Here is a 61,042-nt window from a genome sequence, read left to right as displayed (position 1 = left end):
CAGCCACTTTATAAAAGAAGACAAAAAGCGCATAGCTTTCTCTGAATGCATTGGCCAAGAAACTAGTGCCCTTCTTTGCAAGCATTTTTTTTTTTTTTAATATATATTTTTTTAAGCTGGTCTTCTAATTTAAGAATTTAAATTAATCTAACAAAATTCCTTATAATTATAGATCTTTTTTTTTTTATTCAAAATAATATCTCAATATGATACACATTTTTTTTTCTCTGTTCATTTGACTATATACAGAAGTGCAAAAAGTCAACCTTCGTCCCTTAGGTTAGAACTCATTATCTGCAGCATTTCAGACTCCTCCGGAGTGGAACAGTCTTTGCTTCCTCCTCCTTAATCTCGCTCTCCACCACACATCACAACACCCGTCTACTGCTCGTTTTGGCCTGACATTCAGGGCAAACTTAAGAAATATTCAAACAAAAATACATATCTTCTTTTTTTTTTTTTCTTTTCTGAAATGGATACAGTAGAAAATAATTTTTACTCTAAAACATGGACAATCTAGATCTCGATACAATATAGTACTTTCAAACATGATGTTGACATGTTATGAGGAGAATTAACGTTAAAAGAGTTTGTCAGAGGCGCTGCGGGCGGCAGCGGGATTATTCATCTCATTCCTTGTATCAAAAGAAAAAAAAAAAAAAAAAAGTTTCATCAACACAATTATATGTGACAACTGAAAATAAAAACTGACATCCAGCTATATGAATGAAGTGAATATTTAAAACTAACACATTATCATTTATATGGTTTGAAAAAGTTATGAATGTCATACTACCTCAAGGTCTACAACGGCTATATCAATGTTGTCAAGTAATATATAGTAAGGCAAAAAAAAAAAAGAGTCTAAAACTACATACCTCAAATAGATTCAAATCCTTAAGTAGTACATAACACATAAGTTCAATGAAGTTTTAAGAGTAATTGTTACTTTTACAGAGAGAAACAGATAAAAAAAAACAACCATAAAGCGGTGTGTGTGTGTGAGAACGTCATTGGTGTTCTTTACCTGCGGTGATTGAAAGTACATCTGACTGTAATCTAAGGCTTCGTTAGGTACATTACAATCGGTAAAGACACGCTATGTGAACTAACAGAAAAAGGATGTGAAGAATGAAGGATGATTAACATGCTTCCTTAATTGTTTAAGCCTCTGAAAAGGTGTTTCAGTGAGAAGAAAGTTCCAAAGGGAAGAAAGTGTGCTTTGGTATTTGCAGTCAGATCTACACGTGGATGATAAGGTTATTTCCTCCAGGATGAAAGTTCACGTTCGAATGGGAGGTGAAAACAAAAACAAGGTGATCAGACATCGAATGGTTCAAGTGCACATGTGGCTTAAATGACCTATTAGACCTTTATGTTTCCCACCGACACAGTTTGAGAGCTGCTCCTCTTTAAAAGAGCGGGAACACGGTAACACGGTGTTCGACTTCACCAGGCTTTAGAGTCAATGGACTTGATCAACAACGTAATCCCAACAAACACAAACAACACTCGTCTACGAAAAGAGGGATGACAAACTTTAGAAAAAAAGAAAAGAAAAACCCTCCACTTATGATTTCAAACGACAACAGAAAGAAAATAATAAATTTAGTGAAAAAACCAAACTTGTAAAACTGATTAATTAGACATTTTCTTTCCTTTAAAAAAAAAAAAAAAAAAAAAAAAAAAAAAAAAAACCAAACACTCACAATGGAAAACAAAATACAAAAGAGAGCCATAGAAAACTTTTTACCTTCGGTAAACAAATAACACTGCTGAGATAACACTCTGGTTGTAGCTGTACGGCCTCGATGGCACATGACGTGATGAGAAGAAGCTCGCCTGGCTGTGCTTTCAAGGTACACAGGTATGTTGGTTTACCCAGAACATTCATTTGTCCAAGACCCTCATTTCAACATCTAGTCTCACTAGTCGCAGTAAAAACACAATACTGTACACGCCTCATTCGTTTGGCTGATAAAATTCCTGTTTAAAATCATTGTGCCTTTCGGATTTCAATTCAAATTCAAGGTGCGTGTTTGCATTTCACTTGTAAACGATGAAATATGGCTATCCATTATTTATTTTTTTTCAATATAAAGAAGAGATAAAGCAGAAGAAATAATAAAGGAAAGATAAATCTTGGTCTACTAACGTACCAGCACTCGATGTTGTCTCGTGTAACAACGCTCTTGACCTTCTGCATGCAGTAATGATAAGAATTAGAACAAACTTTGATTCAATCAGACGGAGGTTTGATGCCGCCGCCTCCCGGCGAGGGAGAGACGCGCTGGGCGCGGCGCCGGCGTGTCCTCGCTTCTCTCAGCTGGATGTTGATTGGACACCAGACTCTTGATCAGTGTTGATATGTGGGAGGATGGCACAGGTCGTGTGTTGTACCCTTGATGTTTTACACGTGTGATGAGACCGTGAGGTCGTTGTGGATGGCAGACGCTCCTCGTCCCATTGCTTGACATTCTGAAGGTTATGTACATAAAGGCTGAACTCTTTTGGCTTGGACGGTGCCAGCACACATTCATTTGATCTGCAAAGACACAAAGGATTTCACTTCAGAGGCATACTTTACGTTAATTCACTGTACCAGATCAAGGAGCTCTTGTACCGGAGCTAAAAAGGCAATGAGAGAAGTATTGAAATATGAACTCACTGTTCTCCAGAGGAACTACATTTGAGTCAAGTACTTGTGACTACTCAGATGATCTGCAGATATTATTGGAATCTGCAAGTGGAAAAACAGACGGGACGTCAAACGAAGCGTCGGGGAGCAGAGACGCGCAACGTGGACGACTTTCAACAAAACACAGATCAACACGCTTCAACCACATCCTCTCAGAGTGAGACGAGTTCATTGCTGAAAAGATTCAAAACAAGGAGAGAGAAAAAGCCATTTGGCGACAGTCGTGGCACAATCGATTGAGGCGTGAGGCTGGAGTGGGGACAGCGGGCAGGAAGGGGCGGAGCAGACGAGGGGAAACTGTCAGTAAAGTGGCTTCCCCATGCAAATCTAAGTCCTCCATGTTGTTGAGCTGCACACTTTGGACACAAGTTCAAAGTGAGGACAACTAATCTTAATGGCTCAGACATCTTCTCACTGCTCGTACAAACTTGTGCTGCTCACTGAATGTCTTAAACACAACTGAAGTCAAAACATTTTTTTTTTTTTTTAAAGCTTCTCTGGGTTTTCTGAAGATGCCCCGGATTCAATACACAGAACAGGGTAAAGCTTCACTTTACGTGCTTGAAGCAGCTGCAAAAAAGGAAAAAAAAAGGAAAAAATAAAAAAAGCCAAGCACCAAAGGGCATAAATAGCGACTTTCGCACAAGCTGTGCTTTATAACTGTAAAATAAACAAACTACTACCTCATACATACCAATTGCATGTATTCGTTGGTAGTCAACTTTGATAAGGAAGAGTCCTCAAAATGGGAAAGGACAAAAATCGAGGTTACAATGAGGACACACATTAAATGCAACACAGTATGTTTCTCAATAAAGACAGAAAGATAACGTCAGAAAGGTGTCAGTGTTTGTGGTTTATGCTCAGAATGGACAGATGTGCAGTAAAACCATCCACAATATGTTTCTACACAAAACTGCATGTCGGACTCTAGTGAAGGACAACAAGAGGGAGTACCGCCGTCTACCCAGCCCACCCTCCATTCAACACTCAAGCATTCCCAGATTGACCCTGTGAGCGATAGATGGATAGATAGATAGATAGATAGATAGATAGATAGATAGATAGATAGATAGATAGATAGATAGATAGATAGACAGACAGACAGACAGACAGACAGACAGACAGTAGGGCTGCACACTATAAAAACGGACTGAATAGTGATAAACGAAGTTTCCATGCACTGTTCATCCATGCATGCAGACACATTTGGTCACAGCTGGTGTGAATTAGGGGCGAGAGAAACAACACTGTTATTTGGAAGAACAAACCGTTTTAGCACAAAGACGTTAAGGTCGACCGCTTAAAGTGTTTGTTTTTATCACAGATCGCAATTTAAGCTTTAATCGTGCAGCCCTGAGAGAGATAGAGAGAGAGAGATAGAGAGAGAGCGAGGTGGTGGAGAGAGAGAGAGAGAGAGAGAGAGAGAGAGAGAGAGCGAGAGAGGCGGTACAGAGAGAGAGAGAAAGAGAGAGAGAGCGAGGTAGTAGAGAGAAAGAAAGAGAGAGAAGGGCAGTAAAGAGAGAGAGGGAGAGAGAGAGAGGGGGCGGTAGAGGTGCAAACCTGATTGGTGGAGGCAGTTGCGAAGGGAACGCTTGTGGCAGATGTGGTGGCTGCAGACACAGTGGCTGGAGTACCACCGTGCATCATGGGAACTTTTTCGGAGGGAAAATCATGTAAGCAAAAATTCACAGAGGAGCAGTGAAGCCACAAACACACCAGGCAACGAGGGAGGGAGAAACAAAAAGAGGGAGAGAAAGAGAGCGAGGGAGTGGATATAACAGGTTCCTGTTCCTTCCTCTGTTGCCACTGATCACGTCTCAGTTTGGAGAACTTCTGCATTCCTTTGGGTTTTTTTGTAGAAACTGAACCAGTCAGATCCACAAAAAGTGACACACCAGTTAAAGTGCTGTCATGAGACGTTTAAGAAAACAGAGGAAGTAAGAGGAACGGTTATAAAAGTCAACTCCCCCAGTTGTCAATCTTTTAAAGGGTTTCTGTCGGGTTAGACCAGCCCAAAGCCGAGGTTCAAACCAGCAGGGACACAGAAAGGACGAGCAACACAGACTAACAACATCAGGGTCTTTACAAAGTCTAAACAGAAAGTAACAACGGGACAAACAGGATTGGTCTTTCCTTTCAAGTGACACTCTACAAGTCGCATAATTAGCGGTACATTCAACACATTTGATTTTGATGACCTACAAATAACTGAAGAAGGAAAGCTGGAACCTACCAACGCTTGCTGCAGGTGTCATGCACAATATTGAGCCTGCCCATCATGCAGTGCAACAGGAAGTGGATTGGATAGGGAAGAGAAATCAAAACAGCCCATCACAAGGTTCGTTAGAGAGTGAAGGGAGAGATAATGTGGGGAGAAAAAGGTTAATATCTCCTGGACACAAACATCAGTGATTGGAAAAAAAAAAAAAAAGAGTGGTGAACTTATAACGAGCCAAACTGTTAATCAGTCTGGGTTGAAAGGTTTTGCTCTTTTTGACAGCAGATGTAAAACTAATTAAACATGATACACACACACACACACACACACACACACACACACACACACACACACACACACACACACACACAGAGAACAGATGAGTGCAGAAGCTCAAATCATCAGCCTGTTTGGTTGATCGTACGAGTAACCGTCTAGCCTCGTCACCCCCCGGCACCAGCCAAAGCCCCCGCGATTGCGTCTCACTAACACACCACTGAACAATTAAATCTAACAAACGTTCTAAACTGTCAACACCGTAAAGGAACGTTTCCCTGACTGCACTGGGAGATAAGTAACTGGTTCAGCCATGCAATGCCAGACAAAGCGGAAAGCACTTCTTTAGGCATTCTTAGCTCGTCAATTCTTCTGAGATAAACAGTGAAGTGAGATCTGGAGCTATCGTCTGCTTGTCTTTTGTCATTTTATCCAGCGTGTAGAGGCGATTACCACCGGGGCGCCGGTGAAGAAGTAACATGGTCTGTGCTACAATCAACCAGTGCGCCCAGCCGCAGCCAAGCAGGAGCCGGGTCAGACTGATCTGGGCATCCAGTGGGTGGAGGTCGCTCGGGGAGCCATACCTGATGGGAGGAAAGCAGCCTGCTGCTGAAACTGCATGCTGGCCAGGGCCTGTTGGTACTGAAGCATGCCGGTGTTAAACATGGCAGAGGCCCCGTTAGCCTTCTCCAGGGCTGCCCGCTTTGGCAGGGGAGCCATGACACTAGGGGCGATGCCCTGCCCGCCCAGCCAGGCGGAGGGGAGGTCAGTGAGGAGGGAGACAGGGAGGTAAGGAGAGAGGTGCGTGGAACAGAGGAAGAGGAAGAGGAAGAGGAAGAGAGTGTTGGAAAGAGGCACAAAATGGGAAAGAAAACAAAGGTACATACGTTAGAGGACATCAGAGGAACAGTGTCATTACATCCTTGTGTGTACAACAGTAACAAAATCTTCATATCATCAGTAGCAAGCAAGCAGCAGTCTGACACAAGTACTACACAAGCAGGAGCATGGTGCCTACAGGAGCTACGGGCTAACAAGCATCCACAGACTCGTTACGTTGGGTTGTTAACTGTAATCCTACGGCTGACTAAATGCAACAGAAGCAAGCATTAACTGGTAAAACAACGGGGCTGCTAACAGGAGGTGGAACAGGTAGGAAGCACAGAGAAAGGGAGGCTGCACTGCTAGCTCCATGATAAACTGTGGAAGCCGTGTTTAAGTGATGGTTCACTCTCAGACGAGTGTCAAAAATGGTCTGAGGCCAAGTGACGACAGTCAGAGATGGATGTTTGATCTTGGCATGAGGCCATTCTTGAGGTCTGAATGTCTGTGACAAGAGCTGATGACGGAGTGAACTATCATTTGAACTGTTAAGACCTGTTGAGGTGGGATCACTCCTGTAAGACTTTTCCTCAGAGCCCCACCTTCATCCATCACACATGCTCTAGCGACACAGACATGCGTTCGATTGAGCCGCTGCACAACACTGATCACTGACGTTGACATAAAACTGAAGCCATGCCGCCATTAAAGAAGCTCTTCTTCCCTAAACCTCTCTGACTGGTGTTAAGTTGGGCTACATGTGATAAACTGATTGCGGCTGCTCGTCACAAATTCCACGTTCCAATTTGTGTTTGACGGGAAGAACATCAACCGGTGAGAAAGCCACGATCATTTTATCACAGGCAAAAATGACAGATACACAGGAGGAAAAAAAAACAAAAAAACAAAACAAAACAGACATTGCACTGAGACAACGACAACAAAAAATAGCCAGGTATCTTTGGTTAAAACACAGCGCTACAACAAAGCCACATGCCAAGCTAAAAGGTGAAAGGTCATAGTACCAGGTCAAAGGTTGCGTCGAGGGGTCGCTTCAGTGATTTGACAGCCGACTGAGTCTTAATTAGCAGGCAGCGAGCACATGATGGCAATGGGCCAATGGGGTTCAAGCGCATTAACATAAACCAGCAAGCAGAGGTGCATCATGGGGGCAGCAGTGCAGTTTGGGTATAGGTGAGAAAAAACAAAAACAAATAAAAAAACAAATCATTGGAATGCAGTATACAAGGGGAAAACAGGACTAAGGCATGCACAGTGTGGACACTAGCTCTACAGCTCAACAGTTACATGATCATCAATAGTACATGATAACTACCATTAGTTACTATCACACAAACATGGATGAATACAGCTGTGAGAAAACTTTTACAATAAGAGAGTCTTAGCGAGTAGACTGAACAGATAATCCTGTTCCACTGTGCACATCAGAGTCGGGTTCACATCACAATGATTCCATCGGTTTAGCTACGTCAATAAGTTTGATCAACAGAGTGTGGCTGCGCTATCATTCAGGGTGCTGTTACTGTAAAACAAGACTGAAAGCACAATGAATCCCTTTTTTTTTTTTTTTATGTCAGGAGGAAGAGAAGTTATAGATAGGAAGCACAGAAACAATGGAGTCATAAATAAGGCCAGGCCGTCAGAGACCAAGAGAGAGAGAGAGAGAGAGAGAGAGAGAGGAAGTGGACGCTCTGCTTGTGGTCTGAGATGAGACGAACAAGGAACGAGACAATCAGTTTTATCACAATACAAAGAACAACGTGAGGGCAGTGGGGGTTAGAATGCTCTATTGTCCCATCCTTCTTCTTATCATCTCGTGAGCAGATTGCACCCAAACCAACATGCAGACCTTTAAATTTCGACCTGGCAAGAGCAGAAGTGAAAACGCTGCGTAACATCAACCAGGAAGGTGAGACAGGTGAGTATGAAACACAGAACATTTGCCCCTCAGATCATTCACATGGTAACAACTAGCCCTGTTATAAATGTGTGTGTGAAGGAGTGTGAGCGCTCCTCACTGGGGCTGCTTACCATGGCCGCGGCGGCCGTGGCCTGGTTCACCTGGTGCTGCGCTGCCTTAATCTTGGCCTGCAGGTGAGCCGGTGGGTGGAAGTACTTGCACTTTTCCCGGGAGCAGCGGCCCTTGATGTAGTCCATGCACACGGTGACCGTGTTGTCATTGGTGTCGATCATGGTGCTGTCGGCGGGGTGAGCAAAGCGACAGTCGTTCTCCCCCCGGGAGCAGTTGCCCCGTTGGTACTCCCGACACACCTCCAGGCAGAAACACAACAGGACGTTCATCCACCAAATCAACACCACATTCATAGATTTATCTCACATTTCCTACTTTTATGTCAATTGGCGCCTTAAAAATCGAGCAAACTGGATAAAATTGAATGACTCAAAACATCCACCCATCCATCCATCAATTATGCATCCATCCCTCCATCATCCATTGTTTATCCATCCATTTATCCATCCATCCCTCCCTCACTTAATCCCTCCATTCATGTCACGTTCACCTGGAGAGTTGAGCAGTCAATCCCATCATAGGACACACACACACACACACACACACACACTGGGGAGAGGAGAGGAGGAGCGAGCGCTCACCACTACATCACCATGCGACAGAGTATTTCTACAATGAACTATGATTGCTTCTGTGACTCGTGCAGAAATGTTCTACGCTTAAACCTAATAAAGATAAAATTCTCTGTAATGTGCAGTTTGCAGGTTCTCCCTGTAGACACACGTCCAACACGGGAGAATTTAGTTAAAAATGTGTGTGTGCCAGTGTGGCGCATGCTGGGATAGCTGTAATCTTTACTGTGAACAGCAGAGGGCAGCACCTTCCTCTAAATCCACCATTGTTGTATGTCTTCTCTCCATCCTGCTTTAGTGTTTCAGTGTGTGTGTGGCTGAACTGTGTGCACTCCATACACAACATAAATATAGTTATTGTTAAACTGACTATTTGATTTATAGGAAACCTACTCAACATAATGTTCCCTCTGTTAATTACACAAAGTAGCTATTTAGAATGTGGGATTTCCATGTTTCTGGGTGTGTTGAGCAGCTTTAAATACATCTGTGGAAATGAGGGATAATGATATATTGCAGATATTTCGTTTGCATGAGAAGAAAAGATGGCATGGGAGGAGGTTTAGTTGAAGACTAGTAGCAGAGCATTTGTTTGGTGTTGGTTCACTCAGCGGTGCAGCAGAAGCAGAAATCATTACTAAGTTGCCCTCTCCACTCAAACAAACACGTTCAGACTCAGTTCTGGTGCTCGCCTCGTGGTATTTTGGGACGTGTACCGTATGAAAGCACAAACTGTGCCGCTACTAGACGAGCTACGTAGATGAAATGGAGATCATCGCCACCTAAATAGCTCTTAATTGCAGTGCAAGTCGACCCTCGATGCGATAAACAGATGACACATCAGAGCTTATTAACATGTATTTGTTCATTAATCAGGTTTTTCTTTGCATAAATTCACTTGCTAATATTCTTACAGTTCAGCTTCAGATGCTGTTCATGCGAGTCAAATAAGGTGCCGTTATTCTTCTGCTTGTTGAACTACTTGTTAAAACAACACAACTTGTTTACAGTCTCGTTTCTCTCCCTCTCAGGATTTTGAGGAAAGTATTTATGATCGTCACCTCCAGTCTGTCGGTTCTCAGCAGTTTCTGTGCTGCGGCGGCGGCAGCGTTGGGAACTTGGCCGACGGCGGGGCTGGAGGCCATGAGGACTTGGGTGCTGGGCAGGATCTCCTGGGGCATCAGGCCCGGTGACATAGGGCTTAGGTAGGGATTAAAAGCCGCGGCCGCAGCTGCTGCCGCTGCGCTGGCGTTGGTGGCCAGGCCCGGTGTCACTGAGAACATGGGCTGGAGAACAAAATGAAAGGAGAGAAATCAATAGACATTTGCACAAACTATCAGCTTTCTATATTGGAAGGAGGGGAGCCGGTTGTTGTTCCTGTGTGAGCCTCCACACTCGGTCTGCTCACCATGGGGGGGAGCTGCGTGCCGGGCATCATGGCGTTGGCGAGCTGCATCTGCTGGGCCAGCATGACCATATTCTTCTGCTGGATCAGATTGTTCCTGCCATTGATCTCCAGCTGGGTCTTTAGGTGGGGAGGGGGGTGCAGGTACTTGCAGTTCTCCCTGGAACAACGACCCTGCGGGGGTGAAAAGACAGAAGAATAAAGTCTCAGTGCATGTCGGGAATCTCAGCCATTTTCAAGCAAGATGATGCCGAGAAAGCTGGAACGTGGTTCCTGTGGGGGGGGTCGAAGGATCTTAGACCTTGTTCCTATGACACAGAGCCGTTTACTCAGCGCTTGTTAAGCGTTAGTCAGCATTTATTATTCTGAGATTTGCTGGCAATATTTCATTTGCTGGTTAATGTTAACCTTTTTGTAATAAACTGGTATTAAACTTCTAAAATTTGAAGAAGATGAGCATAAACAGACAGGAAACACGAGCTCTGCTCAGCAGCTGCGTCGCCGTCATCGTCCTGGCAGACATGATGAGCATTAACAAATCTCCAGTTTTGGATGTGGAAAAGAAAACAAGCCTGCTCGCTACCTTGTTTATAGCTTTCTCAATGTCAGACACTTTAATTGACATTCGGTCTCGAGTCAGTCCGTCAGTAATTGCTCGCTATTCTCGTCGCTCGTCCGTTGGGATGTGTGTGTGTAGACGTGCACTTGCTGCAGGAGGTCAATTCCGATGCCGAGGTGATTTCTCCAGACGCCGAGCTTAGCTACATACCTAAATGCAGCACTATTAATATGATCTGTCTATAGTGCATCCGCAGTCATCCTGAGGTCAGGCTTTAAAGCCTCTAAATAATCATCTGAGAAAGGGATCCCTTTCTGCTGAGAGTCTCCACTCATACCTCCAGTCTGGAGCTCATGCAGGCAGGCATGCGTGTGCGTCGCCGCGTGTACACGGAGGTCGTGTTCGTGTAACAGGTGGCAGCGACATGGGAAAGCGCACACAAAGCCGTCCACAGTTCAGGAAAGACGTGTATTTACTTTCAGCCCTGTGGCACAGCTGATCTGCCCGTGGTGGCCTGTGGGATTCATCACTTTCACTGACACTGGAGCACCTGACAGGTGCAAAGGAAGGACGGAGCGTTGAGGAGCAGCGAGGGACACGCTCACACAACACTCAAATATCCTTTTAACATACTTGTTGTTTGGTCATTTGTCTCAAGTTGCAAGCTCAACTTCTCACTGGATTCATTTTTAATTGGCTGCAGGTTGCTTTGCAGATTAGTAGTTGATAGTGATGCTGAAATCCTGGTCCTGATCCTAATCCTGATCCCGGTCCTGATCCTGGAATACAACATGTCTCCTCTCTGTCCCTGGTATTGTGTCCACTCACTGAGTGAAAGACTATAGGTCGTGGATAACATGCATGTCCGCTGTGTTTTCTGATAAAACCTTTGAGGAAGAGCTGACGCATGGCAGATGTTGGTGTGCATTTGTTTATCTTACCAGTCAGATCTCAACTTTTCCAAAAGACATTCTACATCAAATAAAGCACGATCAGATTCTATAGCTTCAACTGTGCCTGAACAGCAGCAGGCAGGACGATCTCAGAGTGCTGACGTAACACACATCACACACTTTATTTCTCTTCCTGGACTGTTTTTCTCAGTTTTCTGTATTATGTGAGTGTTCAGTACCATAAAATTGTTAACGTAACCTATAAAACAGTGGAGACTGGACACGGACCGAGTGCACCGTAAGCTGAGCAGGCATTCAGGAGATTTCTAACGCTGAGTGCGGGAAAAAGAGGAGTCGAAAGCAGGTTGCTAATAGCAGCGATCCAGAGAGTGACAACGACATCCAGAGAGAGAGAGAGAGAGAGAGAGAGAGAGAGAGAGAGAGAGAGAGAGAGAGTGTGTGTGTGTGTGTGTGTGTGTGTGTGTGTGTGTGTGTTGGGGGGGGGGGGGGGTGTAAAGGCAAAAGAGATCAGGTTGCGTTCACCCCATATAACCCGTCGATTGCAACTGCAGAGTGTGTGCGTGTGTGTGTGTGTGTGTGTGTGTGTGTATGTGTGTTGTTTAAAAAAGACACATTGCTTTGACTTTAGCCGTCTGAAGTCACTTGTAGAAAGACTGTTTAGAAAAAATAGCGTTAATCATCACAGACAGCCATTTTGGATGGTGCTAAAAAGAAATCGAGTCTCGGAGGAGTAAACATCAGAGTGACATGAGGAGAGAGAGAGAGAGAGAGAGAGAGAGCAGAGAGAGAGAGAGAGAGAGAGAGAGAGAGCAGAGTCAGGGAAACATTAGAAGCAGCAGAAGAGGTGATTAGTGCCAAGGCGGGGAGGGAGAAGAGGAGACGCACACGATGAGGACAGGAAGCCCCTCGCTTCGATTTCAGATTTGTTATTGTGACGCGAGCGGCCTTGAGGAGCCACTACAGATGGTGTCCACAGCAACGGAGCAGATAAACGCTCGCGTTCGAACAACACGGTGATTCCTGGAATCTGCCTGATCGCTGGCAGCTGGAAAACACTACAGACACAAGCAGAGCAGGAGCCAGAAGAGATCTCAGACATTTTATCTCCTGCCTCCGCTGAGTGATGCCAAGTTCACCTGAAATCAGCGTCAGGCTCAGTGAAACATCCACCCATCGCTGCACTGCGGTAATCTCAACAAAATACGAAGAAACCAAAGAAGCGGAATGATTTATTCACCTCGCCAGCTGAACTCCTTACAGTCAGAGCAGGTTGATGAGCAGTTAGTCAACATGTCCGTCTTCATTAACCAAAATGTGTTCCAGGAAAGTTTCTGCTGATGCAGGAGAGTTTCAGAGGCGCTACATTAAACATTAAAAAGCACATTAAGCAGGAATATTATGATAAAATGTCACTGTAGGAGCCAACCATCACGTGTGCAACACACACACACACACACACACACACACACACACACACACACACACACACACACACACACACACACACACACACACACACACACGATGCTGGTCTGTGGTTTGTAGATATTAACTAAAGTAAACTGTGACACTGCTGCACTCCTTATTTCACCCATTAACTCATCAAATAATCAAATAATCAAAGGAGATCATAAAAACCTGCCTAATCATTAACAACAATGGATTTCAGAAGTGAACAGCAGAATGTGGACATGGTCCAGTGTCTGATCCTGCAGAAAGCAGCCTTAGTGCGTTTTATACTGGATCAACGCCGTGAGTGGAATATTGAAAAGGAGGATGTTTTTGTGCATCAGACGCTGCTCAAACCTAAAAGACCTGCTGGAAATGAATCACTTCCATGTTTGCTCGCTTGTATTTACCTTTGGATGGAGCGCTGAGCTGCCACATGGACAAAATGAAACGTGATGCCATGAGGCGGACATATTGGTGATGGAAGTTATCAAATATCTCAAAAATATGGAACAATCAGTCACCCCAAACAAATATCTAATAATAAATAAAGTAACAGCATCTCTGCTGAGCTGATTCAGCCCTTCTCAAAACAAAGACAATCATAAACAAAGTAAGTGAATCTGTTATTCTCCTCCCAGCGTTCTACACAGTCGAGACCAATAGACACAAAAAGCACACACACGCCTATCAGACGTGATCCTCAGTGCGTCACTTCAGTAGATCCGCTTCCACATGTTACACCTGTTTTTATACACACAGACGCCATCGGCTCCGGATTCTGGGTGTAGCAGCCCAGAGCTCGGAGCAGCAGTCACATTTTCAGGTAACAAAATGCTGCTTTTGACTCTTGTGACCTCGGCCTGTCTGTCGTCACCAAAGCCTTCTCACTGCCCAACATGAGACCACTGAGTCAAACTCAGGAACAAAGCTATGATCAATTAATCATCTATTGACTGGAACAGGCCAAACGTCTTACTTAGAAACAAGAAGTCGGAGGGCCTGCCCACACGAGCTGAAACAATCCCAGTCATCAAGTCGTCAAAGCGATGTAGTACATATGCCAGGCCTTTGGGTGGTGCTGTAACTGCCACAGAAATACACCAAGACCGCAGAAGAAGATGCGGAGAATCCTACTGCTTATCCTCATATTCGGGAAATAAACATCCGGACTTATTAAACCAAATCAGTAGCTTCTGCAGCTCGATCTGGAGCAGGTAGTCGGCATTGTTGTTGTTAAATGACATCACAGAGAAGGTCGGGATGTCATCAGGTCACAACACTATAGGGTCGCGACGTTATCGGGTCGCAACGTTATCGGGTCGGGACGTTATCAGGTCGCAATGCTATCGGGTCGCAATGCGATCGGGTCGCAATGCTATCGGGTCGCGACGCTATCGGGTCGCGACGCTATCAGGCTGCGAGGTTATCGGGTCGAGAGGTGGGGCGATGACATCATTATTTTCTGCAAATGTGTGCGTCTTGTTTATCCACACGTCAAAGCCGAGGTAGTGTATTCAAATTTCTCCACTCTGGAACCCGTTCCTAAAGACAATGTGGGGCAGCGCCCCCCCGTGGTTAGAGGCTGTGCCACTCCCAGTGTGAACGGCCCCTTTCCTCACCTTAGTCCTCAGTGTCCTGCCATGTCTCCATACCACTCGGCATGTCTGCATGTGTGTATGTGTGTGTGTGTGTGTGTGTGTGTGTGCGTGCGTGCGTGTTCACTTTATCTATTGTATCTTTGCACTGTTTTTAAATCATGTTAAGCACTTTGTTTTACATTAATTGTATAAAAAAGTGCTATATAATTAAAGTTGATTTGATTTGATTTGATTACATGAAACGGCGTTCCCGTGTGTACGGGGTCTTAGTCTTTAATGTGTAAACACTCTGGAACTCCCTCCCACCTCCGGAACATGGACTCCCTTCCCACTTATACTACCTGTGTTTTATTGTGTTTTGTTTAGGGTTTTATGTTGTTTTTAAACTTCCATGAGGTGACCTTTAGTGTTCTAAAAGGTGCCTAGAAATAAAATGGAGTGTTATTATTACTGAACAACTTTTAGCTACTTCTCCTTGTTCTCCTGAGTCAGTTCCGTCAAACAAAATATTGAATTTAACCTTTAAAGGAGTCATACTATGCAGCGTTTTAATTATTTCACACGGTCTCGTTGGTCCAAAAATTGTAGTTAAAGTTTTCTGCCTCAAATCCAGATTTTACTTGATTTTCCTCATTTGAATATTAGATCATAGGAGCTACATTCAGAATCTGCTGTGTCTGTGTGAGCTAGACTGGCTCCGCCCACACATGCACATCTTGGTTAGAGGAGGAAGTACTTCCTCTCGTGGTGCCATGTGCCAGAGCAGAGCTGCCTGATTGTGGGAGGAGTCAAAGGGAGGGCCTACCTTGATTGGGATTGGCTCAACCCCCGATGACACTATATAGGGTTTGATTCTGATTGGCTCTTTGGAGCAACACACTTTTTAAAAACTGAAACAAGCCAGGGAGAGAGAGGACAGACTTTCTACACTTCTGGGGCGTCGTTCCAGGTTTGGGGACGATTATTACTTTTGGAAAACCATTAGAAAGTCTATTTTGCTTAATCATTTTAAAAAATGATTTAAGAAAGGAAGAGCTAATTCAACGAGAGCCAGAGCTGAATTACCTTAAATTTTTAATTTTAGCTCTAGCATTTAGCTTAATCAATGTTTTCCTCAACAAACAATCAACTTTGTACAAGTTTGATTCAAAACAAGCCGTTATACTATCTTTGTAAAAATTAAAATAATTGTAAATTACACCTTGCCTCAGGTTATTATCAGAAATGTGTTCTAGTTAACTATAAGAACAAATGAATGACTGTAAATCCACTTTTTAATGTTCCACGTAATGCATCCAGTTACTAAAGGCCTGTTTTTGCTCCAGTGTGGGAGAAGCTGCTCTGCTGAATCGTCCCGCCTCCTTTAAGTTCAGTCCAGGCCATGTTTCATGCTGCCGGCGGGGGTCCAAACTGGGAACAATAATCCCAGTGGCTACTGGACGGCCTGTTTGATAAGTAGTGAAAACACGTCCCGCCCCGATCACTCTCACTTCTAAAGTCTCTGCCGCCGACCCGCAGACACACGCCCTGCTTTTGTGACTGTGTGGGATTTAAACAAACAATGAACCAATGTGTGAGGAATGCTGGGAGGGGCCGCGTCCAGTCCTCCTGAGGAGAGGAGGCCGAGCAACAAGACGTTTCACCGTCATCTTCCACAGACGTGTGCCAGAGAACGAGAGGAGAAACCGCGTGAAGGGGAAAGCGGTGGCTTCTGCCCGAGGGCACGAGGAAAATCTACCCAATAAACCGGCGCTGCCCCACATCCACGACTCGTAACTCTTCAGGACGGCTTGTTTAGAAAGGCTAAATGCTTTCAGGTCATTTTAGGAAGTCCGGAGCTCTCAGGCTGGCTGATTTGTGGCTGTTCTGCCAGTCGAAGCTAAACATGTAGCGTCATTAATCTTTAACGCTCCACTCGTCATGAGAGTGCTTCAAGTTCTGCAAACTCTTCCTGATGATAAATAAAGACTTTTCATTCACGTCATGCTGCAGTTTTGGGATTTTTATTCATGAATATACTTGACTTCATTATCATATTTTCTACCTAATATTTATGTGGCTATGCACAGCGAGTCTGGCTTTGTGGTGCATTTGTATAGCTGGGAACTGGGAATGTTACCAGTTGGGAAAGTCCCCCTGTCGAGCTGGGAGTGTTTGTATTGTCAATGTAATCAGTGCGCGTAAGGTCAGGAAATTCTACTTCTCATGAAGATCTACAACTTCAGTGAGAAGAAACATGAGGCTTGATCCTCACAACCTCCAGAAACTTCCTACTTTCCTAGTGGGATATTCCAAGTTTGACAGGGTTGAGCTGTATTATTCCCATTTTTAAGTCGGAATGTTCCTCTTTCCCAGTTACTCATGAAAGCAGTGATCACCACTTCAACTGATATCATAACCTGTCCATTAGGTTTTGATGTTTTACATGAAGCCATATGTTAAATGTTTTCTTTCCTTTTATATTTATCACAATCCACCTTCTAACTCTTCAGGACAGGGTTGTCAGACATAAGGCCCGTGGGCCAAAACTGGCCTGCAAGAGGCTCCAGTCTGGCCAAACCACCGAGCAAATTCTACAAATTTCTTAAAAAATAATGATTTAAAAAAAAAAAAGCCCTTCTGTCAAGGTTTGTAAAAACAAGCATAATACAACAACTATAGGAGACGTTTTCTTGACATTTCACAGTATTTTGCACCACAAGGTTTCATTAAAATTGGCTTTATGCTGAGATTGGGGATTTTTATTTTATTTTAATTGTTTGTTTTGGGGGGAAAATATAGACATTTTCATCACAAATACTCTACATCACAGCAAAGCTAAATACAATTTTTTTTTAAATTAAAGGTTATTACGGTAATATTTTATTGGTCCAGCCCACTGAAGATGAAATTGTTCTATGTGTGGTGCCTGTACTAAAATGAGTTTGACACCCCTGCTTGAGGACAACGGTTCAAAACCTGAGTTCCTGAAACTCTGAAGCCCCGTTTACACAACAACGTTTCACGTGACGACACCTAATCTGTTAAAAAGTGTTACGTTTACACTGCAGCAGTGGACACACACGACAATGTAGTTGGTATGCCGGGCCACGGAAGGGCACTGTTGCTTGTTTTTGTAATGAAACCACACAGACGTGTGCAGAGAACAATACACTATCAACGTGAACAAAAGTGAGAGAAGCCGACATCTGTATGGCCTGACGACGAATCGGATGCTATCAGGGGAGCGTCTCAACTATTAAACTACTGATCTGGACGATAAAACTAGAATACAGACCTCAAGTCAAACCACTACGGTTCCGCCATGTTTTTTTACTTGCGCATGAGCAGAAGGAACTGTTTCCAACGGGGGGGAGATGAAAATGAAGTACAGCGCTCCGTAGACCCCGGCAGTCTCTGCAGGAATCCCACCCGTGACATAAAAGCTCCGCTTTGGGATCCGCTATAAAAAAGCTCTGGATGCAGTGGATCTGAACACCGGTGTCGTGTAAACAGAACCCCCAGAAGTTTTGCGGATACACTCGTTTTAATCGGCGGGCCTTAGGAGGGCACCAGAGATCACCGGGGGGGGGCGCTCTCCTGGGAAACCACTGCTTTATGATATTCTCCCTCTGACGTTTGAAATCTGTGACAGTTTTTCCTGCAGGCTTCAAACTGTCCAAGACATTTCCTAAAACTTTACTTTCCCGGCTCCTGGCAGCTACGTCTGCTTTTGTATGTCTGATTTCAAGCAGTGGGTTCGGATGTATAAATATCATCTGCAGTGCAACTATTAAATAACACAAGATATTTGCGTTTGATCAAAGTGTGCCTTCCTCTGTATAGCGGCGGTGCTGTGGTGTGACGGTGTGAAGCCACGCTGGTCTCCACCCTGCGTTCCAGTGGCTTCTGTCTAAACACACAGCCAGATGAAAGCCCTCTCTCCTCACACTGTGAAAGAAGCTTTGTTCTGTGGGAGACTCAAAGGACCCGGCGCTGTGGTCGCTCTCTTTGTCCACTGTGCACTCAAACATGGCGTAGAATTAAGATATATATCGCCTCGCTTAGCGTACCTCAATGTACAGTTCGCCTCACGCGTGAGGAAACTGGAATTTCCACGTCGTCTGCAGACTGAACGACGCATGGTCAGCTCCAATAATTCAGACGTCTTCGATACATTTGCAAGCTACCAAAACGTAATCAGCAATTCACAATCAATATTTTCCATTTAGAGTAGGGTACAATTGATTTCCTTTTTGTCTTCAGCCACTTAATTCGGCATTAAATTAGCAGCCAGACTCCTAAAGAAGAGGAAGAAGACATTAGGCATGTCATGTGATGCCTCTTTGTGGAGGGGGGGGGATTTCTATATTAGGTCATGTACACACACACACACACACACACACACACACACACACACACACACACACACACACACACACACACACACACCACACACACACACACACACACACACACACACACACACACACACACACACACACACACACACACGCACACACGCACACTCAGCATTCAGGGAGTCGATGTGCAGATATGGAGGCGGGAGTCCGTGTTAATCTATGATAACAGCTACAATATGCCCCCGGTGGCGCATTACCACCCTGACCACACAGACACCGGGATTACAGGTCTGGAGCGGGATTACGACTCGCAGTGAGGAGGTCAGTCAGAGAGATTCAGCAGCACGGTGGAGGGAAACACCTGAAGGGAAGAGTCCGGTGGAGTTTTTAAGTTTAAGTAAAATTTAGAGAGAATTTCTTCGTAAGAACAGCAGTGTCCACACACACACACACACACACACACACACACACACACACACACACACACACACACACACACACACACACACACACACACACACACACACACACACACACACACACACACACACACACACACACACACACACACACACACACACACACACACAGCAGTCAGTTATTCACACTTGAGAAGGTGTTGGTTCTCAGAAACGCCTCAGGTCAGATGTCTCGTACACAGAAGTCCTGCATCTAAACTTAGCCCCCCGACCCCACCCCACCCCACCCCACCACCTCTCACTATCTCTTTCTACACAAACACACTTACATGTGACTTTATTTACGCCATGCCCCCCCCCCCCCCCACCCACCCCCTCGCCGGTGAGTTCAGAGCTCCTCCTCCTAACAAGGTTTGTCTCTCACTTTTCATTAGCAGTAATAACAGAGCAATCACACAGGTATTGATCTGAGCAGCAGCACTTTATGAAAACCATCCAGAGCTCACTGTGCAAGTATGAGTGGCGCCCCGGGATCGTTCATTTAATCATCTCGGCGCACCTCTTCACAGAATGGTGTGGGGGGGGAGTTCTGGAAATGGAGGACCCTGTAGACACGGAGTCGACTCCCTCCGTGTCTACAGGCCTTCTGGGTGGAGCGTCACAGCAGGACATTCATCTTAATCAGCCGTTTCAAACCTTGAAAGATGAGTAATCCCGAGGAATCTGACACTAATGGTTCCATTTGCAGCGTGTCTCTTTTAGGAACTTCTACATTAACAGGAAAGTATTTTCCAACTCTCCATCGTGGAGCTAATAAAAGAGATTATGGACGTGTGGTTTATCAGAAGATGAGTGAAAAATATCATAAAAACAAGACATAATAGTGGTTTTCCAAGTGGGACCATATTTCTAAAAGCTTTTTTTTTTCTTTAAATATCAGTGAAAAACTCAATAATGTGACAGATATTGAAACATTCAACACGAGGAAAGTTCTTTCTCTTTCCTATCAATCAGCCTTTAATACCAATATTAATATTCCTGACTAGTTGTGGTGTGAGTTGCTTTACGACGTGATATTTCTGAGCGGCAGTGGCTTCGGGAGGCATCTTAAAACTTCAAAGGATAAAAAAAATAAAGTTTAGAAACACATCGCGAGACCTCCTCTCTCTCAGATATCCTTGTTTGAGCCCATTTTTTCTCCATCTTTCTCTCCTAATCCTCATTTCTACCACCACCATCTGCGCGAGGCTCATTTCCCCTCTCTGATCTGCGACTCCTGGATTACACAAAGACCCTGAAAAAAGAGAAAGAGGAAAGTCTGTCCGTCAGCAGCGAAGCAATTCTCGCCGAGCGGATAATTAATTTAGTTTGGAGCACTAACAGATTTAATCTGGTGTGCATTATGCTAATCTGATCTCATAGACTGTAATCCTATCCACAGCTCTAATCCCACTGTCAACCGGCCTAATCCTGTTTCTGTGCGTGATTATCTCTCTCAGGCTTGGCTCCAGCACCAGCGTCAGGCTTTTACTCCCTATAGCATTTTAGGAAGTGACTTTCCTTCTCAAATTACATTCAAACCATAACATTTCTCTAAAAATGACCACCGAACCCGAAGCTGACGACCGCCTCCGACACCGATCAGAACATTTTCTAAAATTAGATCTATTTCATCCCTCCTACCAACAAACCCAATTTGGACGCAAAACATTTTTACTCGCTATCGTGAAGATAAGAATTTGGAAATGTGTTTAAAGGTCACACTATTCTACACACGAAACCTCAATTATTCTTAAGTCTCATGACAAACTGAACAGCTGACAGCATTTCAATTAAATTTGTTAAAATTTAAATGTGAGATTATGAAATAATTTAAATGAGCACAACTTGTTTCATTTTCTTAATTTTTTTATTCACGATTTTTCAATTTTTCTTTTATTTTTCACAATTTTATTTTCATCATATTCATCATTTTATTTAGTAATATATATTTTTATGATGCATATTTATTCACATATAAATGTAGTTGTCTATCCAGAAGTTTGAATTAAAACATATATTTTCCAGTTTATTCCAACAGTTTGAGATGTGCTGATCCTAAAGTTGTATTTAAGGAAATAAAGGAAATTAAATAACCGCTGCCATTTATTACAGTTTATTTCAACATCACATGTTTGCAGTTTGCATGTTTTGCTCCTCAGAGATTCTCTTTCCAGTTTCATATTTTTCCACAGTGACCTGACTGAGAGCGGGGGTCAAAGTTCACCGCTACTGAAATCTTCATTCAGTGTTTTATCTGAAGCTCACATCTATCACCCGAAACTGCAAAATCAGAGTCCCAATTTTCTTTCATTTTTCTGCCACAACATCAAAAACAAACCTGATCTAATTTCAGGAAAACGAGAAAAAACAAACAGCAAAGGGAGGAAAAGCCTCGGTGCAGTTCGTAAACACTAATGAGACTTCATGATGCTTCAGGTCGTAAAACATGACGAAGACTAAAACCTTATTGTGGAATCTCATAGTACATATGTTAGATATGTTTCACTTTCCAGTCTTCTAACTCAGTGACACAAAAACAAATGGATCATCTGTTGCGGTCCACAGCAGGTCGATGGAGCGGAGTGCCAATAATCATTAAATAGCAGCGATAGGAATTAGGATGAAACGGAGGCCGAGTCGGACAAGTCCAGACACTGTGACTCTGAGCAGGAATGCACAAGACAGACACGGTGGGAGGAAAGACACGGACACACGTCAATGTTCTCTGTCTTGGGATTCGCCGTTTCACCAAACACCTTCTGGCTGCAACTTGTAAACGTTTCGGCCTCAAAGAGGAGAGACGGCGACCTGACAGCTGGTGGAGGGGGGGGGGCTAAGTGAATAGGTGTGCCTCGGAGCGGCGTTCTCACCTGTCTAATGGAGGGATAATGGCTGAGCTGGACTACTGGAGATCTGCCTGCTGGCCTGTGAGCCCAGAGCTAATGAGAGGGAGGCAGAAGAGGAGGAAACCATGGAGAAACAGACATGTGGCACTACTCAGATTGTCCCTTTGGATTTTCTCTCTGATGTTTTCTTCTGCAGTAACTGTCCTGATGAAAGGTTTTCCATTGACTCCTTTTACCTCCAGGAAAAGCTGTGGACCTCGTTTTTAGTCTTCACCAGAACATTACAGTGAAGCCAACACACACAAAACGTAATCTTATTCCACAAAGTCTTTACAGGCACTATAGTAAATACTGCATTGGCTTGTTGGAGTTAGTATATGTGTTAATCCAGCTGGGGCATGTTTCCCCCAGGTACTCCGGCTTCCTCCCACCATCTCCACAAACCTGCAACGTGGGTCATTCACTCACAATTGACTTAAAGGGATGAACTCATTTGTTTTATTTTTCTGAAACATTTGAAACTTTTATTAATAGAATATTAATAAAATGTCCTTATTATGACTTTGATTATGCCCGATCATATTATTGACCTATTTCTACATTTATTTATCTATTTATCTCCTGTGTGCTTTAATTTTCAACATGATTAACATTATTGTGTGCTTTGAATATTTATTCTTCTACTCTTAATATTAAAATTGTTGTTTCGTTGTCGAACAAGTACTAAAAACACTTCACTGCACATTTTACTGTGTATAATTGTTTGTTTGTGACAAATAAAGGACTTGATCTCTTGCTGTTTTTGACAGCACAGCTGTCTTTTACCTTTTTTTTTTTTGCTAATGTCGCTTTGTTTTGCAATCAAATATAAACTGATCTGTGAAGTGAATAAAAAAAATGGGCACGAGTTTTAAAAAAATGACTGCATCCTCTATGCAGTCATCGTTTAGACATTGTCCCAACATCTTTGGCTTTTCAAATGTAAATACTAGTCAAATCTCTGAAAAGAGTTTGCAAATAAAAAATAGAAAAATAGTGCAAATGAATTCCTCGGTGTAACCCCCGTCACATGGACGTGGGTGTCATCTCCACCTCGAGGCTTTGAGTCGTCACCGTCTGCTAACTGGTGAAGCAACCGAGTTCCTCGGGTATCTGAGGTTTGGTGGCTCGTCTGTCTGTAAAGGAGACTGACAGAAACATCCCGAGAGAAGTAATCATTGTATCAGCGGCGTTATAAAAGGGCCCAGTGTGGCGGCGGGACGGCGGCGGCTGACACTGAGAAGAAAAGACGCTTGTGGCTCATCTGCCGTCACTTAAGCTCAGAGACGCTGATGTGACGCCACGGCGGACCAGAGGCCGACTCCATGTGCTTCAGCGTGTGTGTGCGTGTGTGTGTGTGTGCGTAGGCCAGGACTTCAGCATTAACGTGAGGAAGATGTAACAATGGAGCCTTGAAGACCATCAGAGCTGAAATAAAGGCCTGTGATGGGATTCAGCTCTGAACGGCGTGCTGAATGAGAATGGCGTCCTTTTAGTAAAAACTTTATTCTGCAGACGACTGAATCAATTCATTCAAAGAGCAGATATAGTCGCTGTGGATGCCTCCACAGATATCCCATTAAAAATCCAATTACAGAGAGGATTACATGCATCATCTGCAAAGGAGAAAAGTCCATGTGGACCTTTCAGACGACTGCACTGCTTTTTCTTCATCGTCTTCATGGAATATCCTGAAGTGTGACCTGCCCTTCTTAACATACAAAGCAACAACCAGGCTGGAGGAGTTATTATTAGTGAATCTGATAGTGAATCAGAAGTTCCTGAAGTAACCTGAAGCCATCAGGTTCCTCTCATCAGGAACCAGCTCGTGGATTCAGTTTGGGAGACAGAGAGACTCAAGGCTCCTCGAGGTTCAGGCTGCTTGGAGACCTTCATCGGACCTGCTGGAGTCTTTCCTGTTCGCTTCGCTTGTTCATGTTGGACTGTCATTTGTTTTTCTAATTTAAAGCCGAAGACGTATGAGATGGATTTGTTGCATATGGCGCTATGAAACTAAAGTCCTCTGGAAAAACACCATGTTTCCCAGAATCAGCCTGAGCCACGTTATGTCGTTACCTTCACCAGGTTATGTTTTCATCTGCATGTATTTATTTATTTATTTATTGGTTTGTATGCATGTATTTTACCAACGTTTCGCAAAAACTACTCATCCGAACTTTTCAGGGATGATTTGTCATCATCCAAGGACCAATCCATTAGATTTTGGGATCAATCACCTTCTGAAGAGGTAAGATATTCCCTCCGGTTTGGACACACTGGAGGTCTGCCTTTTCCGAATAAATCCCTAAAACACGAAAAAATTTCCCATACGAAGCGGATGAGAGAGGGACCACATGGCGGAGATCAGCGTCTGTTACCATGGAGATGCTCCCCGTTCACACAGGGATGTTGCTACCTGACAGGCTAGTTAGCATCGGTATGAGCTAACGGCTAACATGTGGCGTTGGTAAAGGTCTGCGCTCTACCAAGTGTAGCTCTAGTCTGAAAAGAGCTTTTGTCATCATCACGATGTGCACATGCTTTAGGAAGTCTCTCCTGCGATCTCCAGGCTGACGAGTTTAAGGGGCGGTCGGTGAGCGACGTGAAGCACGCGGCTTTGGATTTCACATCTTCTGGCAGAAAACAAGTTCATATCTGAAAGTGACTCATTTATTCAAACACCAAGGGAAGGAAGTTTATTATGTTCAAGACAAACACTGAAACACTGAACAAGATGGCAGCTCATTCTTCCTCCGATTTATTCAGACCAAATTAAGCCAAAACTAAATACAAAGTGTTGCTCTGCATTTTAAGGAGTGGATCTCTTGTCGAAGAAGTTATAAACTGTTGCGGCGTGTGGCCAATGACGAGCTCCAGACACACACACACACACACACACACACAGACACAGACACACACACACACGCACACACACACACGAAAGTCTGGATAATTTGCTTGAAATCATAAAAACTCGGTCGGCTAGCAACACGGCTAATATTTACCCCTCGTGCCTCGTGTGTGTGTGTGTGTGTGTGTGTGTGTGCAACCCGACGGCTGCATCAAAGCGCCGAACATAAACGTAGAGTCAAAATATGGCTACAAAATGAGAAGAGACAGATTTAAAGAGAACAAAACAGAGACGGTCCAGACTGCGTTTTTAGACGGTCGCACATTTTTCTCCTCACGTTTGAAACACGTTCAGTTTGAAACACGTTCAGTTTGAAACTGAAGAATAAAAGTCATAGTTCTCCCATCAATACAAACATTTTAGATCAGAATAGAACTGAAATCTTTTCTTTCTTTTTTTTTTTTTAAACATGTCGCAGGACAATTCTCTAGAGCTTCAGATACTAAATAAATAGTGGAAGTCAAGCGTTCAACCAGAAACGTTTACAGCAACGGCAGACATGTTTGACCTGTTGTAGTAAATTTAAAATTTCAAAACGTCTTACCGAATGTTTGTCTTGTCTTTAGTCTAAATGTCTCATCTCACCTCATTTAAAATAAATTCAACCACAAAGTAATATCCCGGCGAGATAGAAGGGCTTGTGTTAAGACATCTTAAATAACTTAAGTCAAACAATCTGGAAATTATCTTGTTTTGAGTTGCTTTTCAGAAGAAACAAGGTTTATTTTACATTTCATATATTTTTCAAGCAGGGGTGAAATGATTTGTACAAGATAGACAATCTTGATTTTAGCATTTGTGGTTTATTCTGGGACACCAAGCTTGAAAAATCTGGTAAAAAAATAAACCTTGAAACAAGTTTTCTTTGGCTCATTATAAGACCTCCATGTTCTGAATCACATATTTCAACCTTACCAAGACAATTCTCACTTGTCCTATAGGCAGACGACAAATACAAACGTTTACAAGTTCAAGATTCTTTTTAACGACACGAATGAAGTCAGAAGAGACGCTCACGTTTCATATCGAGTGGAAAACCTGCAGAGCTCCAACCTCTAGAAAGGAACGGATGCTTCCTGTCCTCTGTGGTCGCTCTCTGCAGCTCTCTGCAGCTCTCTGCAGCTCTGACTCGCTGTGGGGTCTCTTACTCTTCTTTTCTGTTTTTTCACTTTTTCACCAAGTGGAAAACACGTGTGAACACAGAGGGAGCAGGCGATGAGGATACTGAACCCCAAACTGCTTTCAGTGGATGGATTAAATGCCTCCATTTGTGTGTGTGTGAATGTGATTAACGGTGTAAAATGCTATATAAGTTTATTCTATCCACCATTATTACCATTTCATTCTCATTTCCTTTTACTTGAAAAGTAAACTTTGTTTTATGAGTATCGTGTTTGTGTGAACTTTTTGCTGTGGAGTTTTCATCCTGGAGTTTCTGAAATCTTTTTTTTTCAAACCGATTTTCTGTTTCCTTGCTTCCTTATTGTTTTTCAGGCTGATTTTAGCCAATCAGAAGCTTTAATTTCAAACCCGCCTCAATAAAAATGGATGAACCTACCGACATAAAATTTGTCATGTAGCCAAGATACAATTTTAAATTATGAGATGAAGCCGGAACTTTAAAAAAAATAAAAAAAATAAGAAAATGAATGACTGTCCAGGTGGTTTTTTTTCAGTCTGTGCAGTAAATGAAAGTTGTTCTCCTGAACTGTGTGAACATTAATGTAATAATGCAACTGACGCAGCAGCTCAACCACAGACACAACACGTGCACACGCTGCGATTCTATCTAACCCACAGACATGATGACAGTGGGTGTGTCAGGCTGGCAGGTAGACAAAGTACAAAGTCTACATCGTGTGTGTGTGTGTGTGTGTGTGTGTGTGTGTGTGTGTGTGTGTGTGTGTGTGTGTGTGTGTGTGTGTGTGTGTGTGTGTGTGTGTGTGTGTGCGTGTTCAAACCGTTCTCCCTGCCAGACGTTCACCACTCCTGTTTTTATGACGGGGACGGCGGGACTGGGGGTAGACGGGGACTTGCTCCTGCTGGCGGGTTTACATCAGATCACGCTGGATGCCACAGGGGTTCGTTAAATGTGTGCGTGTGCGTACGGGCCGGGGTGGAGGGTGGTGTCGGGGGCAACCGGGGTGTAATGTGAACCATCCTGTCCACGATTGGGTGTGGCCTGAGGTAAATGAGGCGAGAACCAGACCGAGCGGGAAATCAAGTAGAAGGAGCAACCAGAGAACGAAAAACAAGCAACAACAAGTTCATTTACTGACGACTAACACGCATTACTGCACTCTCGTTCTCGTCTGTACTTACGCCGGCGGGCGTTAACTGATTCTCCAATCGCATGCCGCTGAATGACATGAGGAAAGGTTAATTCCAGCAAGAGAGACTGGAAGCTACATGTTTGCTGCTCTATTTAGTTTTGTTCTTAAATGTCATTTCAAAAGATCCCACTTTTGAACTATAATCATGTTGTTTATAGAGATTCCCGTTGAAATTAGTGTAACACCTCCCCCAACCTATCTGCTCGGTAGTTAATCATTAACAGACAAAGTTACAAAGCTGACTTTAAATCAGGGAGTCCAGGCTACCATTATCCTTCTCCAAATATTACCCTGCCTCAACATAGCTGAGCTGTCTGCGTTGCTCCAACCAGATAGACAGGCAGCAGGAAGGGCTGCACTCTGGGGTTAAGGCCAAGTGTAAGGCCAGCGAACACCCACACGTGTCTGTTGGAGGTTTCAAGCACAGACACACTCGAACACGCACAACTTTAATACCGTGGCCCAGATGAGTGCTTCGGATTGATTGTCTCGCTTCGGGGTATGTCGTCCACATCTGATTAGTGCCGTGAACATGTTCCCAGAGAAAAAGAAACTGCAGTTTGAATCATTTTGCTATTCCTGGCACAAAAATAGTCCCTGCTCTAATTCCCTCAGTATGGGTCTGCAGACAGGGTTCGTGCAGGACACATGCTGTGTGTGTGTGTGTGTGTGTGGGGGGGGGGGGGGGGGGGGGGGGGGGGGGGGGGGGGGGGGATTGTGGCCCTTTCAGTGCGCCTTCTCCAAACATGTAAAAAAGAAAAAAAAAAAAAAAAAAAAAAAAGAAGAGTTAAGCGTGGCTGTTGAGGAAACGACTGGGTTTGGGTGTGACCTGCTCAGCTATGCACTGGTGATCATGTGAGACCTGTTCTAATTATACACTTCTCAAGAAGGAGGTCGATCCTCTCTCATGGGCAGAGTGCACATGTGTCCAACGGGGTGCATTAGTGTGTGTGTGTGTGTGTGTGTGTATGAGTGTGTGTGTGTGTGTGTGTGTGTATGTGTGTGTGTGTGTGTGTAATTGGGGCTTCATGCAACTCTTCGGAGATGTTCGTCCTATTTCGACTCCTCAATCTAAATTAAAGTGAAGTAGGACAAGTGACTTTTTCAGTGTTGGTGTTTGTGGGTCTGCGTAACTGAAAAAAAACAAAAAAAAACAATGACATGCGTGTGTTTGTGACTATTTCTGACCGAGTCTCACTTATTATAATTTAGGTTCAGCAAATCGGCAGCCTTGCTTTTTGATCTCCTCTATCCTCATTTGCTCTCTAGTCTCTCTCTCTCTCTCTCTCTCTGCCTTCTTGTATGGTTTCCATTGTGGGTTTTAGAGACCTGCTCTGTTTTTCATTACCAGTGGAAAAAATGGGGCGAGTGGTTAAAAAAAGTATCACCCATCTCCATCAATGCACAAGTCCTAGTGGAAAATGAGTCCAAACTACTAAAATAGACCCTCTGGTCCTTCAAAAAAAAAAAAAACCTGCCATATATCTGCCAGCACTTCGTCTCTAGTGGTGACCTTTAACTCAGTGTGAATGACAATTTAAACATGTGTTCACGTCTCTGCATCCTTCTGTCGGGAGATAAAAGCTCCACCGTCACGGTGTGAACGCAGACTGAAGTCAGAGACCACTTCATTACTGCAGAACAGTTTTGTTCAAGTGCGAATGATTTCTGCTGAGACCTCAACAGATTCTGTCCGCCTCATTAAGTTCCAAGATCTTGGAACGCAGCAGCATCACTACAGAGAAGTCAAACAGGGAAAATAAAGAAGGAGTTCGCTGGATTAATCCTGGATATTTGCATTATTGGTTGTTGGGAGCTCTTTAAAGACGAGGTGGAAGGTTGGGGGGAGGAAACAGCAGGTTTATTCAACTGAGCTGATTTTGACACACACACACGCACGCACGCACGCACACACGCACACAGAGGGGCGTGTTCACATTGTGAGGAAAGTTGGGAAAGTTTCAGCGTCCGACAATGCTCCTCTGTGCACATCTGGCTATAAACGCTGTTGTGAGTCAACGTGTGCACGCTGTCCTCATCTTAACCCTGCGCTGCTCTTCCACAGTCAATGACCACGAGTCACCAGTGTCTGCAGGGGGAGAAGACAAACACAAGCTGTGTGTGTGTGTGTGTGTGTGTGTGTGTGTGTGTGTGTGTGTGTGTGTGTGTGTGTGTGTGTGTGTGTGTGTGTGTGTGTGTGTGTGTGTGTGTGTGTGTGTGTGTGTGTGTGTGTTGGAAACTCTGGGTAAAGGTCCACCCATCTCTAGAGAGGTGCTCCGATAAAAACAAACAACAGAAAGTGATTGTGAAAGAGAACGAGCGAGAGAATAAGAGATGTTTACCTTTTCTTTTTTTTTTCATGTTGGCTAAAATTGGAAAAATAGTTTGAACAAATCTGCCCTAAACGCTGGTCTGGAAGGAAGGCAGATGTACAGAACCCCCCCTCCCGGCTGCCCTCAGGCTCCTGCTCAGGAAGTGGTTTCAGCAACATGATGACGCGACCATCTCGCTCCCCTAACTGTCGAGGCGTGTTGTGCTCGGGGCATCCATATGATCTGGGACATGTGACAGCCTATTCATCTGCCTTTTTACTTCAAACCCCGGCACAGAGAAGCTGCTGTAGTAAATTCACACAGTGTGAAAGGATTTGCAGCAGGATCTCATGTAAACAACAGTCAAAACAAGTGTTTATAATACTGTGTTAAAAAAAGTTGCACCCCCCCGCCTCCCTCCACCCCACTCCCCCCACCACCACGTCTCAGTCATCTGACCAGAAATAGGCGGGACTTGCTGTAAGCACATGCTGTGGCCAGATGTTGGGCTCTCGCCTGCTATTTCTAGTGTGCAACCCCCTCAAACTGTCTGTCACAGTGAACGTGTCGAGTCGATCTCCACGTCTGCCTGAGACGTGGCCCCCAGACGTCTCCTCCGTTCTTACCTTCAGCGAGTCGAAGCAGGCGATGACCCGCCCGTTGTCCACCTGGCAGCTCTTGGCCGGATGAGCGAACTTGCACTCCTGGTCAGTGCGAGAACACGTGCCCCTCTGGAACTCCCTACATACTTCCAGTGTCAGCCACTTTGTGTCGCGGATGTGCGTTAGGTTCATCGCCATTGCGAAGTTCTGGCAAAAAGTATTCCACCGAAATGAAAACTGCTGAGGAGCGAGTGAAGTACCTCTGGTGTTTTAATCCACAACCCAAGAGATTTGGGGTTTTCTTGGAGGGGGGGGGGGGGTGTTTTGTTTGTGTGGTTAATGTCTGTGACACATTCAGAAAAAAAACGTTCCTCGTGATTGAGACGACTCCTCCGAAGTGAAATGTTGCTGGACGACGTTTGGTTTTGAATGTTAATGGATCATTTCTCCAAACAAAGTGATTCCATCCAGTGGACCAATTACTTGGGCTTGACTTCTCTCGTTCACCGTTTATTGCTTCCTGAAAATTCTCATCTACAACATCCCTCAGAGATAAAGTGGCAAACGGACAAGCGGCCAAACTCGTCGCACTCTGCGCAGCGAAGCAGGCAACAAAGGTGAGAGTCTGGGTGTAGCCTGCCGCACAGGAAGGTTAAGGACACTGAGGACTGAGTGGAGGCTTCGAGGGCTGAAGGCGAAGGTGAAAGGCAAGGTGTGTGAGATGCTGTGTGGGCCTGGGGGGGGGGGGGCGTGTTGCTGCTGCTGCTGCTGCTGCTGCTGCGGCTGCGGTAAGGCTGGTCAGCGGGCGCGGAGCTCTGAGCAGCAGGGCCGTCCAATGGGGATAGGCTGGATGGCGATGGGAGCGGATGGGCCACTGGGCTGGTGCGCGGGCTGCGAGGAGGGTGTGGTTGTTGTCCTTGTACTCGTGTTACTGTGGCAGCAAGCGAGCGAGGCGGGGGGGGAGGGGGTGGAGCTTCAGCTGTAGAAGCAGGTCAAAGCTGCAGCAGACATCAGGGAAGGCACTTCCTCTAAGGAGAGAGAAGGAAGGGAAAGAGAGACAAAAGATTAGTCTTGAGAAACACAATGAAAAACATTTCATTTGTCTCTCAGTTCCTGACGTGCAGCATTTTTTATTTATTTATTTTTTTTAAAGTCATGCACTGCTGAGCTGTGCTGCCGCGGGAATGAAGAATATGCAAAAATGTCTGAAATGCAGGGGAGTCTGCTAAAACAAATAAAACTTTCACCCGCCCTGCACTCTGAACACACACACACACACACACACACACACACACACACACACACACACACACACACACACACACACACACACACACACACACACACACACACACACACACACACAAAGCTTCCCTTCACACTTTTCCACCTCTTCGGCTTGACGCAGGAGAATCGGATTAAACGCTGTATCACTTACAGTCCAGTAACGCAAAGGCGGCCATTACAAGTGTGCTTAAAGGTGAAGGAGAGGAAGAGAGTGAAAGCAAGAGGGAAGTTGAGGCAGGGCACGAGGGAGAAGAGGTTAGTCATTTCCTCTCTTGCGAAGCCGTGTGAGAGTGAGGACCAATGAGAGTCAGCAGAGTTGCAGCAACATTCTGGGCCGAGCGCCAGGTGAGAGCAGGGGGCGGAGCCACGAGGAGGCTGACCTACCCGCTGCCGGGTTGAAATGATCTGCTCACTGCTTAAAAGACTACCTGCCGTCTTAAATACAGTCCAGCAATGATAGAGGGGAGACAATTACTCTCCTTTCGAAAGAGAAACAGCAACACTGCACGAGTTGGACCTGAACTCGCCAATGCGACGACGTCACACTTGTTATTTCACGCTGATAAACTTACTGCACGTAATTGTCACCCCTTGAGTAACGTAGCCTGCAGTTACTATTTTTGGTGACACCATCAAGCCGGGGGGAATTTGGGCTCCCAGGGGCCTTTCTGCTCTTATCGCACAGGCGAGTGCAAGTCGCCACACCCTTGTTTGGAGAAACGGCTTGGCGCAGATAGGCCTGCGCACCTCCAGCGACGCCGCGCACTGCTGCTAACTTTACAGCACTGCAACACTCAATATCAGAGCCCTGCAGCAGTGCAGCCCAGGTCATGATGACCCAGCAACATGGATATACGGAGCGAGCGCAGGGAGAGAGTGAGAGAGAGAAAGCCAGTGAAAGAGAAAACTGATTAGTTTCACCGTGGATGACCCCCATGATAACAAAAGTAGCATTTCTGCGAGCGGTGACCTTTGGAGTGCAGCATAATCATCGTACCAACGCTACAACAGCCCAACCCTAACCATACACTGGGCCACGCACACACTCAAACACAGATAATTCCTTCCCACATCGTGCTCGGCCGACGGAAGATTAAAACAAACCGACCTTTAAATAAAACACACAGAGATAAGATACATCACCTCACATCTCATAAATCAAATAAGTTATTCTAACCTTTCATAGGAGCTGCCATATCTCATCCACAAGCAGAAACTTCCCTTAAGTATATTGACTATTTCATGCCAAGAAATGTTTTTGACCAGCAGGGACTGACAGTTTAGTGTTTTTATGACTGTGACCATATTTGTGTTCACATGAACTCTTTTCACATGAAGTTATTCATCATTTGATCTTCACTGCTGTGAAAATGTCAGCCAAGCTTACTTTTTCTGTAATCCAGACTTTTCCAGGACCCGGATTTTGTAAAAAAAATAAACGGCTAATGTTGACGCTACATGGCTTTTTGGCTAAAGATCAGTCTGATAAGGCCCACCGTTCGATCTGTGGATTTCAGTGAGGAAGATCTGAGCGATCTGACTTTTCATGACCTAAGGCAGCAGAAGCTGTCTTCAGGAAAACGAAGGAATGTGATGACTTGAAGCATGAAAAGTCGACTCCCCTTGACTTCTGTCGGCCTAATCAGTTACTATGGTTTCTATTAGGACTCAGATCAGCACATATCTGTGAGAGAAACTGGAGCAGGGTATAAAATGTGCCAGTATGATAATGAGTGCTCATTATGATCCTTCATGTCTGGACAGAGGCATCCTTCACTCATCGATTTCTTCATTTCTGTGGTCTTTTTTGTCGGTACGCCACTCCCTGTATCTAATTTCACTTTAACTCCTGGCGCTCGTTCTCTCCCCGGCATCCATTTCAAATGAATTACCGTTTAATACTATTTTCTTCTCATTTCTTCTCACTACGACTTTTTCTGCTCCTGCAGGAGGAAGTTTGACCTCTTTGGTCTTCCTGCTCTTTTCACCACTTTGACTCCATCAATATGTCCGACTTTGTGCCCTCGGTGTCACTGTCTGCTAAACGTTCTCGTCCAGCATCCTTAGCAGCTCAGCTGCTGCCTCAGACTCCAAGGTCTCGCAAGATGGTGCAAGGTCAACCACAGTGTAGGGAACGAAAGATGGCGAGGGTGAGAGAGAGAGAGAGAGAGAGAGAGAGAGAGAGAGAGAGAGAGAGAGAGAGAGAGAGAGAGAGAGAGAGAGAGAGAGAGAGAGAGAGAGAGAGAGAGAGAGAGAGAGAGAGAGAGAGAGAGAGAGAGAGAGAGAGAGAGAGTTATGCTTCTCATCGCCCTTCATGACATGTGGTAGACATATTATAGGGCTTTCAGAAAAAGAGGAAGTATTCAGATCTGAGCACGTCATAAACAGCTCACCCTCATGTGACGCTAGAGTTCGCCTTACTGGCACAAACTGTTTGGGGATGAAAAACAAATCACGTCTTCCACTTTTTCTCGAGTGTGAGCCAAAGAGTGAATCTGTTGTCCGGGTCCAACCTTCACGTGCACAGAGAGCACAAACCATGCAGAACGCCTGCCACTGATTTGCATGGGGCGCCACCATGAATGGCACTCCTGCGTTATGAGGATTTCCTCAGTGCTTTTGTTATTAAGACGCGTCTGGAACGACTGAAAAGCCGGAGCAATCAGAACAACATAATAATCCTGGCTGGTGGTGATTGTGACTAACTGCGGGAAACCAGGATAAAGAAAAGGTTTGGTTGACAAGACTTCTTATATGAATGAGTGACACATTATTAGTGGAGATTAGTGTAGATTGACACCACAGCTCCTGCAGTAAGGCAGGATTTTATTGTGGATACTGCAAAAGAAACAAGAGATTGAATTTAACTGAAGGTCTTAGTGGAAATGAAACCAAATCAAAACATATTTTACTTGTTGTACTGCACCACCGAATAAAAAAACCATAGCTTCAAGGCCGAGCTGCTATTTTCGGCTTGGACTGCAGAGAAAGAAGCGTTGGGTCGTTTCTCGCTTGCTGCCTAAAGGGAGTGGTTTCAGCATTTTGACAGAGGTGGAGTCAGGGTGACAGTGTGCTGATACAGGTCATCACAGTGGACGGCGCTGGAGGAAACGCAACACCCCCACTTCCATGTGCTCAGAATATAGCATGTCGATACTGCCCTCACTGACCTTTACATATACATATACACACACACACACACACACACACACACACACACACTGGTGCATACGTGGACACGTGAGGGGGATCTTTTTGCTGTCTCCTGATCTTTTTCACATTGATAGACACGTAGAGGGCTGCTGCTCCATGTACCACAGCACTTTCACACCGAACGCAGCCGACCGGACCTCTGCTGGAGTTGGGGCGTCTCATGTTGGTTCACAGACAACAGTCAGTAACTGTGTGCAAAATTAATGACATTACTTTCTAAATACACCATTTGTTTACTGTTCATTCTGGCCTGTTACCAATAAAGGTTATTGATTTACCGTGGGTCACATGGGCTGCTCCAGCTGCTACAGTCTGAGTAGAGGGGTGTTATCTCCACCACTGAGCAATCATCTCAGTTTTAACCAAGTTATTTGTCAACGGATTAAATAACAAGCGCTGAAAGCCAGTCCTGCCACTGGAACGCAAAACAAACAATGCCTGTTAATTCCCATGGGCCCAAACCTCTGGAGACAATGAGACCTCTTGTTTAGCATACATGGACGGAGCGACACAGACGCACAATGCACACAAACCTCGATGGGTCCTGACACTGAGGATTCTTAAAACTGTTGTGACTATCTGCCTGTGTGTCACACTGCATCTTTGTCTGCATGTGTGTGCCTGAGGATGTGATCATATCAACAGATACTAAGAATAATGGCCGTCCTCATGGTTCGCTGAGTGGCTCTTTAACTCACCATTGCATCTATATACAACAATTTGGCACAAATCTCATACATCTGCACACTGTCAATACTAAGGAGCTGAAATACAGGCCGTTTTCTATTCATGGAAAAGGGACGTTTGAGAAAAATACACTAAATCCCAAAGGAATGAGGAAAGATGAATGAACAACAAATAAAAGTAAAAATAATGTAAATCATGTCATCTGAAGTCAGCAGTCACGAGCCTGACTGAAACGGTCATATCAGCTATTAGATTATCTATCAGACCAGTTCTTGCCCCCCTTGGGGCCGGGGGCCTGAGACGACTGGGGTGGGTTGAGGTTTCTGCCTCTCTGGAGGTATAAAAGATACACACATGTTACGGAAAACTACATAAAAACACTTTCTGGAAGCTGGAGCAGATATGAGAAACTGCATTTTGCTGTTGTAAGCTGAAGAGAAGGCATGTTTCCTCAGTGGTTGGCTTCACTGTGGGTATTTTACCTGCCATGGTTCCAAAATGTGCCATTAAAAAGTTTCATGCACTGTCCCTCTGCCATGAGTTTGAATATTTTCTCAAACGACAACACAGAGCAGCTACTTATTATGGTTTATTCAAATAGAAATGCTATTGTCTCCATTTCACTGGTTCACCAGGGCTATAGATACCGGCCGAGGTAAACTCACAAATATACATTCAACTCATCCACAGCGTCAAAACCTATAGCAGTGTAAAGAGATTACAAGAAACAGACCGTTTGAATTTTACTGTCACTTATTGCTCTGTCAGAGCTGCAGAGGCTGGACGTGTCAGGGAGTTGATGCAACCGAGGTGAATAAAAACTAGGACAAGCTTTTTGTTGACACATGTATCTCCGGACAGAACAACAAAGAAATAAGAGGACATATATTACGAACTTCAGTAACAGCAGCTGCATATTAAGGCTGCTGTTCAATTCAGATGGAGGTGGACACTGCTGCTGGACGGCAACGTCCGGAAAAGAAGCTTGAAAACGGCCAAAACAGAGCAGTACAATGTCATGCTGAGGCCTGATTAAATGCTGACGCAGGGAAGAAGGGTACCTGTGAGAGCTGCTGAAGTTGATGCATAAGGGCCTAACTTGGAAGCGTGTTGAGTCGGGGCTGTTTAACTCGGCCAACTGTGGTGTCAAACTGTTGCTGTGAGGGGGTTGAAATGTGGTCATAACACCAGAAGAACATACACAGAAGCTCTCGTGTAAGAAAAGCTCAACCTGTCAGCGCACATTCAAGCATGCACGTAATCCTGTCTGTCGGGCAGATTTCAAATGATATGCAGCACACAGTGATACGGGACAATTTGCACCTGAATATATACACGTACGCACAACTTTGGCTTTTTTGCCTGCTCTTATCAAACTGACAACGTGAAGTGTGTTCTTCGGCGCGCTGCTCGACAGAAACTGACCGTCTACCTGCAGCAGAGCCACCGTGGAGAGTCAACAAAGCCCCTACAATGCAATCTGCCACACGTCTGTCCGTGTGGCACCTACATGCCAGTGTGCACAGACTGGGGTGTGTGCTGCTGCCTCAGCCACCATGGAACCCTCCTAGTCACAACAACAACAACAGCATTCCTCATCATTGCCCCGACCACGGAGAGGAAGGAGGGCTGAGACGACCTCCGAAGACCCCTGAGCTCCCATACGTCTGCTTTTTAACAGAATACAGCCCAGCTCTTATTCAGCTGGACACAAAACAAAGCTGTAGGTCGATTTATATTAGTATCATCCACAAAAACACAATTAACCTCTGAGAGAAACACCAACATGACACCATAATCTCAAATAAGCCTTAATAAAGCATGAATGGACTTACTTTCACTCCCGTTTAAAGATCAACAAGTAAAATCCCTCCATTTACTCGCTCTCCGTCTCCCCGTCTCTCTCTCTCGCACCTCTTTCCTTCTCTTCAACTTTCTTCCTCTCTTCCAGTGACTCCCCCTCAGTCAGTTGCATGCAAGCACTCACTTAGTCAGACGCACACACACGCGCACACACACACACACACACACACTCCGACAGACATAGTCACCCTCGCACACACTCTCTCCTCCCGTGACCCGGAATGCTTGGCAAACTTCTACTGTACTGAAATACAGCGCACCATATAAGGTAGCAGCGGCTTCACATGTCACACATCATTTACATAGAGCGGGGCGGGAGATTGCCTTACACAGAACGCACACGTTACAAACACACATGCCGAGCCATGCTTCCCCCTCCGGGCTGACGCAGCAAGAGGCCGACGACGTGCAGGAGAAGGAGATTTTTACCAAGCTGCCAGTTAACCGAGGCCTGCGGGATGACTCCCAACATGTCCAGCGTTGAGTCAGACAGAGGGAATGAAAGCTGAGTGGGCGATCTATTGATCCTCTCCGCTGCTTCCTGGAACAACCACGGCCCACCAAACACACACACAAATACACACACACACACACACACACTCGCATAAACACCAGCAAATTTTCCTGCTAACTAGCGCTACCTTCAGGAAGTCGCTGTTGTCTGACTGTCTGCTCGGAGCCCAGAAGGTGTCTCACTGTGTGTGTGTGTGTGTGTGTGTGTGTGTCTATAAAACAAGTCGGAACAGATAGAAGTTAGGTCCGGGGTCCACGCACTGCAGACAGCGAGGCCAACAATCTCCTCATCGACCCATCTGCACAGGAGCTTACTTTGGAAAGTGCAGACAGCAGCAGGCACAGAGAGAAAGATCGAGATAAACCAATGGGACGGCGGGGAGGGTTACGAAGCAAGCGCTTACCTCTCACATTGCTCTCCAGTTTGTGTGTGTGTGCTTCCGCGTGTCGACTGGCTCGCTGCGTGTATGCGTGTTTTCAGACAGGCCGCGACAGCAGACCCCCAGGCACCGGCTGGACCATTCTCAGGCAGGCAGGCAGAACACAGCGAGGCAGAGCGACTGGCAGAGGAGAGGCAAGCCAGTGAATCAGCAGCAAATGAGTGGAGGAGCTCTGCGGAGCTGAGCACCAGAGAGAGAGAGAGAGAGAGAGAGAGAGAGAGAGCGAGAGAGAGAGCGAGAGAGAGGAGGAGTGTTCGCCTGTGCGATTGTGTGTGTGTGCGTGCACTGCAGCGTTGGTTATGTGCGCTAGTGTCTCCCCTCCCCTGCCTCTTGGAGTGGCTGAGCTGGGTTGTGCAGAGCTGTGCTGAGACGGGCTGGGCTGTGTCTGTACCGACTCCCGAGCCTCTGGATCGTCTGGCTGCTGCAGGGAAGTGCTGCTCGCTGGGCGGCAGTAGCAACAGCTGTGAGAGGAGGAGGAGGAGGAGGAGGAGGAGGAGGAGGAGGACAGAGCCTGACTGCACTGGGCATACAGATCCTGCAGTTCTCCTCTCTGTCCTCGTCTTCCTCACTAAAGTTGGCCACACCCCCCCCCCCCCCCTCCCCTAAAACAACACCAGGAAGTGCTGGCTCAGTTACAGCAGCACTGCCCTTGTCTATTCAGTGAGGCTGAGGACGGAGAGAGGGAAGAGGCAGGAAGGAAAGACTGGGAAAACATAGTGAGGATAAAAAAGGGAAATTAGTCATAGAATAAACTAGTGGCGAGAAACGACTGTGCAGAGCGAGAGGGGAGCATTTAAACTTGGTTCATTGAATCCAACCAGAGAGGAAAGACTGACACTGAAACAAGTGAAACCAACTACTTAACAATGTGATGAAAAATATCACTCAGTAGGAAAGAATGACTAGATTGAGGGGTGTGTGTGTGTGGTGTGTGTGTGTGGTGTGTGTGTGTGTGTGTGTGTGTGTGTGTGTGTGTGTGTGTGTGTGTGTGTTTGGGGGGGGGGGGTTGTTCTGGAATGATTTGCAGGGACTTTGCGTTAGATTAGGCCTGGCTTCTGTCCGGACCCTCTCTCTCCACCATACTGCTTTCCTGCTGTGGCGTGCAGCCCTCAAACTCACACCAGCTCCTGCACACATTATAAAAGCATTACACACAGAACTGCACTAAATCAAGCCGGACTGGCCAAGTGAGTGGTTATACAGTCGGAGTAACGCAGAGCACTTAAACACAAAATTGCTCTTCAAAAATAGCTGCAGACCATGGCAGTGCGGTTGCAGGTCAGCAGTATATTATATTAAAAAAAAAGAAGCTATCTGAGAAAACAAGGAGATTACAGATGCCACTGGCTTCTCCGTATTGATGTTGACACAAAGCTTCTGCATCCAGGAAAAAAAAAGCCAGAGAGCCTGAAGAAGCGTCCAAGAATTTGACTTGGACCTGATGCTGTAATATCCGGTAACTATGGAGATAGAGGCCTTGGCATCTGCAGGAATCCTTACAGATTCTGAGCTGCGTGCTAAAGCCAGGGTTTGTTTCTGACTCATTTCATTTGATTGTGATAAACACGAATACGCATTCATATTGCTCCCTGTTGGCAGTATTACAAAATAGCTTTAACATCAATATAAAAGAAAAGTAAAACAGCTCTCTTCTGATGAATACAAGTTGACTGATGTCACACACACATTCATAGTCAGAGAGAATCGCCACGTCCCATTTTTTCCCTTCATTGTATTTGCTGATGCGTACATGTGAAACACAGCAGAAAACATCCCGCCGCCTGGACTTTGTAAAACTTTCACACCTCCACTGCCTCTCTGTCTCCACTCTCTCCCTCTATCTCTCCGGAGCGGTTTCTCCTGCTGCACAGCTCTGTTTAATACAAAGCTGGTGATAAGTCATCTCTAATTTACACAGCAGCCCCTTAAACCCAGCGTGACAATCTGTGGTTGAGCCCTGGCTGCACTACTCGCTCTTTACCTCGCCAATATTCTGGTGCAATGTGCCCTCCCGCCCGCCGGCAACACAGACAGGTTGTGTCCCTTGGACAGAGGAAAAGTGAGAGGGTTCATTTGTGACGGGCGTTATTAAGCACCACAGTGATGTTGTGCACTTTGATCCATTTCCAGCCGTCACTCTTTGGTGAGGGAGGAATCTCTTTCCACCCATTGAAAGCACCTTGCGGGAACCACACTGTGCGTCTTTCAGATTAGCAGAGCAAGCTGTTTGAGGGCGGATCGATAGAGGGAGCGGGTCACTCCAACCTCCAAAATGGAGCTTTTCTTGACCTGTAATGAGGAAACGTGGTGACTGATGTCAAGGGAAGATGCATTGGCTGTGGACTCTCTGCGAAACTCATACACTGACGTGGAATTTCCACTCCTCTCTTCTGCTGCAGCTGTGCGCCGCCGCCTCAGTCTCTGCATCCGTCTTTCACTCCTCGACACTTCGGCTACCTTGTCAGTGTTCCTGGCGTCTGAGTCTGTCTTCCTGTTGTTTCTTCGAGCTCCCGAAGCCCCCGAAGTTCCTCTGATCACATTATGTGTCAAAACTCAAGCTGGCTGGCATGACTGTTTTTCAGTTAACTGGAAAAGTTTCGTTCTGCATCTGACAGGAGTCCACGTCTGCTCTTCTGGTTTATAATGTTGTGAGCTCCGAGTCCACGTGTCTGCGCTCTGACAGGTCGGAGTGATTAGAGGCTTCAGAGCAGTTAAAAGATGAACAGAGAGCAACAGGAACAATATACACACCGAGGTTGAGCAAAGTGTTCGCACACTAATGGTAACCAACCGAAAGCAGGAAGAGGTGTGTGTGTGTGTGTGTGTGTGTGTGTGTGTGTGTGTGTGTGTGTGTGTGTGTGTGTGTGTGTGTGTATGTGTACGCGCTTTCGCAGGTGTGGTGTAGTTACGAGGGGATTTCCACACTTCATACACATCAACTCAGTAAATTAGTGAAGGGGAATACTACAGAGACAGTAAAAGCTGTTGCACTTATGGATTCACGGGGACTTTTGCCGAACGTCTGAAAACAACCTTTGTAATATCACAGCAAGGTGCATCATGGGTATTCCAACAGCTGCACTGAAAATCCTCCAGTCATTCAATCTATGAAAATGAAGCACCAAGGAGAGTCAAAGGGAGAGTTTGACTGCAAAGTGAAGAATATTCTTGAAACTCTCCTGAAGCGGTCCATTGCATGGCTGACCCCGCTCACAGCCAGGCCGTCCACACTTTACTCTCTCTCCCTCCTCCCTGAAGAACGCAACTTTCCACCTCAAGCGTCCCTATCATCTCAGCGCTCTGCTATTTCTCAGCCCTCTGTAAATGACACTGGCTGGCCGATGTGATCTCTCACTCCTCTGAGGAAATGTCCCAGAGCTTTTGTGTGCCAAACCCTGACGGCTCATCTATCACTAAGGCCCCAAATACACATTGCACTCACATTACAGGCCATCATCACAGCAACAACTGCAACAGCACAGTCTTAAAGAAAAATCATGCGGCGACATATTCTTTGGCGATCACTTTCCTGCACTGGAAGCAACCCGGTAGTAACACAAACATCACTCGCTGCAAATTTGCAGTCACGTTTCCCTTCTGCATTTGTTGTGGTTTTCTCTTAACTTCTTTCCCTTTTGACACGGTTGGTGGAGGCAGGTGCAATTCAAGCTGTCAGGTTTGAAATACAGAGAGGAAATAGCACACTGCCTCGTCCCTGTCTGACACCACCGTTCGAGCTTCAAGCTTATCGTGAAGATAAAATGGAATCGAATGGAAACACCCACAGCAGAGGGACTTTCCTCTGACTTCTTTCCAATCTAAAAGCAGCCGGTAGATTTACTGCTGCATATATTATATAGAAACTTTTCACATATGAAACTCATAAGCAGACTTCCCGCTGAAGAGAAAAACTTGTCTAAAGTGCGGCATGTTTTACTTTTATCTGGCAGATAAAGTTTTCCTCCAAAGAAAGTAGAACTAAGTTTACAGTGTTTCCAGAATCAGTTTATAAACAACTAAATACATTAATTAACTTGACGTGAAGCCATTTTAGATATCCGCATGGCAGGAATCCTTCAGAGACCTTACCTGTCTGTGTCTTTCTATCGCTGACGAGCCACTGGGACAGACAAAGCCGCTTCAACACAGGCCACGCTGATGCAATGCATTGTGGGACGAATTTGCGTCTTCATTTCTCTCTTCCTCTAATTCTCTCACTCTGCTCTCTCACACTCTCATAATAGCACCTTCTGCTTGGCAACGGCCATACCACAAATGTGGTCAGGTCTACAGCGAACCATCACTGCGCAACATCAAGTCGCCATGACAACCAGCCCTTATCTCATTTGCATCTTGTGCTAGCATTATCTACAAATATGGTCAGCGTGTTACTCTCCCCGCCTCTTTCTGCATCCCCTTTTCATGACTTCCTCTTTCCCCCCACATTTGCACAACCGTGTGCACACGTTTGTGTGTGATGTATACGTAGACAAGTATGAGTGTGTGTTTGTGAAAAGAGGAAGTGCCGGTGACATTAGAACAGTTTGCAGGCAGAGAGGCGGCGAGATAAGCTGCACAACACCTTCGTAAATCAGGAAGTGGGGTGTTGTAAAGTCTGCCGTTGAGAGATTTGAAAAACAAAAGGACTTGCAAAATTAGACCCCACCTCTCCCAAAAAGAGCAGCTCATCTTCAGGGCTCAACTCACCACGCGGTGCTTCTGTGACGACGGTACGTGCCTCGCACCCCCCTCCTCCTCCGACCGTGTCGATCAAACCCTCAGCGGAATGTTGAAGCCGGCTCCCCGGGGCCCGGACACGCAGCTCCACTCAGCAGCACTCAGCACCTGTCTGAAACAGACACGGTCAATCACCCAGGACAGCAGCCAGGAGACGAGTGGGAGGGACACGGCACGTTTTCCACCACACAAATACACAACCGAGCAGGTCGCAGCAGCTGGAGATGGGTTATCGTCAACGTAGATAAAAACATGGGACGCTCCTGTGTTGCACACTTTAAAAACACACAAAGTCTGCACTGCACCAGATCCTAACGTTGCTAGGACACAACATACTTGAAGCTATAAATGCAGTTTAGTGTAAATAATGTAAGCAGAGTGTAGCATACTACACATTTTCCAGGACGTCACTGTTGATATTGTGGTACTTTTTCAATGTTTGAAACAAAAATTAACGTGTGAAAATGATCAAAGTATCTCAGGCGGCGCCGACTGGTCAAATAAAGGTCAAACGAGAAGGGGCACTCAGGAGAGTGCAGACTTTCGCCAACGGCACATTTCTTTGCAGAACCGAGTTAGCAGTGTGCTAGCAGGTGGCAGCAGCTCACCGCGGACCTGTGGTGTGACCACAACAGAGGAACTGACCGATCGCAAAATCCAATAGATTGGTCCTTGGATGGTGACAAATCATCCCTGAAGATTTCATGTAATTCGGGTTATTAGTTTTTGCCAAAAATGCGTGAAATACGTACCAGTACATACAAACCAAAGAATGAATAGATAAATAAATAAATACACACGGCCAGAAACATAACCTTCGACACCAACTTTCATTGGCGAAGGTAAAACATTTTTTTATTGTGATATCAATAAATGTATCACAACAGACTGACTGGACTGCAAAAGCTAAATTTAACCCAGTATATTCATGAAAGAAAATTACAGAATGAATGTGTGAATTATTCAGAATTTTTTGGAATTAGTCACAATAATCTATCAATATATTCAAATGATTGATACATCTACTTTTTTCTCCCTGGTGGTCACACGGCAGTCAGAATACATTAACATTATAATATGTTTGAAATTTTTATTTGACTAATCTTACGATTAAAAAACTTTGTATGTTCAAAATAAAAATTGTTCAGGTGCGTTAAAAGTACCAAAAACATTTCAACATTACACTGTGTATAATTGTTTGTCTGTGACAAATAAAGGACTTAATAAAAAAATCCCATCATTATTGTAATAAGCCCCAACATTGTCTCATGTCATCTCAACATCATGCTGCCGTAATGCACAAGTCACTACTGTGGTGACGTGAACTGTTCCAGGGTTTTGGTAACCAGCTGAACGGAGAGCAGGAGAATCATCGACTGATGTTTCATGAGGGTCGCCGTGGAAATTTCATAGGTAACTAGGCCAGAACAACTTTTTTGTTGTTGATTCTTTCTACTATTTTATTTACTTTTACAGCTCCAGGTTAAACTGCTTATAATAAAACTGACAATCATCAGGAAACATGGCAGATCAACCTAGTTTGTCATGATGTTCGCGGTAACCGTTCACTGGAGGGTAATTGATGATTTAGTGATGTGTCACTACCTGACACCCTCACTTCCCCAGGCCGAGTCATTAGGAGCTGCGAGGGAGCTGCGGCGGAGGCAGTGAGCTCCACCTCACCTCTCCTCCTCCGGGCTGAAAGGCTGCGGGGACTCGGGGGGGATGGAAGTCAATGAAACCAGGCCTAATTTAGTCTCCGCTGCTTCACAGGCTGCCAGGAATCACAGTGAGGCTCTTTTCCCTTTTTAGGGCTCCCCGGACACTGCAGTCTGCTAGTGGCACTATTGCATTCCTGCCTGCGCTAAGGAGCTGGAGGGAGAGGCGGAGAGGATGGGGAGTGACAGTCCCAAATCTGTTACACTGATGTCCAATATTAATTATTGTCCAGTTGTAAAAGTCACACAGCCGGAGAATTATGTAAACATTTCAACAAACCACCCAATGACTCACGCTGCGAGTTTATTTAACCTGCAGGTTTTGACACTTTTACAACCGTCCTATCTTTACGCCGCTCACTCCAGATGCAGCCTGGCCTTGTAACCGACTCAGACCGGAGGATCTATTGCCCAGCGTCCCAACAGTTTGCAATAAAATCACACCAGTAGCTGTGCAGGAGGGCGGGACGAATCAAAGAGTCTATACTTACACTCCACCACGATACTGTGCCACGTAATCTTTAATATCTGTGATAAATTCAGTTTGAACAATAGAAAAATATAAATTGTTTAGTATAAATTACTTCCAACTGACAAAATAAGATATACAGAGATAAAAACTGATGAAAATGACAAACGATGTTCATCTTTAACGAAGATGGACCGAGCAAAAATAAGTGGCACAAAGCATAGCTGCAACTCTATACATGCATGGAAATGATAGACACGTCACTATTTATTGAGCGTGGCGGCTCGTGTATTTAAAATAAATGGATTAGATGAGGATTACTCAGTGAGGCCCAAGTCCCCTCACATCCTTGTGTTTCGTACTTGCGCTGTGGCGGCACATGTATCATGTAGACAGTGATCACATAAGCCATGGCATGGAAATCACAACAGGATTATCTATGGTGGTGTGCTGGAGTATCATCTTCTGCTCCCACCACCTATGGCGAGCACACAAATGAAAGCATGGCCGCTGCTTTACTGCAAGGGTGTCACAAGGCCCGGCAAAGGCCGACTCGTATCGACATAATCCCATTAGTCTGCTCAGGGTCCCTGTCCGACCACCCTGTATAATGAGGAGATAAAGACTGCGGCTATACATCCATTAACGACTGATTTTATAAAAAGATTTAAACAGGCCCTTTATGTCATGGACAAAGATTCATTTCATTCTGCTTTCTACGCATGAATAGTATCTTACGGTTGTTTGAGTGTAAAACTGGCCTCTTCTCTGACTATTTCAACAGTCGTACCTCCTACAAAACCACATTGTTGTCTTAAAACAAGGCAAAGTTCACTGGGAATCCCTGCAGATGATCAGATATGGTTCAGTAGTGGTTAGTACTTCTGACTCGCATCAAGAAAGTCCCCGGTTCGATGTAAGTAAGTAAGCGAGCGTACGTGAGTGTGTGTGTGTGTGGGACTGCTCACCTGTCCAGGTGAACCTGATTTCACACTGTCAGCTGGATTAGATACGCCCTCCTGCAACCCTCACTTAGACAAAATGGAGGGTCATAAAGCATGCTTTCAAAATGTTGTTTAATTCATACTTGGACAATATCTCACAAGCTTGAGTACTCCCCTCACATTTTTGCAAATTTCTAATTATATCTTTTCAAGAATGAGGAGAGGACAATCTGATTCAGAGTAAAGTAGAAGATTTACAGTTTGTTTGACAGGGTAAGATTTACTGTCCTGTGGAAATAACTAAAACACAGCCATTAACGTCGAAACCAACTGGCAACAGAAGTGAGTACACCCCAAAGTGATAATGTCCAGATTGGACCAGATGAGCCATCTTCCCTCCCCGGTGTCATGCCAGCCAGTCGTGTTACAAGGTCTCAGGTGTGAATTGAGAGCAGGTGAGTTAAATCTGGTGATCCAGAGGATTTTAATCCTCACAAAGGATGCTAAGAACACAATGCTACTGCTAGCAATGACCACAGGATTGGCCACACGTTAGTCCATTCTAGCTCTACTTAATAATACACTGGAGTCTGTGACCAGACGTTAAAAGGCCAATTTTGTATTAAAATATATATTTTTTAAAAATGTCAATTTGCCGCTGTTAAGTTTATCCACCTTTGACCTCTTCTGCCATTTTCAGCTGGTAAACAGCTCCTGCGACTTCAAGTTGAACACAGGAGGTGGATGATGAATGTGTGAGTTTAGTAACTAGTGCAGTCTCTTTTCATCTTTTACTCGCCACACGACTGGAGTTCATTCCAGTGGACACCTGATAAGGAGTCTCCAGCACCTGACAAGGTAAAGCAAATAACTGAGAAGCAAATAATCCAGACAAACACTTCCAGGAACTCTAGAGTCACCAAATGACCTCAGAAAAGCTTATCAGTGTCAACACCGCGTCACCCCACATGCAGACTTTGATGGAAAACAAACATATTGATGCAAACTTAAAGGTGATTAGAAGGCCGTTACACAACTTGAGAATCTTTCTTAAACAGCGGGAGCCCAGAAACTGAAAGCTGGAGAAACTGAAGCAGTGTTTAGTGGCTGTAATCTTTCGCCCTTCATATCGATCTTGAAGAGATGCACTCAGTCTGAAAAACAAACATCACACGGCGCGTGGGTAAATCCAACGATACGTGTATTTAATTACCTCGTTGCTCTGCGTTGAGTCAGATTCATCACGGTTCAGAGGGAAAGTAGAAAGTAAGTGTGGGTCCAGCAGACGCAGACATTTTCTATACAGTAACGAGAGCCGTCACTTAGTAACCTAGCAACAAGTCAACTCAACATGGCACCTATTGTAATTCTAAAACTAGCTATGCTAAGCACCAGACATAATTATATCTCTCCTTGGAACAATCACGTCTTCGGCTCGGAGACATAAATAACAGACTGCTCCCCGACAGAGCACCGGTCTGAGCCCCCAACGTCAACAAACACTTTCTCCAGGAGCGGTTCGAGCTCGGTACTGGATTCGTTCCGCTAAGATGAAGATAAACTGGAGGAGAGAGAGACGGAGGCATGAAAGTTTTCAAAGAAGGAGCTGGAGAGTTACAGCAGAGAGGAGAAGAAAAACAAATGCAGCCTATGATTACTGAGTCATAATGAAGGCAGTTAAAGGGGGCTGTGGCTATGAGCTCTGTCATTAAAATCTGTGCCAAACGGCTGAAAATCCTTCAGGGAGACGAGGACGACAACACTGCATTGAAAAGGTTCAAGTGTCTGACTGGAAGCCGTTGCCACATTTCGCAAATATTACTCCAATAATCTCAACATCCAGACACGTGTTGCCATGCAGCGCTCCTCCTTCCAGCCTTGTTATCCCGGGCGTGCTCTGCCCGACAGCTACCGCAGAGTTCTGTCAAACAGCTTAGTCTCCAGGGATTTATATTTAGATTTTACGACCAATACTGAATTCAGACCGAGGATATTTTCACCGGGGCGATTTAATATGTCGCCTCGACGGGGCGACGAGTTACGCCTTCAAACACAATCAGATCACAACGGGAGGACATCAGGGACATTAGTTCCTCGGGGTGACGAGGGTGGGATTGGGATTGGGATTGGGATTGGGATTGGGATTGGGAAGGTCTCTGCTGGTCTGTTGTGAAAACTTGTGTTGCAGTCTGTCGATGTGGCTTCATGGATGTGACTCATCACCACAGTGACAAAATGGCTTCAGATGACAAAGCAATTTCTGACAAACGCAAGTCCGACTTCTCACTGCTCGGTGGATCCTTCCTCGCATATACAAACGGGATCGAAGCACCGGTCATCATAAAAACATCTCCTGTTCTTCTGTGCTATTTGTTTTATTTAGCACCTCTCACAAAGGGAAGTGACACTTTCTAGATTTCAGCGTGGCACATCGGGTTGGTCATAATCTCACTCTGTTGTTGATCGGTTTAACCCTCACAAACTGTTCAGGGTAAAGTTGAACTCGCTTCACATCTGACAGCAGTAAATATACTGTAAATGTTTGGATTTGTAACCCTGAAATCAGATAAGATTACTGATACACAAAAACTAGAATGTTTACCACGACTATACTTTTCTACTCCTGTTCTGGGTCAAAGTTTGTAAACAGATGTTTTATTTTCATGCCTAATGGAACATCGAGCAGGATACACTCTGATAACATCCAAAATATGAGATGAAATGCTAAAAAGTACTTTCTCAATGTTCTGTAACATTTCTAGGATCATCCATTCGTCAAGATCAGATCACAGTGATTATACGAGTGGAAACTGATCTCACAGTACTGTGAGCAATATGGAGGGGCGGGGGTGGTGGTGCAAGGGGTGCGTGTCTTAATAATTACAGCTTTTATACCGCTGTATTGAACTCAGGGTGGGAGGTGTGAGGGGTGGGGTAAGGGGGGTGGGGGTGCTGAGTAAACCCTGGACCGGTCAGTGTACGACCGAACAAAGAGGCTGCCATCCAAACAAGTGATCCATGTGAGGCAAAATATCTCACTAATTACAATATGAGTGCTTGTTATGGTTCGTAGCTGCAGAAACTCTTTGTGTGTAAAAAAGCGACATCACCAATAAACCTGCTCGACAGAGCCTAAACACGTGGAAGCTCTCCACTACGCTCTAATCCACAATGACACCAATCACTAATCCATCATCGGAATGTTTCACGTAACCGCAGCCCATTAGTTCTGATCAGTGACTCACCAAATAACCTCAGACGTGTCGGTTTAACAGAACCTGGAGCATGCACAGGGAGAACATGCAAAGGAAAGCCTGGACTCGAACCGGGGATATCGCTCCGTGGGGGCGGAGTGCGAACCACTACACGGACAGAGCCATGACGTTGTGCACAAAATCACAGGATGGTGAATCGATCTAAAGTCATGGAAACGGCTTTGGCTTCACGTGAAAACTAATTGTTCTTTCAACCTGAAGGATGAATGTGTTTCCTTCCAGGGGACGCTACAAGCAGCCTGACCTCCCTCTCTGCTCCCAGGATATTTTCTTCAGGCCTCCCTATTGGGATTCTGGTAGCCTACATTCCCTGCTTCAAGGTCGCCGGCGGTGGCAAATTAAATTACTTGTCCTGTTTTGTATTGTTGGCGCCGGGTCAACAGCAGCTTGGCTAAAATGATGAGTGCGGGATTCTGAAAGCTGCTGCATTTGTCCTGACCCTCTGGTGTCATGTTTGCAAAGCAAGTGGCGGCGATGAAAAGAGCTGAAATCAAAAGCAGCATATTAAATTCTGCCTCTGTAATCACTTTCCAAAAAAAATAAAAAAATCAATTACCTCTGCTTTCAAACGCACCACTGTATACTGTCGTCCTCTGTGCTCACGCTGCTGATGGAGGATGTCATGTGCCTGCACATGAAGCAAAGCTTGACTGCATTATGCCTAATTTTGTTAAACTCATACAACAGCACGTGCCACCTGCTGGACATCTGACATATGGCATGTGGGAAACTATTTACCACGGGTTGTTTATGTGGCTGAATCTGTCTTTGTGTATAAGAGTCATATCGGGCTTTCTTTAAATACCTCTTCACGTGTCTGTCACACTACGTCTTAATTTTCATAATCTCAAAGGGCCTCCATCATGTAGGCCATCGGCATCTCGACCGCAGTATTTGGGGTTTATCAGTTGGGAGCAGAGGTTGTTATCAGCAGACAAACCGCTCACACGCTGAGCGGAGGAATGGGAGGAACTCAGAGTATGTAATGTTGGTGTCAAAACACGGCACCAGCACACAGGAAACCTGATACGATGACCCAGTGGGCTGTCAGATGTGTGTCACTCAGAACTGTCTGCACTTTCACCCAGTGGAGATACACATCAGATCAATGAGGCAGACGCCATGTGGGATCGCACTCAGCTGCGTTTTTATGACACTGAAAAAATAAAAAAAAGTGTAACCGAGTTATATGATAAACATCTTGAGCTTTGGCCTGCCTGGATTCTAAACGTGGACCTCAGTTATTGCTGCAATGATAAAAATCTCTCACATGCCAGTGTGTGACAAACAGGGAATTCTCCATCTCTGGATTTCTGTTGTGTTTTCATTCTTTTTTATTTCATTACTGTTAACGATCCTCCGGTCTCTGTTAGTTTCTGGAACACAGTTTTCACAAACAAGGAAATGTGAAGCGGCGCTGTTAGCTGTAATGAGAGATACACACTTGATAATTGTGACCAAAGGGGCGAGTGAAACAATACTTCTCTCCTTGGTGTTGGATTACTGTGTGAGCATAAAGCTGGACACTAGAGGGCAGCAGAGCAACGCACCAAACACACAGCAGCTCTACATGTTCATCATTTTTACTGAAAATGATCATCTTCTAAGCATTTATATAAATACTTTTTTTTTTTTTTTTAAACACCCAGCAAACGCTCATTTTGTTCATTTATGACAATTACATTTATAGTGAAGATTTTAAATTGTGTCCACATAGTATTTATTTTTTATTTTTTCTGGAGATTCATTTGTTTTGTCATTGAAAGATGAAATATGTTAGATATTAGTATTTGTAGTGAGCAGAGCTGTTGGATCACTATTATGAAGACATGATGCACACATATAAAACAGAAATAAGAAGGCTTAGATGCCAAGTTCAGAATGTGCTAAAAGCATGTAAAAACCACACTACTTTTTATATTTTTAGCCAAACTAAAACTAGCCCGAGCTTAAAGAAGTAGTTCACTCCATCATCTCCACAGGCTTCTCCACCACAGGGTGAACCTGTCCCAAGTACCAATTGTTGCTTCACATTGACAGAGGGGATAAATATTTAACAGGAGGAGAGAAAGTGGAAGGCATCAGATCACTAAGAAGAAAACAACACTCGCCCCCAACATGTGACCCCACCGACAACAGCCCGATGACAGACTAAATAGCCGCTTCTGATTGGCTGCGTTTGTCTGTCCAAGTGGAGCGCTTTGGGATAAACTCTGAATGAAAAGCTAAAGTGCAGTGACCGGATGTGCCTTTCCATGTGACTCTGTTGCCCTGAAGAGCGATTGTGAGCGCGTGGCGGCAGTGCGGTCAGCACGATGGACAGCCAGCAGAAGATCATCCAGGTGATCACTGCCATGCAGTGGGAAATCAGAAAACTGCAGCTGGAGAACATGGGACTGCGGAGGACGGCTGGAGCCAAGCTCCGAAAGAACGCCACAGCTCCCATCATCACAGCGGAGAGCACAGGTATGCTCACGTAGCAGTTTTATATGAAGTAATCCGATATAGACGCAAACTAATGTATCACGTGATCCAAAACAGGAATAAGAAGAATGATCCACTTTACCCAGACTATCGTAATGACATTTAAACATTTTAACATTTTAACAATGCTACTGTGACAAATAACATAACATAACATACAATAGCCTTGTTCGTGCTACATATATTATTTGCAGTTATCACACTGCAAATACTTTCCAACTGTTATTAGATTAAACCAGCCTGATTTTAGTATTGATTTATAGTCAAACACATAATATGTTGAGTTTTTTCTTTTAGCCTTCTCTTCTTCAAAAGGCCTTTTAGCAGGTTGTCATTCTGAAAAGAATTTGTTCTTACGGACTCATCTGGAGATATACGCGTGGAGGCTGGCCAATAGTGCCAGGGTGAGTCACCCCGAGGAGGCGGGGCTTAGTAACGATCTCACCAATCACTAACACCAGAATGAGACATGAAATCAAACTAATCAGCATCATTTCATGTCTGAGACTTGGGGCGACTTTTAAATCGCCCGTCGGTGTGTGGTTTAAAGTCAGTTCTGGTTTGTTCTCACGTGTTTCTACAAGATGTTGAGATGAAGACAAGCAGTGAGTCTGATTATTAACCGTCACGTCTCTTCTAATTTATCGGTTTGAAAGAAGAAATTTGGATGAAAAGCTGCAGGTCAGATTCAACTTTATCCATTATAGTTATTTTTAAATCCACACAAATAGAAATGTGTTGAGAATTTTGCAAACGTGTTTGTTAGTGTTTATAAATGTTTAGATATGCTCATATTTCTTAATGAAAATCTAAGAGCTTAAAAAAAGCTGTTTATTTTGAAACTCTTTTTTTAGGTTTCTTTCAAAACGTTCTAAAATGCTTTGAAAGATGAATCGATGTGTTGTTTGAAAATATACCTGATATACCTTTAGTTTTCCCTAAACTCAGATTAACTATCATTTCCTGTAAATCAGCCCTAAAACACATTTATTTTCTAAAAGAGACTAATGAAGCATCTGTTTGTATTTGTTTACAAGTATGTTAATAAAAGAATCTTAATAAGTGTCTCTATTCACGAGCTGTTTAAAAGAAGTAGAATGTTTCATCGCTGAGGGCCTCTCTCAATCTAAAAAAGAGAAGATTGTTGTAATGTGGTTTATAAACACACTAAATTTATTTAAATGAAGTTAACATGGGCTAAAATCCAATAATAATGAAATTTAAGAAATTTACCACCAGCTGATATATATCAGTAACACATATTTATAACACATATAAATTAAGACAGTTTTTTGTTTTTTTTACAAATGTGTGCATGCACACTGAGCCTTGTACTTTACCTACAAAGAATGTAAATTATTTCCTTCAGAGAATATTAAAGCATTGTTTGTTCATTCTAAACAATTACTTTAGACCTTGGAATGTTTTGCTGCTTCGCTGTACTACCGTGAAAGATGAACTCAGCCTCGCAATAAACAGATGTTTTCTTTGCTATACCGTCATCACCATTGCCGAAATGCTTTTTTCTTTCTTATAAATGATTACAATGATTTGTCATTGATTACGTTTTGCTCCTCTGCAGAAAGCGTTGTCATGACAGTGAGGAGATATTCTGTCTTCCAGCCGTTAATCAACCGCAGACATCTGCAGGAGGGAAGTGACCGGAGGACTGGAAAGCAGCAGAGAAACACCCGTTAGATTAAGTGTGTGGGACTCTTATATAAAACCAAGACTAAACTAATCTGGTTTAAATTAATCCACATTAATCCAGTGGCTTTCTGCGTTTTGATTGAACTTCAGATTTACTAGTTCCAGACTACAGAGTCTCAGACTAAGGTGTGTGTGTGCGTGTGTGTGTGGAACTGGAGTTTGACTCTGATCGGGATTGAAGAAAGGAAAAAGAAAACGTTCAACAAACTTCAGTGAAAACGAGACGCTTCAGAAGGGAAATGTTCCAAAGTTCCCCAAGATTAAAGACAAACGTCATGATTCAACCACAGAAAACAACAAAGGAACGACTGGACTGCAATACTGAATGAATGTAGGGCTGGATGTGGCTCAGTTAGTAGAGTAGTCATCACTCAATCAGAAGGTTGCAGGTTTGATTCCTGTATGGCTACATTGAACCCCATATTGCTCCCATTGGATGGACTTTGAGATGTGTGTCTTCTCATTTGACAAACACACACATTCTTACCTCGCTTTTTGAAAATCCTGTGGAAAAACATTAGAATACAGTTGAACTCCAGTTCGACAAGAAACACATGACCAAAGACGACAGATGCTTTTAAACGACACCTAAAAATGTGTCTTTTCATAAAAAAGGCTTTTTCCTAAATGTCTTCTATGGTGTGTCCCTTTCAGCCATTTAATGACCCTTATAACCTTTTAAATTTTACTTTTTTTTTTTACAAGCATAACATTGAGATTAATTGAATATGAAGTGCATTACAATTGAAATCTATTATCATTATTATTATTATCATCACTATTATTATTATCATTATTACCTTTTGGCACCATTGATGTAGTCAATGTAATACATCTTCACCATGCACCATGAGGCATACAGCCTTTAATCCAAAGTTAGACCTGCCTCTGGCCAGATGTAATTTAAATCTTGTTTTAGACCTGGATTAGCTCTCGTCTTCTTCAAGAAAGGAGATTATTTAACTCAAGAACAGGAAAAGTCTGAGACTATTTCAATCCAAGTCTGAATAAGCCATTTCAGTAAGTCCTGGTTTGAAATGTGATTTAGTCTAGAACTAGGCTTCACCCCTGTAGGGGAAACTGGACAAAGTGTTCAGCGAAATCTCAATTAAAGATTTTAAGACGTTACTGACACGTGGCCCCCAATGTCTTGCTTAACAGGTGAGTTTCCACCCTAATACTCTTCCATATTTCACACATAGCTGGGCGGAGTTCATCACTGATCACTTTAAAAACAGAAACTGTATACTTATCTCCTAATTATAGTTTTTTTTTCATATTATTGTTAAATTGCTTCTCTCTCACCGTTTTGTTCGAGATGTGCACGTGAACCTGCGGACGCACCTGTACTTGCAGTCTCGTTTTCTCTCGCGAGACTTGGGGGTTGCGCAGTGGAGAGCAGCCGTCCGCCATCACTGACACAAGCTAACGTTAGCCACCTGACAACAACAACCGACACCCACCGACACGCACCGGGACACACCGGAAGGTGGCCACCAGCGGCAGAGGCTCACTCAGCGAGGCAGTACCTTCCCGGGAGCAGCCGCCTTTCATGTAGTCTTTAGGCCGACTTAGCGAGAGTTGTGCTGGGAGACGCTGTCGCGTCAACAGGCCTGAGAAGCGAGAGTCGCCCGAACTGACTCACCATGTCCAGCCTGAAGAGCGGCCCCAAGAAGGACACCAAGATGAGGATCCGCGCCTTCCCGGTGAGTTTCCCCCGGCGAGCCGCGCCGCAGGTCCCGGCCGGGAACCGCGGGACTCGACGACGGCTCTGTTAGCTCGCTGGTGCCCGCTCACGAGCGGCTCAAACCGGGGACAGCGGCCCTGCTAAGACCGGGGAGATGAGGCTCCAGGGGCCGGGGCGATGAGGCTCCAGGGGCCTGGGGGGTTATGAGGCTGTATGGGCCGGGTGAATATCTCCGACAGTTTAGGGTTTTATTAGTTTATCTTGAACTGTTTGTTCCACGGCAGCTGCTGTTAGCACCGGGAGAGCGACCTGTATGAGCAGCAGCTCCCGGGGCTAAGCTCAGCTCCAGGCCTGCTGCTGCTGCCTGACTTTAGTCTGTCAGCAGGAAGAGTTCGGCTGATAACAGCCTGCATTTCTCTTCTCATAACTTTTCTCCAGAGTGACACAGGTGAACATGGTTGTCCTGTTCGCTGTCTTCTAAAAGGGGTCACTGCACCACCGGGACTTCTTTCCTCTCCAGACTGAACTGCAGCTTCATGCACTCAGGGATCCTGTTTCCGACACTTGTCTGACTGCAGTCTGTATTTTCATATGTGTCAAACAGACATGCCTTTTCTCTGGTGCCCAGTATTTTGTGTGGGTGTGTGATTGAGTGAGTCAGAAAGCAGATTAGTTAATGAACACGTTGAGCTCTCATTGCTTTGCCTCACATTTAAAGTTTTGTATTTAAATCACATTTATTATCATCGGTCTGTGATTTTTGCAAGATGCATTTCGTCCCCATTTCTCCCTCTGTTCCATTTTATCATCAGTGTGGACAGTATCCATCACTTCAGTAGTAATAAAACAAAGTGCTGCAAATTCGGAGTAGTTTATAATTTCCACAGCAGTAAAGACTGAAATAAGTTTGTCAGTCTTTGCATTGAAGTACACTTGATTATCTGTGTAAAATACTACTATCATACGTGAAATCTGCTCATATAGCACCTTCCACAGATAAATATCACAAAGTGCTTTACATCAATACTGGCAGAACTAAAATATCAGTATATCGAGTAACAGCTAAGAGACAGAGTGGTAAATACATATATAAGCAAAATAATTCATAGAAATGTTTTCAGCGGCCTCATAAAAGTATCACAGGAGTCACCCGATCTCAGCTGAAGAGGAAGAGCATTTGGTTCGACGGATTGAAAATAAGTTTTTGTTGGCCAGGCGCAAGAGCTCGATTTCGGGCGTAAGGGTGAAGGATGTCGACAAAGTTAAAAGGTGTTTGACCATGCAAAGTCTTAACAATTTGGACTGTCCGAAGGCAGTCTTGACCTAAACCATCAAAAAAGGCATTACAGTGACGTAAACAAGAGGACATTAAAGCATGTAAAATCATCTCTAATTCCAGCCTGGATACTATACTTTTTAAATGAGCTATATTGTGCAAATGGAAGAAGAAAAAAAACCTGTTAGCCTGCTGACATGGCTGTCTAGTGACAGAGACTGGCCAAAAGATTAAAAGACCAAAATTATGGAGGCAGGGTTAACACAATCACTTCAAGGCCCAGAATGCTGCTTAATGCATGATATCCATTTTTGGGGGGCAAGTATAAGAGCTTTTGTTTTGCTCGTGAAGGAAGTTGTCAGACATCCAGATTTGAATGGCCTGTGTACAGTCATTTATAATTGATAGTTTGTTGCTCTCTTCGGGTTTGAATGAGTCATATAACTGAATGTCATCAGCATATAAATTATATGGCTAAAGGTGATTGTTTTGGTGTCACGTGTGCTGCTGATGAACCAGTGAGACATTACAGCATATTCAAAAATATAGATAAATAAAACTGTTGTTGATGCACATGTTTCATGACACCATTTGAATTTGAAACGTTTTTCTGAGATGTTGGTGTTCGTGAGACTTCAAGGCTCCGTTCCCACTGCAGGACCTGGTGCTCAATTCAAATTTTTTGCAGAGATCCGATTTATTTTTTTTTGTTTGTGATTATTCACATTACATTTTAAACGCGACTTCTATCAGACTGCCGTGTGAAGCTGATCAGACCCGCCAGTTTCGGGCCCCAGGGCACTGAAGACGCTGTTGACAGAAGTAAATATGAATGGTTGCCAGTCGTGACCCACTGTTTTCAGCCCAAACGACGTAAAACCCACACACCCCAAAAAAAAACAGCCCAAATGTCAGCCTCTATAGAAATTGTTTAAACCATAAAACTATTTATGTGTAATAAAGAACATGCTATAAACGCACAAATGCGTGAAATTAACAGTTAAAAGGTGAGAGAATTTGGTGCCCCAATTGGGGGATACAAGCTATATCTGGCAACGCTGGTTAGCGTGTAGAATTCATTATCTAGTGGTTGTTAAATACGAGCCGACAAAATCTAGACAACATGAGGAGGGAAAGAATGAGGAAAAAAGAGCACAGCTTTTAACATTCTGGCTGAGCCGCTTCCTCCGGCGCTTGTCTGTGACGTCAGTCACACGTCAATGACAAAGCAGTCGCATGTAGAAAAATATCTGAATTGGTACCACATATAATGGAGGCCTGGGTCTGTTGTGAAAAGTCAGAATTGGGGCGTTGACACAACCATAAAACAGGTTGGATGTGAGTCACTGTGAGCAGAAAATCTGAATTGGGTCGCATTTCCCTGCAGTGTGAACGAGGCCTGAATAATTTTGAGTGGAACAAACATGTTTGCAGACATGTAGCAAGTACAAAATAAAAATTTGAGTAACTGTCGTCTATCTATAATTATTTTATTCCACATTTAAAAGACGAACAAGCTCTGCTCAAACATCACACTCAGTTGAGTGTTCAGCCAGTCATTTCTTGGCCTGCATTCTATTTGACAAGCACACATAAGAGACTGACGTCACCATCGCACTGTATAACGCATTTGTAAAGTTTGAAAATGAAACAACTTTATCTTTAATTTGCTAACAAATTTTTGTAACAGTAAGCCTTAGTTTGAAGCTGGTTACCAACTCGGTATTTCAACCGAGACTTTTCCCATCTTGGATCAGTGTGCATTCACTTAAAGGGGGAGGTGTTTGCTTTATCTGACCAATGAGAAACCACGCAGAGCAGCGTACTTTACCATGGAGGAGCAAATGATTATTCTCCAAAAATATGAAGAATTCAATCACGTCATCCAAGTTAAAAGCAACACTGTTGCTGCAGTTTAGTGTAAGTTACCATGGTGATTTACACTGGCAAGAGGTTAAGCTGTGTCCATGGTCAAGAATGCCATGTGGATGAAGGACATCGTCTTTTCTGTCTCCCACAGATGACCATGGATGAAAAATATGTAAACAACATTTGGGACCTTCTGAAAAATGCCATTCAGGAGATTCAGAGGAAGAACAACAGTGGACTGAGCTTTGAGGAGCTGTACAGAAACGCCTATACCATGGTGCTCCACAAGCATGGAGAGAAACTCTACACGGGCCTCCGGGAGGTCGTCACCGAGCACCTCATCAACAAAGTAAAGCAGCATTTCCTTCAGTCCGTCTTCTGGGAAAATAATCTAGAGAATGTTTAGAGTGGGTCACACCAGAGCTAACAGGATGCCTTTGGTTTTCAGGTACGAGAGGACGTTCTCAACTCTTTGAATAATAATTTCCTTCAAACGCTGAATCAGGCCTGGAATGACCATCAGACTGCCATGGTGATGATCAGAGACATTCTCATGTATATGGTACGTATGCTGCTCTGGTTTGCCATGCTAGATTTCTGTCAGCTGTTGAGAAGTTCTGTTTTATTTGTGTTTCTATTGTAGCTGTGGTTCCATGGACCAAAAGTAATCCAATTGAATGTCGACCTGGTTAAATTTGCACCATATACACACTTCAATCTGGTCATATTTGAATCATTTGCTTGAACTGACGATCGGATCGTAGGAGGTGGTGCAGTCCGGGTTTTGATCCCATCATAGTCCATGTAAAGAGCACATCAGGTCGCTTCCTACAGTCGGAACTTCTCGTATGTGTCTGTGACTTCGGCTCACCGAGTCAATGGGTTGTAAAGTTTTGATAGCTGACGACCAATATAGTTACCCAACATTGGACTGAAGGCCACTGAAGAAGAAAAATCCTTTTTTGTCTTCATTTAAATGACCAGATTGCATCTCTACAATTTACATGTATTGATCTGCATTCAGTAATGTACAAAAAATAAATTTTAATTAATTAATTTAATAAAAATTTAAAACGGGGTTCACAAAACAACCAGTGCAAAGCAGAGTATGTTAACAACAACAGAGGATTCATACGGCCCAGGTCGGGGCCCGTCCCCAGCTGAGACTGCTGTTGTGACGTTGCGTATCTGCGGCGTTCACAGTCCCGCCTACATTTTAACCGTACTCTCTGCGGTGGAAAAGTGCAACAGGCCTGGGTACGCTTTTGCCATTCCGTCCCGTCACATCTTTGCTTTTTATGGTATTTTAAGACTTGTAAGTCTAATTTTATATACAGTACATTTGAGGACTTCAGCAAGTGAACTATAGTGAACTATAAAAAGTTAGCTTCTTAGTTAAGATGACAAAAGCAACCTCTGACGTGAGACACAGATTCTGGCAGTCTGGACTAAAATGTGTTAATCGTACACGTGGTTGGTATTTTTATTGTTATGTCAATGTTTTTCTTCATTTGCACCATTGGGATTGAACCTTAACTGCCTTTGAAATCTTCCTGAGATGAATCCAGTCATATAATAGTGTAAAACATTTTTCTTATGTAGGAGGGACTTTGTGTTTTTCCTCTCCATTGTTGTGTCTCACATATTTCTCTACTTGATAAGAATATGTGTCCTAATATGACAGTATTGTAATGGGAACAATAAACGTAAATATCATTTAAATGACAGTTAAAAGAAAACATCCTGGAACATTGTCCAACATGTTGACTTTGTTTAACACAGACTGTTGTGTCCTAAACCTTGGCGGTGGATTTACGTGTTTCTGATGATCTGTAAACTTGTGGTGTTCTCTCATCTCACAGGACAGGGTGTACGTTCAACAGAATAATGTGGAGAATGTGTACAACCTGGGCCTCATCATCTTCAGGGACCAGGTGGTCCGTTACGGCTGCATCAGAGATCATCTACGACAGACGTTACTGGACATGATAGCCCGGGAGAGGAGGGGCGAGGTGGTGGACAGGTACAGTCTCTCTTGCTGGTTGGGCTTTAGGACGCAGCAGTTCTTTTCAATGTTTGAGCTTTCTCATCTGTCTGAACTTGTTTTAGGGGCGCCATCAGAAACGCCTGCCAGATGCTGATGATCCTCGGCCTGGATGGCAGATCTGTGTATGAGGAGGACTTCGAGTGTCCTTTCTTAGATATGTCAGCTGAATTCTTCCAGGTGAGTCTGTGCTTTTCTTTTGTCATGAAACAACATGCAGCCACTTGTATTTAATGCCCTGGTCCTGAGCACACACAAAGTGAGACTCGCCCTCCGCAGCATCAACACCCTGCCGTTGGCCCGGGTTCCTGCAAGGCTGCACAGCAAAGTTAACAGACATTTTACCTCCATCTACAACCTGTTGCTGTCCACAGCATGTGTCCCAGCCAGCTTCAAGCCACAATAGTGG

The 61,042-nt window shown here is 44.4% G+C and overlaps 2 protein-coding genes across 18 annotated transcripts in view; one reads left to right on the top strand and one right to left on the bottom strand.

Annotated features, from left to right (window-relative positions):
- Window positions 1–391: 391 nt before the first annotated feature.
- On the bottom strand, window positions 392–43,271 carry mbnl1 (muscleblind-like splicing regulator 1). Of its 17 annotated transcripts, none has more exons than XM_080475683.1 (12): window positions 37,440–37,607; window positions 30,442–31,445; window positions 10,051–10,221; window positions 9,704–9,928; window positions 8,070–8,309; window positions 7,043–7,096; window positions 5,780–5,933; window positions 4,935–4,970; window positions 4,262–4,353; window positions 3,393–3,437; window positions 2,669–2,740; window positions 392–2,545 (listed from the first exon to the last, which is right to left on the bottom strand). In XM_080475683.1, exons 2-11 carry the CDS (start codon window positions 30,613–30,615, stop codon window positions 2,684–2,686), a joined length of 1,248 nt encoding a protein of 415 aa, XP_080331809.1. In that variant the 5' UTR covers window positions 30,616–31,445; window positions 37,440–37,607; the 3' UTR covers window positions 392–2,545; window positions 2,669–2,683. The 17 variants fall into 17 exon arrangements, with proteins under 17 accessions (XP_080331809.1, XP_080331818.1, XP_080331821.1 ...); XM_080475692.1 differs by having other exon boundaries at window positions 3,393–3,419; XM_080475695.1 differs by lacking the exons at window positions 7,043–7,096; window positions 37,440–37,607 and adding an exon at window positions 42,510–42,649.
- Window positions 43,272–55,127: 11,856 nt separating this feature from the next.
- The window catches only part of LOC308119013 (cullin-3-like), a 16,989-nt gene continuing 11,074 nt past the window's right edge, over window positions 55,128–61,042 (top strand). Inside the window, exons 1-5 of the mRNA XM_080478778.1 lie at window positions 55,128–55,463; window positions 58,741–58,938; window positions 59,038–59,151; window positions 60,452–60,612; window positions 60,699–60,813. Of these exons, the coding sequence (XP_080334904.1) occupies window positions 55,404–55,463; window positions 58,741–58,938; window positions 59,038–59,151; window positions 60,452–60,612; window positions 60,699–60,813 (648 nt within the window). The 5' untranslated portion in view covers window positions 55,128–55,403. The remainder of the gene's footprint in view (window positions 55,464–58,740; window positions 58,939–59,037; window positions 59,152–60,451; window positions 60,613–60,698; window positions 60,814–61,042) is intronic.

This window comes from Lipophrys pholis, assembly GCF_963383615.2.
Source record: "Lipophrys pholis genome assembly, chromosome: 1".
In the NCBI taxonomy this organism is placed as follows: domain Eukaryota; kingdom Metazoa; phylum Chordata; class Actinopteri; order Blenniiformes; family Blenniidae; genus Lipophrys; species Lipophrys pholis.
This window is presented reverse-complemented; position numbering and strand designations above follow the sequence as displayed.

What these genes read in the sequence shown, in the direction of transcription:
- mbnl1 (XM_080475683.1), bottom strand. Translation starts at nt 30,615, where the DNA reads ATGGCGATGAACCTAACGCACATCCGCGACACAAAGTGGCTGACACTG. An exon ending in TGAGAACCGACAGACTGGAG is followed by an intron (nt 8,310 to 9,703) that starts GTGACGATCATA and finishes TTCTGCCTGGAG; the next exon opens with GTGTGTCGGGAGTACCAACG. An exon ending in CAACTGCCTCCACCAATCAG is followed by an intron (nt 3,438 to 4,261) that starts GTTTGCACCTCT and finishes TCCCATTTTGAG; the next exon opens with GACTCTTCCTTATCAAAGTT.